The sequence below is a fragment of the Pleurodeles waltl genome, chromosome 7 (assembly GCF_031143425.1).
Source record: "Pleurodeles waltl isolate 20211129_DDA chromosome 7, aPleWal1.hap1.20221129, whole genome shotgun sequence".
Lineage (NCBI taxonomy): Eukaryota > Metazoa > Chordata > Amphibia > Caudata > Salamandridae > Pleurodeles > Pleurodeles waltl.
The window spans coordinates 1,391,626,777-1,391,698,865 of NC_090446.1; the positions used below are offsets into that span (position 1 = coordinate 1,391,626,777).

General features: G+C 44.3%; 1 protein-coding gene across 4 annotated transcripts; it reads right to left on the reverse strand.

Moving 5' to 3' along the window:
• Positions 1 to 31,459: 31,459 nt before the first annotated feature.
• On the reverse strand, positions 31,460 to 50,462 carry RCN3 (reticulocalbin 3). 4 transcript variants are annotated; one of them, XM_069200984.1, is made up of 7 exons: positions 50,385 to 50,462; positions 47,277 to 47,542; positions 40,734 to 40,927; positions 35,923 to 36,095; positions 35,389 to 35,449; positions 34,819 to 35,018; positions 31,460 to 33,293 (listed from the first exon to the last, which is right to left on the reverse strand). In XM_069200984.1, the coding sequence occupies exons 2-7, from the start codon at positions 47,498 to 47,500 to the stop codon at positions 33,186 to 33,188; spliced, it is 960 nt and encodes a 319-aa protein (XP_069057085.1). In that variant the 5' UTR covers positions 47,501 to 47,542; positions 50,385 to 50,462; the 3' UTR covers positions 31,460 to 33,185. The 4 variants fall into 4 exon arrangements, with proteins under 4 accessions (XP_069057085.1, XP_069057086.1, XP_069057083.1 ...); XM_069200985.1 differs by lacking the exon at positions 40,734 to 40,927 and adding an exon at positions 40,968 to 41,161 and having other exon boundaries at positions 31,460 to 31,724; XM_069200982.1 differs by lacking the exon at positions 40,734 to 40,927 and adding an exon at positions 40,968 to 41,161.
• Between the last annotated feature and the right edge of the window lie 21,627 nt (positions 50,463 to 72,089).

Below are 72,089 nucleotides of genomic sequence, written 5' to 3' on the forward strand. Positions count from 1 at the left end.
TAAACAGGTAATTATTAATAGCTGAAGACGATCTAACATTGTTCCTAAATATATTTGACATTGTTGTATTACAAGAAGCATGTATAAAGCCTACTAATCTGAATAACGGGAAACCACTTCTTGTTGGGGACTCCCTATCCCAGGAGGCTGCCGGCGCGAGGGGGGCGAAGCCAGGACCACGAGCACTATTAAGCACATCAGGCCGCCCTGCAACACTGGAAACCACTTCTTGTTGGGGACTCCCTGCCCCAGGAGGCCACCGGCGTGAGGGGGGCGGAGCCAGGACCACGTGCGCTATTAAGCATATCAGGCCGCCCGCAATGCGGGAAACCACTTCTTTTTGGGGACTCCCTGACCCAGGAGGCCACCGGCGCAAGGGGGGGGGGCGGAGCCAGGACCACGAGCGATATTAAGCGCATCAGGCCGCCCCGCAACCCCAGACGCTTGGGGTCCGCACCTGGGCAAAGCCCTGCCCAAGGGCGGGCCCATCCGCACCTGTCAGAGACGAAGGAGGCCAGGCTGGGCCACCCCCCTTTGACTCAAGGTAAAATCGGGACATTAATTCTTAGATTGTTGCAACCTATTAAGATCTTCCTTGACAATTGTTATTTAGTTGAGGCATGGGCAAGCGTAAGGCTAAAGGGAGCCCTGCAACAGTTGCAGCTTTGACCAAAGTTCCCAAAACCCACACAACTTCCCCCAATTTCCAAAACTGTGCCACCAATCCGATTGATACATTGATCAATGAAGTCGAGACCATGTTGAAGGGGAAGGACCAGCATGCTTATGAGAGGAAAAAAAGTCGTCCACTTTCTCCCTTTTTCAAACTTAAGCCAAAGAATAAGGGAGAATTGGGTACCAAAGCAACATCGGCGACTGTGGTCCCAGGGGTTTGTGATAATTCTATTACTGAAAGTGGGACCACCAACCCCTTGTGCGGGAGCTTGGGGGGCGTACCCTCATGTAACTCAACCATCTATGAGATTCCCTGCACAAATCGCTTTCTACCCTTGGGGACTCGATGACTTACCGGCCATTGACAAGCTGGAACAAGGCGTGCAAATATCAAGTCATTTGCCTGTTCAAGTACCCCTTCAGGAAGAAATGGGTAATGTTATCTTAAATTTAAGAGAAGAAATTAATGAGCTTAGACAAATGATGGAGGAGGTGCTTAATCGCTTACAACAGCAGGGAAGGGGTACAAGAAATCAAGGTACTCAAAGTGATTACTCAGCCCCCTTGCTGTCCACTCACGAAATCCAGAGGACAACAATGACTGAACACCCTCCAAGCCGGGGTGCTGAAACAAGATCATCCCCGGCTATTTTATCAAATCATGGACCCAGTATCAAGAAGAGACTTAACACAGTGTCTGGTCCTTGAGTGAGCAGATCTCACGAATAGCCTTTTGTATTGCCACTCACTAAAATCTATGACAAGGTCCACCAAATTTTAATGTGTAATGTACCATCAGTATCTCCTACCATACGTGAAAGTAGCTTGTCTATAAAGAACAATGTCATCCATTGGATCAGGCATGTTAAGCAGTGTGGTTCTATAATATATTCTGACATTATTTCCGTCATGCGTCACACAGAAAAGCCAGGGTGCTGGGACACTATAGAAATAACACTTACTTGTCCTAAATTAGTGGAAGGGCTGTTATTTTTAGCGCCACAAAATCCTCTTAGGAATGGTTCAAACATTGTTTTTAGCCTTTCCTGTCCGGAGCAACCCGCAGGCGCTTTGGTGGATCCTCCTGCTTCTGATATTGTGCTGGATTCCATGGGTCATTCATCTGCAATGGTATTTGCGAGGGAGCAATCCACGACTTCTGGAGAAGGTCCTAATCGGCTTGACACACTGAGATGTTATAGAGAATCGCAAGCGGATCCTAATGGAACAGGGCCTGTGAGTGTACTCTCGCTTCCGATGGTACACATGAAGGTGTGTGGTTCCGAGGGTAAAAGCCTCCCTGGGAATCATGCTTCATTGCAACCTGGCAATCTTTCTGACATTGATTGACTGCGCCCACCCCTAGCCCCCTTGACTATCCATCTACCATCTAAGATAGGTCTCCAATTAACACCATCCAGAAGCATAGATCAGGCAGAGTCTGCAAATGTGGCAGACATTGATAAGCAGCTAAATTTAATACCTATCCATGAAAGTACAATGGGTATTCTGCGGGGCCAGGCTCTTTTGATTCTGAACTAATTTCATGGAATGTAGCTGGGCTCCGTAGTAAGATCATCGATCCTGGGTGGGGGCAGTTCATTGACACCTTCACTGTCTTTCTTTTTCAGGAAACTTGTTCTACTTCGAATATCCATAGACAGGTGTTCATTTCACATTGCAAGAGGGCGAGACCATCTGTGGCTGGGCGGGCAGTGGGGGGGGCCCCTCATAACATGGATAAATAGTCTCCTTGCGGGGGAAATCAAGGAAATATATTCATGTGACATACTGGCAATTTCAATTAAGTTAACTCAGGGCCCTAAGCTCTTATGTGTCAATGTATATAATAGACCAGGCCTACGGAGGCAAACTACTAGAACTATCAGCATGTTGAGTGCATTGGTCTCGGAATTTCTCCCTTCTCATTACGTTCTTGTAGCCGGAGACTTGAATGTGACCTTGGTGCCAAACTCCCTTTTTTCTGAACTAATTCAATTAGAGGACTCCTCATGGGGAATCCCCCCTTACTTTTCGACAAGGAACCAGCCTAAATTTAGTACTAGGGCTCTCCAGGTGATTGCTTTTATGTTAACGCGTGGTCTTTGCCCCGGAAGTGGGCGGTTTCCCTCTGACATGCCTGCTAAATCGACCTTATTCAGAGGGAGTTATAACAGCCCCATCGATTTTGTGCTTATCGATGTTAGGATCTGGCATGAAATTAAAGATCTTAAGGTGGGGGAACAATGCAGTAGTGACCATTCGCCCATTTTAGTACGGTGTGAGAGGTGGCTCTCGACCAAAGCTAATACTCAGCGTGAATGTGAAGGTATGCTCCCTATCACAGTGGCAAACAACAAACGCTCCTCCATAAAATGGGAGACCTTCGCAAAATCCAGTGGGCTAATGGCCAAAATGCATGACTTAACCCTCAAGTATTTAACTGTGGTCATACCATCTATATGTTCACCTACGCAGTTTATGGATAAACATTCAATGTTTTTCTCCTCTTTGAGGGATCTATTCTCCAGAGTTTGCAAGGGGAAAAAAACATGGTACGGGGAGCAATTGTAGATGGTTCAATACAGAGTGTAAGCAAACTAAGAGCAGACTTTTGGAGGCAGTTAGGGCAAATAATAGAGAAAGCCTAATTCTAGCTCGACGCAAGTATGTCCATACAACAAAGATCTGCAAGTCCAATTGGGAGGTGGAGACTTGGCAAGAACTGGTACAAGCAGCAAAAGACAATAATTCCAAACAATTTTGGTCTCTGATTGCTACTACTAGAGAGCGTAATGAAAATCATAGACCCGATTGTCATATCTCTTCCGAAAATTGGATGCAATATTTTGTAGATCTTTACAGACAGGAAATGGTCCCTTTTGCATGTAATGAGAGCCCACTAGAGATAGATATATTGGATATAGGCATGCTCTCACCATTTACTCTAAGGGAAACAGAGACAGCAATTTTAGCAAAAAAATCAGGAAAGGCGCCACGCTTAGATGGAATTCCTTGCAATGTGTTTAAATCTGACCTCAAATTTTGGTGTCCTTACATTAATAGCATTTCCAGTGCTATTTTGGAGGGGTCCCAACTTCCCACGAACGTGGAGAGGTGTGATAATTGCCCCAATTCATAAGAAAGGGGACAGGTCAATTCCAGGCAACTATAGACCAATAAGCCTCCTAGACAATCTACAAAAGATCTTTTTCTATCAAGTTTTGGATTGGCTTAGGGAATGGATAAAGGACAACGACACCCTACGCAATATGCAGACAGGAATTATGCAGAAAAAAGCACATTAGATCAGATTTTTTGTTTTCTAACAATAAAGTGGAAAATTGTTGATTTGGAGGCAGGGAGACTTTTTGTCGCTTTTGTGGACCTTATGTCCGCTTTTGACCTGGTCCCCCGAGACAAACCATGGGAAATTATGGGCAAGATCGGAGTTCCAGGACCCCTGCTAAAATTGATTCAAGATTTATATAATGGAAGCTATGCTAGAATAAGATGGGGAACAGATGGTGAACTCACTGAGGAACTCCCTTTACAGAAAGGTGTGAGACAGGGTTGCATATAGGCCCCCACACTTTTTCAACTTTTTATAAATGCATGCATACCTTATCTGCTTGATTGTGAAAACGATGCCACGAAATTGGATGGATTTAAGACACCATGGCCCATATTTATACTTTTTAGTGCCACGTTTGCGCCGCTTTTTGACGCAAAAACGGCGCAAACTTACAAAATACAATTGTACTTACTTGTAACATATGGCCTTGGGGGAGTCTTGGATCCGAGCTTTTATTACTATGATGGATTTGATATTATCGATTTTTATTGATTTTCTTAAAGTGTTTTTACTCTTCTTTTTAGGAATGTATGAATTTTGTTAGCACGCTTTTATGGTATTTTTTGCCGAAATAAAGCTGAAATTGAATAATTTCAGTAATTTCAGTTTGTTTGATATTTAGCAACAAAAGAAAGAAGGTTGATCCATGGAAAACCTACCATTTCTTGCATCCACCTGTATAAAATGTAATATACGAGAACTGATGTGGGTTAGCCTAGATGTACAATTGAAGGTTGAACAATGTATGTGTTCGTATCTTAACCCCCAACTGGCTCAAGGACAACTAGATATTTCAGAGCCATCTTAGATTGGATTATACAAATATTGCACAATTAACAAGATACAATGAACAGTAATATTTGATTATTTTAGTCAGAATGTAATATTTTCTGTAGCAGACAGTTTTCTTCATACAATATTCCAGAACAAGTATAGAACGTATAATACAGGAAAGTACCATCTCTCTTGGCACGTTACCCCCATTTTTACCTGTATGTCAGTGTGTTTTTGCCTGTCTCACTGGGATCCGGCTGGTCAGGACCCCAGTGCTCATAGTTTGTGGCCTAAATGTGTGTGTTGTGAATAGAGATTAACTGTGTCACTGAGGCTCTGCTAACCAGAACCTCAGTTCTTATGCTCTCTCTGATTTTAAATTCATCACTATAGGCTAGTGACTTCATTTCCCAATTTCAGTTGGCACACCGGATCCCCCCTTATAAGCCCCTAGTATATGGTACCAGGGCATTGGGGTTCCAGGAGATCCTTATGGGTTGCACAATTTCTTTTGCCACCCATAAGGAGCTCAGACAAACCCTTTCACAGGACTGCCACTGCAGCCAGCGTGAAATAGTGCACACATTATTTCACAGCCATTTTCACTGCACTTAAGTAACTTATAAGTCACCTATATGTCTAACCTTCATTTACTGAAGGCTAGGTGCAAAGTTACTAATTGTGAGGGCACCCTTGCACTAGCAAAGGTGGCCCCATGCAGTCCAGGGCCAACTCTCCAGACTTTGTGAGTGTGGGGAAGCCATTACACGTGTGCACTACATATAGGTCAATACCTATATGTAGCTTCACAATGGTAACCCCGAATATAGCCATGTAAGGTGTCTAAGATCATAGAATTGTCTCCCCCCCCATTCCAAATCTGGTATTTGGGAGCCAATTCCATGCACCATGGACCCCCAGTACTGCCAAACCAGCTCTCTGAGGCTTGCACTGCAGCTACAACTGCTGTCACCTCACAGACAGGGTTCTGCTCTCCTGGGGTCTGAGCAGCTCAGTCCCAGGAATGCAGAACAAAGCATTTCCTTTGGGAGGAGGGTGTTACACCCTCTTCCTTTGGAAATAGGTGTTCCAGGCTTGGGAGGGGTAGCCTTACCCAGCCTCTGGAAATGCTTCGAAGGGCACAGATGGTGCCCTCCTTGCATAAGCCAGTCTACACCGGTTCAGGGACCCCCAGTCCCTGCTCTGGCGCGAAACTGGAAAAGGAAAGGGGAGTGACCACTCCCCTGTCCATCACCACCTCAGGGGTGGTGCTCAGAGCTCCTCCAGTGTCTCCCAGACTTCAGCCATCTTGTTTTCCAAGGTGTGGGGACTCTCTGGAGGCCTCTGAGTGCCCAGTGTCAGCAGGTGACATCAGAGACCCCTCCTGATAGGTCCATACCTGATAAGGTAGCCAATCCCCCCTCAGGGCTATTTAGGGTTTCTCCTGTGGGTTTCTCTTCAGATTCTGCTTGCAAGTTTCCAGCAGGAATCCTCTGCAACCACTACTTCATCCTCTGACCTTGGATCGACCACAGACTGCTCCAGGAATCGCTGTAACAGCTACAAAGTAACCAGAAGGGCTACATTTCCTTTGCAACTTCAGCTTCAGCCAGCAACTGCAACAGTTTCCATAGTGTGCACACTCTGGGGACTTCCTGTCTTCACCCTGTACCAGAAGGACAAAAGAAATCTCCTGTGGAGTGACTGAGTCACTTCCCTGCTCTTGCAGGCTCCTTCTAAGTCGACAACCGGTTCTCTTTGACTCTCTCCTGGCAACAAGCGTGCTCCTTGAAACACAGATGGTGGACCCCTTTGACTCAGACTGTCCTAAGGTCCTGCTGTCCACATTTGGAGGAGGTAAGAGCTTGCCTTCCCCGATTGCGACAGTAACCCTATGCACCACATCACCTTCACCTCCTGAGGCCTCTGTGCACTATTTGCAAGAATCCTTTGTGCACAGCCTGGCCCAGGTCCCCAGCACTCTATCCTGTGACGCTCAACTTGCTGAGTTGTCCTCCGGCGGCGTGGGACTTTCTTTTGTGGTGCTGCAACAACTGCAATTTGCACCTTTTTTGTCCCCGTGTCCTCGGACTTCCGTGGGTGCTGCCTGGTCATCTGTGGGTTCCCTCCAGTGTTGGGAGCCTCATCTGCCTCCTCAGTCTGAGTTGAGGCCCCCAGGTTCCTCCTGGGTCTAAGCAGCACCAATATGATGCAATCCGTGACATTGCTTGAAACAAAGCTTGTTGGATGAATCCAGCGCCGAAACTCCCCTGCATCCAACATCTCTTCATGGGACATCCATTGCATCAAGCAGGAACCCGCAGCCATCTTCCTTTGGTGCATTTCTGCTATCTTCGTCCAACCGGGGACTCTTCTTTTCCACCCTCATTAGGTTGGTAGGGGCTCCTGTCCTTCCTGGAACTTCTTCCGACTTCTGGACTTGGTCTCCTCTCTTTGCAGGTCTTCAGGTCCAGGAATCCACCATTTGTTGTTTGCAGTCTTGCTTGGTTCTTGCAATAACTCTAATCACGACTTGTAGTGCGTCCTAAGAAACCTTGCAGTACTTTACTCCTACTTTCCTGGGCTCTTGGGTGGGGTATTTTACTCACCTTGGTGGTTTTCTTACTCTCCCAACAATTCTCTACACACTACACTTGTCTAGGGGGAGTTCGTGATTCGCATTCCACTTTCTTAGTATATGTTTGTGTTGCCCCAGACCTATTTTCTCCCATTGCATTCTATAGCATTTCCTATTGTTTGCACTATCCTATGTCTAATTACGTACCTTATTTTGGTGTCTAGTGTATATATTGGGTATACTACTTACCTCCAGAAGGAGTATTGCCTCTAAGATATTTTTGGCCTTGTGTCACCCAAATAAACTACCTTTAATTTTGGTAACACTGAGTATTGTCTTCACTTGTGTATAAGTAATGTGTAACTATAGTGGTAGTACAGGAGCTTTGCATGTCCCCTAGTTCAGCCTAAGCTGCTCTGCTGCAGCTACCTCTATAGCCTAAGCTGCTAGAACACTACTAATCTACTAATAAGGGATAACTGGACCTGGTATAAGGTGTAAGTACCCAAGGTACCCACTACAAACCAGGCCAACCTGCTACATATAAAAACTAAGTTAGTAAAATAATTTCCCTTGAACTATTTATGTCCAGCTTTATTCCTCTTAATAGACCATCTTAATTAGAGTCGGTGATTCGGCTACATCAGTCACATTTTTAAATAAGCAGTTATATTTTAGTTGTGCAGTCTACTTGAGTTAGTTAAAGACCTGAGAGTGATCTTCATTCTTTCCTGTTAGATTTCAATTAAAGGATTTTTGCAAATTATAATCCTCTCTTCACAATGAATCTCACAGTTTTATTTAACTGGGGACCTTTCATGAGTAAAAATCTCATTCCCTTGTGGCTTACTAATGATTTAATTACTGTAGTAAGTATGTTGAATCAGTGTTCCTACCAATGCAGGATAATGTTTTAAATAGAGAAATAAGCTTGTTAACTCGTTCAGACGATCAATTAAAGGAAAAAAAACAGCAAATTCTGTTTTAAAAAAAATGTGATTGATACTCCAAAAAATGTAAAGAATTAAAAGCATGGTACAAGTGTTTTATGAAATCTGTAGTTAACACTGAACAAAAAAATAGAAAAAGCTAGCCTAATGAAAATGTCAAATGGAATTTAAAACTGTAGTTCAGTAATCATGTGATCATCGAGATGAACACTGAGTAGATCTTCTTGAATATATTAAAACAAAAAAAATGTAGATCCTTCTGAATGCTAGTTAATGAAAGAACAGGTTCACATAATCTGTTTCCAGATGAATGTACCTGTGGTATTGGAGTCATACTGTTTTTTGTGCAGTAATTTTAATTTTATGTTTTATAAATTCGATATGATGGGGGAATCGGTTACTCAACATACAGTGGAAAAGCTGATTGAAGAAGCATGCTCGTCAAGAGAAACTGGATTGAATTTGATACCTATTGATACCTTTAAATCTCACCCATATAAATGGGTTCTGGCATTGAGCAAATTATTTACAAATATTTTACAACTGGGAGTAACCCCCCCCCCCTCACGGAAAGGCTTCATTTTATATCCTATCCAAAAACCTTGAGTCATTGTCCTTCTCTGGTAACTATCAGCTTATAGCCTTACTTTTTTAATTTTTATATTATCATTTTTCTTTTAAGTTATATTACTGTTACAGGACAGCACAGAACATGCATTACAAAGAGATACATTATGTGCATCAAATCACATCAGCATCATTTATTACTAACAGGAATAAGGGGAAGCTGTACCGTGAGCAGAGGCATACTTTTGTCTAACAGTGTCAGCCCAGTGAACTCTCATTTGTTCAGTTTGCTTCTATACGTCTGAATGCTAGTAGTTAGTTTTGTAATGGTGTCCAAATGTTGCATGGTCTGGAAGGCTTGGGCATCAGATCATTGTACAGTTCAGTCTCTTTACTGCATTATGCAAGTTCTCACAGACATTGCTCACCGGTCAGCTCTCTTCCGCTACCCCAGAGTTTGGCCACTAAGCACTTAGCATGCAGCAACACAAGGATAACAAATTTATGGTCCACATAGAGGATCTTTTGGATGCAGCCCTAACAGTGCAGTTAGTGGGGTCGGTTGGATCATTATTCCAGTCATTTCCTGCACTAAGCTTATAGACTGAAGGCAAAAGTTGCTTATCGCCCCACATTGCAACTCTAGGTGGATAAAGCCGAACTTCCTCTTGCCACATCTATCACAGTTAGAATCCAATCTCAGTCCCCACTTTTGTTGTCTCCGAAGCGTGTGATACAGCTGTGGAGGAACCATAAGTGTATTAGGCAAAGTCTGCTGCTATGGAGAAGCCCTCCCATTTGCATACAGCAGGACACCCATACGTCATCTTATTTGTTGGTTCAGGTTTTTCCCCATGCATTCTTTGCAGAGCAGGGGATCCCAGGAATAGACTTCTGTGTAGTGAAGATATACGGTTTTTGGGAAAATGGGCAGCAGGCAGAATCTCCAATGGCGCTAATCTGTGGGTTTCATTTTGAAAGTTTGAGTGAGCTTCTTACTGGTCAGTTTGATTCTTTGTACTAGATAATTATCCACTTACGTAATATGGTGTTGCATGGTAATGTTATCCATTACAATGAATCATTTGTCCTTGTAGAGGTCTCCCCATTAAGTTTCTGGAGATGAGTGTATGCTTTCATCTCAGTTGTCATACTAAACAACGGGTAGGATCTCGGTGGGTAGTTGAGGAATAGAGTAGTGGTAGTGTAGTCTTTTGCCTTATTCTATCCCACACTCGTATTGTGCTGTGTACAGCTTATTTCAGTCATGACAGGGGTTATTGTATTCCAGAGGGTCATGTTTAATGGTGTTGAGTGAGCTGTATCTGTCTCTATCTCCAAGTGGGGTAAATATTTGGAGGCTTTTAGCCATTGGTGGACAAAGTGAGACTTGGTGCTTAAATAGTAGAGTTCCATATCTGGTACCGCAAATCCACCCATAAGGTATGGTAGGGTCAGGGTGGTCCACACTATTCTTGGTTGTTTGCCCATCCCACACTAAATGGATGAGCAAGAGGTGATGGTTTTGAAAAAATGCTTGGTCAGTGTAATAGGTATAGTGACAAAGTAGTATAGGAACTGTGGCAGCACTACCATTTATATTAAGCTCATCTGCTCCGCCATCCAGAGTGGAGCGTCAGCCAATGTGTTATCTATCCACTTTGCATATGGCTCTGCTAGATGTTCAGGGACAGGATTTCAGCAGTGCCTGAACTAATCCCTGCTCCTAAATATTTTGTGGGGTAGTCTGTCCACGTCAGCGGGCATTCCATGTAAAATCTGACAGTGTTATGTGTCAGTGAAAGTATATTTGACTTTCCCCAATTAATGCTCAAGCTGACCATTCCCCAAATGTGATGAATTCTCTAAGAAAAGGTCGAGTCCTTGCGGATATCTCGCATACAATATAGTAATCCGCATAGACTGCGATTGTTAAGGGTCTTGTGTAGAATCTAAGTGTACCACCCATATTTTTGACATAGAGTTGTCGCAAGGGGTTACAGTGCTAATGCAAATAGTATGGAAGAAAGTGGGCATCCGTGCCGAATCCCTCTGTTGATCTCCATGGGCGCCAAGACTTGACCAGTCACATGCAGCCTCACCACAGGTTTCGTGTTTAGTCATTTAATCAGTTGCAGGGAAGGGCGGGGCATGCCAATTCACTTTTTTATTGCCATCAGGAATCACCATTCAAGGGAATCAAATGCGTTTGTGGCATCAAAAAAGATTGCAACCAGCCTATTGCCTTCCTTGATGCCAGTAGGAACCTATTTGTGAAATTGTTGCTGGAAACATTTGAGCAATAAATAATTATGAGTAAATATTAATGTTTGTCTAAATAGGCTTTTGTAAAAAACTGGTCCATGGAGGTTAATCTCGCACTTAATTAATAGGTGGTATTAAAGTGATAAAAAGATCATATAATAACTTTGTTGTGAGTTACTTAAATTACTTTGATCGAGCTGGCAACTCTAAGCTCTGCCACAAATTTAAAGAGTGCGGAATAGACACTGTACTATTGCACCTAATCGCAGAATTACACTCTCAAACTTGGGTGGGGGTTAAACTTTCAAATACAAACCGTCTGTCGCCTAAGACTGAGAAAGACTTGAAACAGGACCTCAAACTAGCACCTCTTCTGTTATCTGCAAGGCAGATTGGGCCAGTGTACACTGGATTTATTCAACGCTTACCCCCCAGAGATTGGTTTTATGAAACTTCTGGATTTGGCTTATGTGGATGATCTGGTCTGGATGTCGCAAACAACTGATATACAAAAACACAGATGCTCCTGATGAGTGTTGGCATCCCTTGTCAACGACGTTTCGCCCCATAAGGTTACTCAATCAAGGCTCATCATCAGGACAACAACATATCTTTTGCCTTCTCACCTCATGTTTTTGATGTTATGCTGGACTTTGTTTTTGCTGTCTTAGTGTCTCTGCACACTTTACCACTGCAGATCAGTGCTAAAGTGCAGATGCTCCATGTGTAAATTGTATTGGTGATTAGTTTATTCATGATTGGCATTTTTGATTACTGATAAGGCCCTAGTAAAGGGCACCAGAGGTGTCCAGGGCCTGTAAATCAAAGGCTGCTAGTGGGTCTGGAGCACTGATTGTGCAACCCACATGAGTAGCCCTGTAAACATGTCTCAGATCTGCCACTGCAGTGTCTGTGTGTGCAGTCTTGCACTGCCAGGCTCAAACCTTCCATTTTACTACATGTAAAGCACCCCTAAGGTAGGCCTTAGGTAGCACAAGGTGACCGCTTTCTTGAGGAAGGCATTGTTCTGGATGGACTGGCTGGAGTCAATAACCAAGGGCCTCAACACTGTGGAAGATTGGAGGTTTCTCTGAGATTCTTATCCCCAGATGATTCTGGGGTTACAGGTGGGATCCCACAGGCTCTGAATTTAAGGACTACATCTGGGTGGCCCTGGCTTGATTTAATAATGAGCTCCTATGAACATTGTTTCCCAACTCCTGGGCACATTGTGATTTGTACCATCAAAATGACTGATGTCTGTGTTCAAACTGATTAAGGTTTCATTTATGCAGACTGCATTAGATGGCCCTAGTTTGACACAATACTGACCTCCTTATAGCCAAATTTGGTCCCCCACTCCGGGGCAATTTATGGTTAAATCCATCTAAACTGACTGATGATGTTAATGACATCTTCACATCAATATATGGAATTCTTACATATTTGTGCGTTTTACTGTTGCTTTATGATGCTTTGCTACACATATGGCTACACATTGTGGGACAATTTGGTACAAAATGGGATTAATTCTCACAATGACTCATGTGCAGAATTCCTTTGCATATGTATGTATAATTCCTTCTCTACATAACTTTGTAGTTCATTGCTGCTTCATCATGATGTGTTTTTTCTAGATGTTCTCTAATCATGTGTATTTCTTTACTTTTGCCACTTACTGATGTGGTTCTTTGCTGCTTCATGAAGATATGCTTCGTATGCCCTTTCTAGAGGGTTTCTAATTGTTCATTTTGCCCAGTTTGGGTTGAATAATTATCTTTCTTATGATTCATGTACCCTCTCCTTTCAGTCAGAGCTCTGCTGTAAATGTGGAATTGGTAGTTGCTGCATGCCCCCTTTCACACGTACTGGAGGATAAAAAAAATCTATCTTACGCGTCAAGAATTTTCAGTTCTATTAAGGACACGGAGGCGAGGATTATGCTTCTCTCTACTGCAATAAAACACAGCAGCCAATAAAACTTCAGAAACTCTAAAAAAAACTACATTTCCCATGAAAACATGTAGTCCAAGTTGACCAATCATAAGGAAGACCCCTGTATATCAGTCTCTGTCAAACACAGTCCTTCTTCTTTCTTTGCAATAAAAACCAAATAATTACTTGCCTCCTTGGAACTGGAAACTCCTTGAACGAACCGAACTCTGGAATGGCCTCCATTATCCTCTTGAAGAGAACCAAACCTCAACTCTTCATTCGTCTCCATGACACAGAACAGGAACTTTAGATAACCATACTCCAATTTGCTCTTCATCACCAAGACACTGATTAGGCACCTTTGCTTTCCGTACCTAGAAAATAAATTTGCAAATAATAATAGCCTTCTTTGGCATCATATCCCAATACAATATAACAAATGGGTGGGTAAATAATCATGTAATTACAGTGTTTTAGCAGAAATACACTCATATAAACATATATATTACAGTAATTTCTTATTGGGTAGGAGAATCCTCATCTCTGTGTCCTTATTAGAATTGAAAATTCTTGACGCGTAAACTAGAATTAATTTTATTCTATGTCAGGACCACAGGCTTTGGATTATGCTAGTTCAAAGCTGATTCACAACAGTCGTAACCACATCTACAATTGGTTTATGATAAAATGTTTTAAACGTGGAATATGATGACCAATCAGCCACTCTCATAATGTCCTCCAAACGAGAACCAACAGAGAATGACTTAGTAGCCATGGCACCTCTGACTGAATGCGCTCCAAACATAGAAACATCTATACCAGCTTCCTCTAAAATCCATCAAACCCAACGTGCTAAAGTAGCAACAGAGACAGGACCAAAAGGTTTTTGTAGAGAAATCAACAATTGACCTTGAAAATCTCTACGAATCTCTCTAGTACATTCCTCATAAGTTTTTAAACATTTTACCACACACAATTTCTGATGGTGAGGAAAAGATGGATACGAAACACTTCTGGAAGTTGTCTTAGTACGGTTGGAGGTAGAAAAAGAAACTCCAGAAGGAGTAAATACTCTACCTGCTAGATCTAGAGCCCGTACATCTGACTCTCTCCAACAGGACAATAAACACAATAGTACAGTTAATTTTGCTGAAAGCTGCTTTCGAGAAAGATCCTCGTTGCACGGCCAAGATTTCAAAAACTTTAAAACAATAACCACATCCCAAAGGGAAGAATATTTAGGCTGAGGTGGCTTAACCATGTGAACTCCACGAATGAGTTTACAAACTAGTGGATGTTCTCCCACCGGTTTCCCTTCTATATGAGGGTGACCCGCCGAGATCACTGATCGGAAATTATTATGGTTCTGTAAGCCAAACCTTGAGCTGCTAGGTCAAAAATAAAAGTGACAATCATAATAATGGAGGACCCCAAGGGATCAATACTTCGTTCACTACACCAACACACCCATCTTTTCCAGAAAGATTGATATCACTTGTTAGTGGAAGGAGCGCCAGACTAGGACAAGAAAAACATTGCGTTGTCCGAAACTCCAGGCACTTGCCAACGTCTCCGGAAATTCTCCACGCCATGAGGGACAATTGCCCCATCCATATCAGAGGGTGAGGAGACCCAACTGGGTCTAATAGCAGATGAGGGTCCCGCGGAATTTCCATTGGAAGATCGCACAACATTAACATCGCCACTGGAAACCATGGCTGTGCTTTCCAAATGGAGTCACTAGAATTAATTCGGATTTCTGTCTCCTCACCTGAGAGAGTGTTCTCTGAATCATGACAAAAGGAGGGAACACATAAAGAATCCCCCTCTCCCACGACTGTAGAAAACCGTCTGTCCCCGACGCCAAGGGATCCGGTCTCCAGCTGAAAATGTTTGTCAACTGAGCATTGAGTCTCGAGGCAAATAACTCTATCGTACAAGGACCCTATTGGGTGTTCAATTTGTTGAGGATCTGAGGGTTCAAGACTCCAATCGCTACCATCTCTGAGAAAGCGAAAGTTCCAGTCTGCGATCAGATTGGCTCGACCCGGAATATATTTTGCAGTCACTGAAATGTGGTGATGTAGGCAAAACTGCCAAAACGATTTCCACTAATACACGGGACCTGGTCCCCCCCAGGCGGTTGATATACTGTACCGGTGAAATGTTGTCCCTCCGAAGAAGAATGCAACATTTCGCCTGCCGAGGAAATAGGGGGCGAATTGCGAAAGCTCCCGCCAATAATTCCAGGCAGTTGATATGAAGATTCAACTCTTGCTGGGACCACGTGCCACCCGTCTGAACCGGGCCACAACGAGCACCCCAATCCCAACGGCTGGCATCTGACTCTATAATCACTTTCAGGCGTGATGCAAAGATAGCCCTGCTGTTCCATGCATCCATGTGAGCCCACCACCAATCGATCTCAGCTCTGGCCTTGTTTCCACAGAACAATCTGTTCAGCATAAGCTAAGCCTTTGGGAAGATGTAAGATCTTCAGTAGCTGTAAGGCTCGATAATGAAGTGGACCTGGAAAAATTGCCTGGATGGAGGAAACTAAAAGCCCTACTAGGTATACAAGGGTCTTCAACGATATAGTCTGAGAGGCAAGGGCTCGCCTCAGTTCTTTCTTGATGACACTCCCCTTTATCAGAGGCAACAACAATTGGGCTTTGACGGAATCTACTTGAAAGCCTAAGAATTCTATGACCCTGGAAGGGGTCATCACTGTTTTGTCTAGATTGAAAAGAAACCCCAGATCCTGAAGAAGTTGAATTGTCCAGGAAAGATGAAGAAGAACTGACTCTTCTGTTTGAGCCATGATCACAATATCGTCCAGGTAGATAATGAGGCGGACCCCTCTTTCCCTGAGAAGTTGAACCACTGGTCTTAAAAGTTTGGTAAAACACCAAGGAGCGGATGAAAGACCGAAAGCAGGACGGCAAACTCGTACCAAAGCCCTTGCCAACAAAACTGAAGGTAACGGCGGTGAGGTTCGAAGATAGGGACTGTAAGATAGGTGTCCTTGAGATCTAAACGTACTAAGAAGTATCCTTCTAGAAGAAGATCTCTTAAAAGATGGATGCCTTCCATCCTGAAATGTCGGTAAACAACCCAAGAATTGAATTCTCTCAGATTGAGGACCAAGCGCGAGCCGCCCTCTTTTTTCTGAACCAGAAAAATCGAACTGACGCAGCCCGCTGAATGGCGATTTGATTGGAAGATGGCGCATTTTCAGAGAAGAAGCGCTATCTCGTCGACCATGAAAGAGCATTCTGTCTGGGGAAAAAGGATGGGATGAGGGAGCGACCTCTGATGAGGAGGGGCGTAAAATTCTATCCTGTATCCTCGCACCGTCTGGTGAATCCATGGGTCTTGTGACACCCGTTCCCAGGCTACCACGTGATCTTTCAACCTCCCCCCTAGAAAAACTTCCGTAAACTGAATAATTCTCACCTGTGGAAGTTCCTTCGGTGGAGCTGAAACCACCTCTGTTGTTGAGGTAGCCACGGCCTCTGCCTCTATGGGCTCTCGTTGGGTAGAAGCCCAAAGTGGGGTAGTAACCTTGACCTTGCTGGTTGTAATTTCTGGAGGCCTGGGAGTATCCACGGCCTGACGCTCGACCTCTGTAGCATCCAGCCCTGATAAAAAGGCCCCTGCTAAACATTTTTCTCATAGAGTACTTAGCCTTGTCTAAGGCGGAGAAAGTGGCAACGTACTTTCCTAAATCTTTGACGAGTTTGTCGCCAAAAAGTAAATCATTTGCTAATGACCCGGTGTCATTGGGGGCCAATTCAGCTAATTTTGGATCAATCCTCATCAAAAATGAATGTCTGCGTTCTGGCGACATGGCACAGTTCGCATTGCCTAATAAACAAATGGCACGTTGCACCCATTCAAGAACCGTCTGAGGATCCAATGAAGAATCAGATTCTTTGGCCTGAACAGCCAATTCAAGAATCTTTGTGATAGGGCCCGAGATATCCAATAACTTATCTTGGCAACCTTTCCAAGCTCGGTCCAGCCCCTTCTTAGGATCTTTGGAAAATTTCTTCATGAATGTCGCCATATTTGGGTCTAGGTCTGGGGTATCTGCCACCTTACCCATGAGTGAAGGTCAGGGACATTCTGAGCGCAAAGTATTTCGAACATCTCGGTCAAAACCCTTTCTGATGTGGTCTTGCACATAATGTGCTACTTCTGCATAAGGAATCCATTCTGAAGAGCGAGGATGGATTATGCTTTCAGGGTCAAAGGAAAGTGTGCAAGACGAGGAACTTCGTTCTTGCGTATTGTGAGACCTTCGTTTGCGCTTTCCGGTTGGTTTAGGATCCTCTTGGTCTCGATCTGAATCGGAGGAGTGAGAGTCAGAGGAAGGAGGACGTTCAGTCAGGGTGGAAGAATCCAGACCTGCTTCGGGAATCTCCAGAGTAGAATAGGATCCATACCCATGATCTTGAATCACAGACGCGGCCATGTGTGCCAAAATATCAGCAGAAGGCGTGGGTCTCTTTGAGGCTCCTCGGGCAGTGCCCAATTCAGACGACTGGTCTTGCTGAGAACCAGAACCAAGAAGAGGGCGTCCCCTCAATTCATGGTGTCCAAAACGCATCAGGGGCTGAGCAAAGGGTTTTAGAGCGTTAATCAGAGCCTGATTCACGGAATCCTGAACATGCTAGCCCAGAACTTCCACTAGTCTTTCCTCCAAATGATGATCATCATTAGTATCAGGCTGATCCTGATAGTAATCCTCCTCCTCAGCGTAGTACACCGTAAGAACAGAGGATGTATGAAGGAGTTCAAGGGGGGAGGGAGAATGACCCCAGCAGGGAAAAGTTAAACTTTGCCAAATTATATATCACAGCCAGTAATAAAATGTGGAGGGAGCCCCTGCAGTTTCCCTAAGGCAAGGCCTTAAAACGTATAATCGCCCCATCGGGCGTTCAACGGCTCAAGAAGTAACCAAGTGTGTAAAAAAGCGAGCTAAAAATACTTGCTTTTAAATGCGCGCACTGCATTCACCTCGCACGTTTTAATGAAGGGGAAGCGAGGTGAGCGCATGCGTGTTCAAGAACATAAAAAGAGGACTAGTCCTCTAAACGCTGTCGCGGGATACGAGTCAGAACGACTCCTAAGCTAATGCAGGCCACGCCCGCCATCAGTGCACCAGCAATACCACTTCAAATAAGAGTGGACTGCAATAGAAGTCGGAACGAACGTAAGAAAACGATAGACCGAGAAAGTGGTAACCAAGCAGCACCGCGATGCGTGAAGAGCCCTTCTACTGCTCCACACTGTGAAAATTGAAATATTTTGTATATACAAAGTAAGTCAGCAAGAAAAATATAAATGACTTATCTGTGGCTGCAGCAGCAAAGAAAGAAGAAGGACTGTGTTTGACAGAGACTGTTATACAGGGGTCTTCCCTATGATTGGTAGACTTGGAATACATGGTTTCATGGGAAATGTAGTTTTTTTGAGTTTCTGAAGTTTTATTGGCTGCTGTGTTTTATTGCAGTAAAGAGAAAGAAGCATAATCCGAAGCCACCGGTCCTGACATGGAATAAATAATAGGATTAATTGCTATTGTTGTTTAGGTATGTATGCAAATTAGATTCTAGGCCTCTGTTTGTAGTACATGTCATCGCTCACACTGAGTCATTCAAATTAGGTGACTGCACAAATGCGCACCTTTCAGCCTCTACAGTATTCAGGCCAGTGTGTGTGATCTGAAAAGAAGGGCCTGAGTCTTGGTCGTTTTCGTGCACGACCAACCTTGTTGGAAAGTTTCCTCCCGCTGGACGGTACGTGGAGGTAAGCCATCTGTTACAATGTTGCAGGTCCCAGCTGCTTATTTCCCATTGTTGCTGCCTCTCAGCTGCTACTTTGATGTGAACCTAGGACGTCCTTTTCGTTCGTGCTGTGCCAGCGCGCTTTCATTGGTTTTAGTTTTTAGTTTACGCATTTTCATTTATGAAGCATGTCCCAACAATAAAAGGAATTATTACTGTAGAAGTATGGCACAGTAGTGGGCTTAATTTGGAGGGGTTTTAATAACGCAAACCGCATTAATACACCCCTTACGATGGGGTTATACCTAGGGAAATGAGTTGCCTATCTGATACTTTTATGGAAGCCTTAGCAGATTCCCTTTCTTTACTGGCATCTTGTTATCATTGAGGTATCCCTGGTACTGAGGGTCATTACCCATTAGCTGCTTTCAACTGTGTTTGGGTTTCCCGGGTCTAAGGAGTTTGCACTTAGATATCGTAATAGCCTTTCTCCACAGCCTGATGAGCAGTTTCCACAGGGAAGCTATATGCTCTGTCCCACCTGCAGACGGTTATGAATGCTCACTACATAACACAGTGGATAGATCACAACTTTTGCCACACTGGTCCATGGACAGTGTTGACCACTTACCTTGGTGGGTAAGTCATTTGAATGAACTCCTTAACTGAGACAGATTGCTATAGGTTTTACCCACTAAGTGATAAATGGTTGTTTTACATTCAGGTGCATCTTCCATTGTTAGAAATGGAGTCTCTAGTCGGCAGTCTGTTTGCACCCTCTCCAAGTAGGGACCCTCACTCTAGTCAGGATAAGGGAAATACCCAGCTCAGATAACCCCTGCTCATCCCCTTGGTAGCTTGGCACGAGCAGTCAGGCTTATCTCAGAAGCAATGTGTAAAGCATTTGCACATAACACACAGTCATACAGTGAAAACACTACAAAAGGACACCACACCAGTTTTAGAAAAATAGCCAATATTTATCGATGTAAAACAAGACCAAAACGAGAAACATCCAATATACAATAATAAATATATGAATTTTGCAAGAATTAACTTAAAAACACAGTTCCTTGAAGGCGATAACTCAATCTGGGGCTATCACGGCATCATGAACAACAAATCCAACAGTTCAGGCTGGCCGTGGTGTCGCGGGCAGCTACGGTGTCGGGAAGACCCGCAAACAGTACCTTGGAAATGCAGTGTGTCGCAATCCTCGCGATGAGATCCGGAGTGCGGCCTCACTGGCGTAGGTTCCGGAGGTCATGTGTCGGTCGTCGGGTCCTTGAAGTCACATGCTTTGCAGATCCAACTCCAGGCTGATGACGAATTCAGGAGCGCTGGTGTTGATGGCGTCGGGGCTGTGGTGCAAAGCGGGATGATGCAATGTGCGGTGCCCTCAGGTCACAGTGCAGGCAGCAGCTCGGTGACTGCATCCTGCGGTGTCTGTGAGACCAGGGCTGCGGTGTGCAGTGGGGCGGTGCGACGTGCGGTGTCTCCAGCTTACGGTGCAGGCAGTGTGGTCGTCGTTGCTGAAGCGCTGTCATTAGTAGGCCCAAGGCGACAGTGTGGCACGGTGCAGACAGGGGCGCCTGGTGACGATGCAGGAGTTGATGTCACTGGCATCGGTGAACCGGGGCTGCAGTGCGGAACAGGAAGGTGCGTCATGTACCTCACAAGCAGAGTTCTCAGGCCACAGTGCAGGCAGCGGTGTCAGTGTCAGCATGGAGCGGCAGTGTCGGAAATGCCAGGGATGCGGTGTGAGCAAGGCAATGTGGAGTGCGGGGCCCACAGGTCAGGGTGCAAGTAGCTGTTCAATGGTGGTGTCAGTGAGACCAGGGTTGCAGTGCGACATGGGGCACGGCTCCGTGTGGCGTCGTCAGGTCACGGTGAAGTCAGTAGATTTTTCTTCTGTTTCAGGACAAAACACACAGTTCCCAGTGCAGTAGAAAGATGAAGCTGAAGTCTTTGATATCCCTGAGCCTTCCAACAGGAGGCAAGCTCTACTCCAAGCCCTTGGAAACACTTCACAAGCAGGATACCCAGCAAAGTCCAGTCTTTGCCCCTTGCCTCTTTGCAGAAGCAGCAACTGCAGGCCAACCCAGCAAAGCACACATAGCAAAGGGGAAGTACTACTCCTCCAGTTCTTCAGCTCTTCTCTTCGGCAGAGGTTCCTCTTGACCCAGAAGTGTTCTAAAAATCTGGGGGTTTGGGTTCCACTACTTATACCCCTTTTTGCCTTTGAAGTAGGCAAACTTCAAAGGAAAGTCTCTGTTGTTGACAAGATCCTGCCTTGCCCAGGCCTAGCCCCAGACTCATACCAGGGGATTGGAGACTTCAGGTGTAAGTGTCAGCTCCTCCCTCCCCACTGTAGCCCAGGAGACTCATCAGGATATGCAGGCTTCACTTCAGCTCCCTTTGTGTCACTGTCTAGAGGGAATTCACAACAGCCCAACTGTCAGTCTGACCCAGACATGGAATACACAAGCAGGCAGAGGCACAGAATGGTTTAAGCAAGAAAAAGCCCACTTTCTAAAAGTGGCATTTTTAAACTTACAATCCAAAAACCAACTTTTCCAAAAGGTTTATTTTTAAATTGTGAGTTCAGAGACCCCAAACTGCAAATCCCTATCTGCTCCCAATGGGAAACTGCACTTAAAAGATATATAAAGGCAGTCCCCATGTTAACCTACGAGAGAGATAGGCCTTGCAACAGTGAAAGACGAATTTGGCAGTATTTCACTGTCAGGACATGTAAAACACATCAGTACATGTCCTACCTTTAACATACATTGCACCCTGCCCAGCAAAATCTGCTCCACCACCTGCCATTTCAAATCCTTGCAGGTATGGTTCAGCTGCCGCAATTGTTCCATGAGTTGTGCTCCAGGCTTTCCACATTCGATTTGACTTCTATGCTATAGAATTTTACATTTCACTTTTTGTAGTCTGACTCACATAGATGCGATCACACTGGCACCAGATCATATAAATTGCAACGTGACTGTTGCAATTTCAAATACCATTAAGCAGAATTTTCATATTTCTATGTATAAACATAGTGGTATTCGTGTTGTATTTACAGGCCACACATTGGCTGCATTTGTAATGACCCACTATTGCCAGGAGTCTTCACAGGGTATTTCTAGGTGTCTGTAGAAGGGTGGCCTTCACTAGGGCATCTTTCAGGTGGTACTTCTTTGGTGCTCAAGTAGTCCCTCATTAACCCCCAGTGTCATTTTATGATCTACTTAATCTTGTTACTGGTTGGGTTGAAGGTGGTTACACACTATGTGATCTAGGCTGTCCTCTCTGGTTTGTGGTTCCAACAGATGTTCACTACGATTGTACCAGGCTCTTTTTCTTGCCTGTCTTACCAGCCATCGTGGATAGCCTCTATTTATGAGTCTCTTAATGAGGATGTCAGATTCCCTAAAAAAATCTTCTTTTTTGGTGCAGTTCCTGCGAATGCGCAGGAATTGGCCAAAAGGCAAAGTGTTCCTTAAACTCCTTTGGTGGCTGCTGGTGTAATGCAATAGAGTTTCTCTTTGTAGGTTTCCTACAAAAGGATTCATAAACCTTGTCATGGTTTATAGCGAGATTAAGAATAAATATAGGCATGCTATTGTAAATTGAATATCAGTGGGCCTAGTATTGAGTCAAACATAAAATGGGACAAAGTCATGCACCGCACCCCTCCAGATAAGGAAGACATAATCTATGTATCGAAGCCATGTGCGTATGTTTTCTTTAAAGGGATTATCTGGTGTGAAAATCTTTTTTTCCCCAAAATTCACCATGAAGAGATTAGCCAGATCCGGTGCAAAGCTTGTGCCCATCGCCACTCCCTCCGTTTGGAAATAAAAACTATTATCAAATTGAAAATAGTTGTTTGTCATGATAATATCCAACAATTCAACCATGAACCAACTCAGGACATGTGTGGGTTGTTCTCGTGCATCCATTATATCTCTTACACCCCAAGTGCTTCAATTGTTGGGAATGTTAATGTTTAATGATTGTAAATCCATAATCACCAGATGGTCAGTGGTTTTGTCCAAAGGGGTGGCTTCTATCATGTTACTGTCTTTAATGTATGAGACTGTCACTGCCACCCGTGGTTTGAGGTACAAATTAAGTTCCTGACAGTGTCATTGAGCGATGGACACTAGAGCACCACAACTATGTGAGGTCCATAGGCTTCTCCGGGGATTTTCAGGTATCATTAAGGGACATGCTGTTTGACAGCTTTCACACTTTTGGCAAAAAAAGCAGATTCGGCCCTGGATTGTTCAAAGAGAGCAGAGCTACAATGGGTTCCTTAGGTCTTTCCGCTTCTAGAAGACAACTCCACCAGCAGTTTTGACCTCTCCATGGCTACGCTCAGGTTTTTCTGTTTTGTCAAAACCAGGCGCCTCCACCAGCCCAGCAAGCCTTTCAGCCAATTTTGTGGCTGCGGTTCACAGAGACAATGCCCAGGACACATTGTCACATGGTAGTTCACAGACAATGGAAGCAAACTGCACTTACAGGGTTAGTTTTCCACAACAATATTTCTTTAGTGTGCATGATCTGCACCCGGGTGGATGTGCAAGGCCCCTTTAGGAGGGGGTTCCAATTTTTAGTATCACATGAAATCCTGTAAAGATTTATCATTTTGATTATCATTATCGTATATATTTTTGTGCCCATTAAAGACGTTTTTTGTTTTAAAGAAAAATAATTGGCTGGACATTGATTTGTTGAATTTAAATGTATGTTGCTGTGTTCTCATTTTCTTTTCCACAGCACCATGCTGAGACAGCCTTGCACTGTTTGGCCTAGTTATCCTTAGTACCAAGTGTTAAAGGGGCACTTAGTTCCCAGTTTGAGAGTCTGGGTTTGGAGGCCCCAGGACACCAGAGGTGAGAGACCCGCATTGACAAAATTGGGTGTATTAACTTCTGATTGCCTCAGGTCCTCCTGAATTAGATTTGCCAAATAGGAAGAGGTTTTACATTATGAACCTCCTGACAAATACATTAGGAAGGGGTTTTCATTGCAACACCCTTGCCAACACCATAGTATGGGAATTTACACTGTGAATCCTCAGACAAATGCAGTATGAAGACGTATACATTGTGAACCATCCCAAAAAAAGCAATAAGAATAGGTTTTACATTGCGACTACCTTGACAAACACCAACGGAAAAGGCTTTACATGAATGACTTGACAAAGCCTGAGGCACAACCTTGCTGATAGTGAATAGGTTTTATTTGTTGCAACTAGTCCATGCTGGGATATTGCTGTTTTTTTACGGCTCACGACAGCTGCTGTGCAAATTGTCATCTGGCAGCACAAAGGTAACAGGAACCTGACTAGCTGTATCAGGTTAGTTGCCCTGTGATATTTATTTAGGGTAAATGATTTACTCCCTTTGATCCCGTGGGTCCTCAGTGGGGAGTTTTGATTTGCAATTACACTTGAGATCTAATAAATATTTGTAATTCGGGGCTTTTTACTTCGTTGTGTGTTCAATTCTATACTTTGTTAACCAATGCTTGACTGGACATTGATTTTTTTGTTGTTATGTGTATTGCTAAGATTTGGTTTTCCAACCCACATCTCCTTCCCGAGTCATCCTTGGACTGCTTTGCCACATTATCCCGTGATTCAAGTGCTATAATGGATACTTTGTTTAAGGAATTGAGTACAAAGACTCCAGGAAACTAAAAGAGAAAGACCCCCTTTGGCACAATTGGGAACCAGTAACAACTGACTGCTCCGGCACGTCGAACCGGATACAATAAAAGGGGGTTTGCATAGCAAACTATACGATAAATATAAAAGAAAAAGATCTGACATTGTGAACCCCTTGCCAAACACCACAGAAAGGAGGTTTATTTTCTGAATTATGTGGCAAATACAGCAGAACGGTTTTTAAACTGTGTACTCTCACACATACAATAAGGAGGCATGCCAACTTTCACAAATACAATAGGAAGAAGGTTTATAATGTGAAGTTTCTGAAAACTGCAGTAGGGATTCATTTTACGTTGAGAGCTGCCTGAAATATGTGCCAGGATGAGCTTTTACATTATAAATTGTGACTAATGCATCAGAAAGGAGCTTGACATAATGAACTCTGATAAATACAATTAGGGGTTTATACCATATGCCTTTTTCTTGATCTGGCACCGAAAAATGGTTTAAGGATGAAACCTTGCCGATGCACACATTGCCACAAGCTACCTCACTGATAACAGGAGCAGTCTATTTTTACAGGTTAGCTGTCCCTGGTGATATTTCACTGGGGTATGTGACTTGCAACTAATTGAATTTACGAGACACCTAATGGAGTGGGTCCTGAATTTGTAATTACATCTTAAATATTTTAACTATTTACCATTTTGAGTGTAGTATGTAGCTGTGTGTGCATTAAAGTAAATTAAAGTATTCTGCCCCCTAAGTAAAATGATTTGAAGTCGCCCCCCCCCCCAAAAAAAAAACTTCTGGCAAGAACATGGGAGGGCTGAACACAGGAGGTGGGGCTTATGAAATAATTTCAGGGGTACTTTTCTATAGCTCATAATCTACACTAAATGTGAGACTTAGAAAATATATCAAACGAAAACAGAAACTGACCAAAAAACACTGCTCATAATTGGGGTGTGGTAATCCCTTAGGCTCTTGGGTCACAATGCAACTTCAACTGCTGCACTAATAGTGGCTGAGACTATGTAGCAGGCTGTCTCCTCCGCCTCTTTCACCCCTTCCCCACCACACCTGCCCATCACTTGAATCTTGAAACAGACATTGTAATTTTTTTAAACAATCTGAGCTTCTATGTGTTGCCCAGTCTTTGCTGCAAGGCTGCCCTAACACTTGCAGGGAAAATGAGCCCCCATGACCCTTTTGTGAAGGCAGACAGTCAGAACTGTGATGCAGTGGGCCCCTCACAGTCCTGGGCCCCAGTGTCACTGCTCAGGCTTCACCAATGATAGCAATCTGCCTTGAGAAGTGGTCAGTCTCCTCTGCCCTTTGTTAAAAACATGGACCCCCCCATCCTGCCCATACCCCTCGCAGCCATCTCTCTGATGCCCAGCTATCTACTCTGCTTCAATTTTGCACTCACTTGGGCAATTGGTCGAATGCCCAGAGCAACGCTGGCACAGCAAGGGAGTACTTGGTACTAAGGCAAGCAAGGAAAGATAGTAAGACAGCCATAATTGGGGTTTAGTTGCCCCTTAACTCTCCTGGGCCCAGTGCCATTGTACCTGCAGCACTAATGATACCACCAGACCTTCGTCCACTTCACCGGGCCATCACTCTTAGGCCTTCTTAGGCCTGAGGCCCAACGCAGGACGTATGCCCCTGCGTAAAAAGACAAAAATAATAATAAATGGCAGAAAAAGTCCAACCTCACGCCCCACTGTTGCTTGGACCCTCTCAGCCTTAATGCTGAAAAAAATGCTCCCATGCACTCTTTGCTAGTAAGACAGCCAAAATTGGGGTTCAGAGACTCCTCTCAACCCTTGCCACAGTGCCACTGCATCTGCTGAAATAATGGCTTGTTTTAGAAAATTAAAAAAGAGCCCCAATATCCCCCCACCTTTCTTACAAAAGCTCTCTGAGAAAGCGGTCTCAGTCCATTCGTAAATGAAAAAAATCGCCCCACATAGTGCCCTTTCTTGTAGGCCACCACTTTGGTGCTGTCCAATGATCTTGCTGCTTTCCTGTTTCTCTGGGGTCATTACTCTGAGGACCCTGGGGTCAGGGGGCTTATCTTCTGAACCTGACCCTGTGCGCCGCCTCCCTGTCACCCCTTCGACTCACCTGGAAGGACATCTTCAAGCACAGAGGTAGAAATGGGTGGGAACTATGGGGACTGACACGCCCATGCTTTTTTAAACAGCTCCTATACTTTAAAAAAAAAAAAAAAAAAAAAAGGGGGTGGGGGAGGGGATTGAGTGGGCGGACTCTCCTGTGCGGTGAAGCACAGGGAGAGACAGAGAGAGGCACGGTGCCTGCTACCAAAAATAAATGTAAATGTTTTCAATTGGTTAATCACCAAATGTAGAGCCTGCTTCAGAGAAAGTATAGGCTTTTGATGGAGTCATTTGAGGCTTTTTAGGGACAAAGGTTTATTATTTTTGAAATGTAATGTAAGGGGAATATCAGCTGAGTTCCGGAAAGTGTAACTTTAATGGACACTTACAAAAACTTTGCACTAAGCACAGTCGGATTACACTTTGAAAACACTTTTTATCTTAAACACTAACTCATTATGCACTAACCTATTTTATACCTTGTATTATGCATTTTTTTAAATAATAACTTGCTTATTCACAATGCTTTCTGTTACAGGCTGGACCTCGCTGTACTCTAAATACAAGTCAATATTTCCCTGTCTGCCAATCAGGATTCAATTCTGTGGCTCTCTGATCGTGCATACACTGACATCTGAAGGCATCACATTAACCAACTGAGATTTCACAACATAAAAGAGTGCATTTCCAAATAATTTGTTAACTACTATTGTTTTTCCTTTGAGGTCTGTGCATCATTTTATATGCAATTAACTGACCTTAAAAAACAAAAGGCCCAGAATATTGTGTTCTTTTTGGCCAGAGTCAACTGCTTTGTGTAAAAGACAGCCTGTAAACATGTCAAACTAACAGTTGCACTTCCAGGCAGTGGCATAACAAAGGACCATGCAGCCCTAGCGGTACGGGGTGGGGGCAAGCTTCAGGGGGCACCATCAGCAGGATACCCTGGTCTAAGAGCTCCGGAGTGATTCTGGAGGGGGGCACCTCCATGTACTGCGCAGGGGGGCCTCTCAAGCTTCAATATGCCACTGCATCTAGGCCATCTTCATTTACAAGTACTTGTTCAGGCAACTGCACCCCCCTGTGTTTATAGTCATGGACTCCTAAGGAGGGACGCGCTTAAGTTTGTAAACCTCTGCTTAAAAAAAAAATGTTTGGCATTGATTTATTGTGTATTATTTTTGTGTGTTGCTCAGTTATGATTTTCTAGCCCACAGTGCTTCCATGTGTCAGCCTTGCATGCTGGCTCTGCCTCAGTATCCTCAGGACTAGGTTTTACATTGTGAATTATTGACAAATGCACAAGGAAAGAAGTTTACACTGTTAACTCTGAGAAGTGTATGGAGAACTAAAATAGGAAGAATTTTCCTTGACTAACTCAGTAGGAAAGGGTTATACATAATTTAACACTGACCTTTTGACACAGATCTCTAGTCTATGTGGGGTATTGATTTCATTGTGTACATTTATAATTTTAACATCAGCATTTGTATCAATTTAAATACTTCTCTTTTTAATAAAACAAAACTTTAAATTGATTTACTAAGAATTATTAAGCACTTTGTGGAATTTTTGATCTTTTATTTAACCTCTTTGGTTGCTTTAATTTTGTCTTTTTGCCTTTGGATATTATACTGTTGATATTCAATTCCTGATGCATGAGTGTGGTAGTAACTCCAACACTCCCCAGAAACTTTGGGAATTGCTTGCTTCAATCGCATGTTTGACCAATAACCTTTTGCACCTGAATCCTGATAAAATTAAGGAACTGGCTACTTTGAATCCTCCTTGTACCTGGACCTGTGTTTGTCAGCCTCTGGCTCATGGCCCAGCCCCAGGCCTTGCTGCTATGGCCAGAGATATAAGTCTTACTCTCAAAGCTGATCTTACCTTCTGCCGGCATGCCAACAAGATCATTGGTACAAGTTATTGCCTTTGAAGAGATTAATGAAAGTCTGTCTTGCTTCGGAGTTGAGAAGTTCTTGATCTATCCAATCCTGTTTGGATTATTGGAATGCAGTCTTACTTGGGTTACCTAATTATTTTACCTGTTGCCAGAGGATCTGGCAACCTCCCAACCCCAGCATCAACCTTGGATTTATACTTGATAATTAACTTTCCTATCACCCTGAGTGCTTGATGTGGCAAATGTGTTTTTGTTAATCTTGAGAACGCTGAATATATTTTTGAACCTTCTTCAACTACTGGCGCATTAAACAGTGGTTCATGCTTTAATCTCTTCCAGGCTTGATTACACAAGCAGCTTAAATTCAGGCCTCTCCAAAGTCCTGCTGAACTGACTGCAGGTCACAGAAAATGCAGCCGCCCAACTGGTCCATATGCCGTCCAGCCACTGCCTATGTCACACCACCAGACCGTTGCACAGAGTCTACAATGGCACTGGTCCAACATAACTTCATGGTAGATTCCATCATCCCTGCGTTCCAGGCAGACTTCTGAGAACTAGCGTAGCCCTCTATGTTAAATCCCAGCTTTTAGACTGCAATAGGGTTCCTAAATGATTCTCTATTGCATTGGCTCTGTGGCCATTGTTATTTTATTAGCTTGGATATGGGTGTGCTTTGAAAATTCTCTAGTCTTTGTAGATTGCATTTACTTTTTCTCTCAACAGATACAGGCTATTGCTGAGGATACCAATTCATTTTTAGGCCAAGTTCTTTTGATGGCCCAATCCTGTGTACCAGGCTGAACCCTAAATGAGTTAAAGCCTCAGCTTCTGAGTTTTTAGAACACAAAATGTGAGTGGTGAAAAAAATGCAAAGGGACAAAAACACCACCCTCACAAGAACTCCACATCAATGAATTCATTAACGACGTGCAACAACGACCCTGAAACACTTGTTTTAGAATCAACTATTTTTTATCTGTTCATTGGGGCGTGCTTGTGTGATGCAGAACCCATGGTAGAGTTAATGGAGATTTCTAAATGTATACGAGTCTTTCTCCGAACCAATACCTATTGAAATGACCAACGACGATTTGCATTCGGCTGGCTCCAGTTTGAAGTGGCATGGTGGGCAAAAGAAGGATGGACTGTGATATGGCTGGAGCCATTACTAATGGTGGAGATTAATTCAAGCGTTCCACCCAACACTTTTTTGTATTCCTCAGTGAGGAAGATATGCCCAGACGCAGGTCCCGTGCTCACTGTGCCTCCGGAACCAAGCTGCACCCTACTGATTGAGGTGATGAGTGGTGAATAGCATGAAAACATTTTCTAGTATTCAGTAAACTGTCCGCTTTGAGCAGCTCTTCATGTCCCTTTTTGGCATTTCTTCTCATCATAGTCCACTTAGTTGGTTACTGTAGTGGGTTGTCCACTCAGATGTTCGTTGATGGTTCTGAGCAGGCATGGATTAAAGGGGGAAGTGGTGGAGGGATCTGCTGGATTGGTCTTTGTTGACTACATCACAATTCCGATTGTCTTTGTGAGATGCCAAGAAGTGGTCGTAGTATGTTGGTAGTCAGGACCTGCAGCGTTGGCCTAACATAGGGTCCTTCTTTGGCCAGGGGTAAAAGGCAGATCTCTTCAGTCATTCTTTGCCTGTTCAATTGGCGATGTCTGGTTTATTGTTGTGGACTGATATCTTAGGTGATGGATAAGACCATTATCAGTTTTGTCTTATGGGAGTGTAAGAGTGTCAGGCGATAAAAGGGAATATTAACCAGCCTGTATGAACTACAATCAACCATCTGCTGTGTGTTATGGTTTTAGTGGGTGCTGTATAATGTATTGGAATTGCACTAAATAGCACTTGCTACCCGGAGGCACTGTTATGCTTTTACGCTGGGCAGCACGCAGCTACAGGTCCCACGGTTAGTGTTGTTTCCTTTGGTAGTTAATGTTGGCTGTTGGGCTTGGTCTTGTGCTCTACAGAACCATGCCATGCCTTTACTCCAGTTTCTAGGTGGTAGATTACATTATTAGGAATTAGGTGTGGTCTTTAGTGGGAGGGGGTGTGGGAATGTCATGCATTGGTAAGTGCTATTAGTAAATGAGCTACAGAAGATTAGGTCTTGATGGGGTGCAGGCTATGACTTTTGATGGACAGGCTGTGCTCTCGGAAATAAGTTGTGGGCAACTTGCAGAGCCACAATGGTAAGGGTTAAGCCAAACAAGCACATGGCATAGAGCAGGCTGTACTCAGAGAGCTGGAGGCATTCACAGGATGGAAAGGAAGGTGAGAGTCATTAGAAAGAAGGAGAATCAAAACTTGAAGGTCGGTCATTTTTCATGCAGGGTTTTTAGGAATATTGTGCAGGTTTTCGAGACAGCAAGACCCTCTCAGTGCCCCTTTCAAGAGGGGGAAGGTTTACACCCTCTGGGCAAAACTGTCACCTACTGAAATATCTCAAAACTGCAACATACAGCTGAAATTCAACATTTTTTAAGTGTTAGATACTCGTACACTTCTGTCTGCCATTCTTAGCAACTTTTCAGCGAGAAGCACTTTTTTGTTGAAATCTGAAAAATATGAAGCAGATGGTGGGTGACATGACAAGGGCAGCAAATCCATATTTACATGGAAGAGGCTGAATTCAATTTTCAGTGGCCAAGGCTTAAGGTCTTGTGTAATGATGGTCTTAGTCTGTGTAACAAATTGTGTCTTAAGAGTGGGAAGGCATTACTTTTTGCTCTTCTCGTGGACAATAGCCTATTTTCCCTCCTACAAACCTTCATCCCTGAGCATTTGTGGCACGTTCAGCATAACCATGCCCAATAAACACACACACTTCAGTCAGTTAAGTGGACATTTTATTTATCATCAGTGGTGTGACACAAGCCCACGCAATGGAGAGTCATCTGCTGAGATGCTGAGAAGATGAAGCTTCACCTGGACAGATGCACTAGTGCAGGGGCTGGGGTGAACTCCCCCAGTATTCTTCATCTCTCTGCATCACAGCTCCTCATGCTGGGTCATCATGTGGCCATAATCAGTCAGGGTGCTCGATACAAACTTTTCATACTGATCCAGGATTTCTTGCTTGGAGAGCTTGCCGTCCTGCTGGGGAGAACAGGGGATGTGGTATACTGTACAGACTTAAGAACACGCCTACGCCCCAGTACCACCGCACAACAGCCACACACACTTTATACAGCATGTACTCTGCTGTACATCTGAGTAACAACTACACAGACTGACCACTACATACCTAACCAATACTCTAGTAGACAGACAGTACTAAATGGACATACTGTAGATCAGCCCCAGAGTAACTGTGCTACAACCATAGCACAACAATTGCTGAGGCTCTGTAACACATTTGACCCATGTACAGCTATAGTACAGCTCCAAAAGCTGTGTATAAACAAGCCCACTACAACAATCTGTACAGAAAGCATATTCCATAACAATATGCAACTGCTTCTATGCTACCACGCAGCTGAACTCACACCCTTACAGAGACTCCGTACAACATGCACCTCTCTGAAGCACCATTAAAGAGTTCAAGATACACCGTACCACATATCTGATACCGTGCCACACCAGAACGACCACAGAGGCTCTGTACTACATGGCTATCCATGTCCCACCACATACAAACTCGAGAAACTTTCCAAATGGTGGGATCCACTTCATCTGCCAAGCAAAAGCCTTTATCAGTCTTACCTCTATAGACAATCCAGTCTGTCTCAGATAACCCCAAGATTTATCTCAGATTCTGGTCATGCATGGAGAACACAACTATCCAAATCAGGTAGTCCATCCACAGACTGTGAGCAATGTCAGAGCAGGTTGGGCCAGTTTCCCAAAGGGAAGGTGTTCTGTAAGATATTAGAGACACTTGGCCCAGTGGTCAACATTTTTCCAGGCTCTAAATTCACAGAAAACCATGTGTGCCAACTCCAAGCCTATGACACAGTGACCTGAACACATAACTAGCTGTGGTAAAGATCTTACCTGCTCGTACAGGGGCCTTCAATTTCCCCCAGCCACATCTAGGATGTCAGAGTGGGTCATGCAAGGAAGAGTCCTCATCTATATCCCCAATGACCCGAGGTCTCTTAAAGCCTCCAATGCCATCCACTACCACACACCACTGTTGAGGCCTGCAACCACTTTAGCTATGCTGTGTGCAGGCACAATCCCATTGTGCCTCTCTTATCTTGTCCATAATTACACATAGATGAAAACTGGTGCCTTTACTTTCAACATCTGGTTGTGGTGCGATACTACATCCATCAGGAGGACCAGCTTAATCGACATAACCCTTACACTTCTCACCACTGCTTTTTCTCCACCTGTCCACCATGAACAAAGTCACCCATCCCCCACCCTCATTACCTTGTAGAAAATATCTTCCCTGTAAAAAAAATGTTTTTAAAAACCCTTGCCTGCCCCTTCCCCTCTTTATTTCCATTGGATTAGTAACGGTTTAGGGGCAGTAATTAGCGATGTTGACTGTACGACCACACGTAGTGGGGTTAGCACGTCTGATTGGGGTGGACGGGTTAGTACTGATCAGAATTCATCGTGTCTGCGCGTCAGGTCCTCCCCGTAGTTGGTAGCCTGGCTCCCAACAAACATGTTCCAATTATCCAAGATTTCCTCTTTGGTGAGTTTGTCATCCTGCAGAAGCGAATGGAGAGACAAATTACTGGGACGTAAAAATTACAGTGAGAGCGGGTGACAATTATCAAGAGAAGCATCAATCTTGTGCTACCCATCCCCATTTTATTCTGGGTGCACCCAGCCAGTTGTGAACACCCTGCCAAGGTACAACAGCTGATTCTGGCGACCCCGCCCCTCACCATATACATGCAAAAGGGCCAAACCTCCATGTTGCTATGGCTCAAGTCTGAAATACCCTTTCATCTACCTAATTCCCTGTAACTAATCAAGTCCTGAGTTATCCAGACCAATATACCTGTGAGCCAGAACTAAGTCCTCCGATCTAGCCTTTGCCCTGGAGCTTGGTGGCCACAGCCCTCTAAGAGACGACTCAGTACGGTCCGTTACAGTAGCCTCAAATAGTGACACCTAGCACTGTCTGAAACATGCCTTCAGAGTGTGGGTTTGAAAGTAGAAAGGTTATTGGGTCTTTTTTGACTTTTATTATCCCTGTCTGAAGGCAGAACAAACCCTTTCTTCTTGCTCTGTGTTACCTTGAACATTGCGTGGCTCTCCTTTGAAGTAACTCTTGTACCGCCCAATACATATGAGCGCTGGATTACTATAAACAGTTCGCATACATAAGATGGAGTTTAATTCATTCTGATGCCTATTACTGTATGGGACTGCTCAGCTAGGTTATTTCGCTCTGGTCCATGCTCCTGTATATGACATCTAGACCAGGATACTTAGCTGTGGTTCATACTCATGTATATGGAAGCCAGACTAGGTTATTTAGCTCTGGTCCATGCTCCTGTTTATGAAAGCTAGACCAGGATACTTTGCTCCGGTCTATGCTCTTGTACATGGAAGCTAGATATGGTTATTCAGCTCTGGTCCATGCTCCTGTGTACAAAAGCTAGACCAAGATACTTAGCTCTGGTTAAAATTCCTGCATATGGAAGCTAGACTAGGTTATTGAGCTCTGGCCCACGCTCCTGTACATGGAAGCTAGACCAGAATACTTAACTCTGGTCTATGCTCTTGTGAATGAAAACTAGACTAGGTTATTCAACTCTGGTCCATGCTCCGGTGATTGAAAACTAGACCAGGATATGTGGCTCAGGTTCATGCTCCTGTGAATGAAAGCTAGACTAGGTTATTTAGCTCTGGCCCATGCTCTTGTCTATGAGAGCTAGACCAGGGTACTTAGTACTCGTGTTTACGGAAACTAGACTAAGTTTAGCTTTGGTCCACACTCTTGCATATGAGAAGTAGACGAGGACACTTAGCTCTGGTCCATACTACCCAACATGGACATTGGACTACGAAAAATTATTCTGGCTCAAAATGTTGGCAAGGGGCGCCGTACTGTGATAATTATCGATACTAGTGCATAAAAGCCTTTTACTAAGACCATTATCTAAGGCCCATGCCACCATAACTGGCTATCTCTCTCCTTTTCCCAGATCCCCAGGTGTAGAAGGCAGATTCTTGTCCCTAGATGCATGCTTTTGTAGGATGCAGTGGGCAGACAGCTAACCTTGTCTTTGTCGGACTCATAAATGAGATGCTTTGCTTCCACATCTGCGTGGTCGTAGTCAGGGGGCATAATCCAGTGGCTGATTTCAGAGTGGTCCATCTTTCCATCCTTGTTCAGATCACGGAAGTCCAAGAACTGCTGACGCTCACTTTTCACCCAGTCCGGTTCAGGCTCATCGTTCTCAGTTGAATACATATCACCTGTTGGAAGTGGGTGACAGTAATAGCAGGAACACAGTGAGTTTGGACGAGACTGGACAAAGATGCTACAAACTGACAAGCACAGATATTCAGTTTCAGCAGAATGTGTATACAGGGAGAAAACTGAACTGTGCAACCAAAACGGCTGGGTAGCATATTATTATAAGTAATGGTTAACCATCAGTACTACAAGGACGATGATATTCCTGGGAATTCACAGACTAAGCAGGATACCTGGGAACCAGACTATGCCCTTACCAGTACCTGCTACCTTTTAACATGACTATAAGTATGGTATAGAAAGTACCTGGGAGGTTTATCCAGAGGAATGCAACGCACCTGCTCACTTTCTCACCTGTCGAGGTCTTACCTATGTATTCATTCGCGTCCACAAATCCATCTCCGTTTTTATCAATGTCTTCTAGGGTTTCCTGGACAAAGAAGCAGACAACAAACCGGTTCATATTCATATGTTTCATCTGAGGTCAAAGTAGAACTGTAAACATCCCAAAACGACCAATGTGGGGTAACATTCCCAGGACACTGCCTCATGTCTCCAGAGACAACTACAGTTAGGGTAAGGGAAGAAACCGAGATGGGAGGAGGAGAATGGTAAAGAGATGGTTAAAACCCAGGTTAACACAACCACCATCTGAGCCTGCCCCAAGCACAGCATGCCCTCGAAGGGCCCCAAGCACCAGTGAAGCCATTACTCCGCTGTGCATAGTACTATTCGGACCCAAGCTTCCATTCTAAAGGTATGAGGAGGAGTTGTTTTAGCTCAAGCACCTCCCATCCTCTGCTGTGTTCTGGTCCTGATGGGAGGTGCTGGCAGGGCGCTCTTCCTCACTGTGAAGGAGTGATGTGCACTCTCAATGTAAAAGGAAGGGGCGCATGTTCTCACCTTCACGACCAGGTCCTTCATGTAGTCAAACTCCTCGGGATGCAGGAACGCCGTGAACTCGTCGCGCGTGGCGATCATGTCGCCATCCTTGTCGGCCTGTTTGAAGCGGCGCTCATCCCGTTTCATCATGTTGCGGTAGGTCTCCTTGTCCGGCAGGTCGTTAAATTCCTCACCTGGAAGAGGTGGAACGTTAGCTGCTCTCTTTCTTCAAACTTTTTCCACCACTATGCTCCTCCTCGTGAGGAATCCTAGTAATACTTTCACTTTACAAGCAGATTTATTTGTGTTGAATAGTTAAATGCAATAGGTGAAGCTACTTTACTACAAAAGATGTTCCCTACATAGGCTTTCTGGAGAGCGAGAGACGTGCAAGAGACCAGGGCGTGCAACTGCAAAACATACCGCATGGAGAGATAATGCATCTACTATCAACAACTGCAGAACACAGCTTGAAAAATATTATTACAGAATTAGTAAAATTCGTAAGGAGGTCTACATGAACAAGGACAACAGTATTGAACATAAAAAAGCAACAGTGTTTTTGATACAAAATAAGCAGACCCCTCCAAAACACAAAATGGCCAAAGATGAAGACAGGGTGTGGGCAAAAAGAGACAAAAAAAATAAAAATATGTAGGTGTGGAGGAGAAAAGATTCACTATGATTTACTAAGAACATAGGGAGAGAAACAAAAAAAAAAAAAAAAAAAAAAAAAAAAAAAAAAAACGGCTCAAAGTTTGATTGTCCACAATGCAGAAACAGAAGCAAATGGATCTGGAGATAGTGAATACAGAAAACAGGAAGGAGAGAGCCGTAGGGCCATAACAGAGCGCCTTGAAGTTGAAGGACCCAGAATCACCTACTGCTGATCACAGGAAAGAAAGCGAGAACACAATCTAACACAGATGAGGGTCAAAAAGATAATCTTTCTCCAGGACCCACCACTGCAGGACACGGAAAGGCGAGACAAAAACAACCCGGGGCAGGCTACCACAGAATACAGTAAGAAGGAGGATACAGAACAAGAGCCGGCTACTGCAGACCAAAAAAAGGAGACAGAAAAACTACATCTGGAGACAGCTACAACAAAAGCACAGGTAAGTGAGAAACAGGAAACAGAGCCACATTCCATAACACAATAGAGAAAGGGGAACTAGATCAAGAGCAGGCTGCTCGGCTGCTTCAAAACAGAAGATGGAAAGAGAAACTGGATCCAGACTGCAAAACACAGGAGAGGAAGACAAGAACTAGAACCATCTACCATGTAACAGTAAAGAAAGAGGAACCGGATCAAGGGTCTGCTACTGCAGACCAGAAAATGGACACAGGTAGGAATAATATTCAGTGCCTGCCATTACAAAGAACAGAAAAGTGGAAAGCATGAACCAGAGCCAGCTACCACAGAACACAGTAAGCAAATAGGAACACCCGACTACTGCTGACCAGATGATTGTGGTGGCTATATCTAGATGCAGTGCATCTCTCTCTCAGAGTACAGGAAAGAGAAAAAAAAAAAAAAAACACAGGAGCCATCAAAACAGAGGCTAGAGACAGAAACTGAGCCCACAGTCAGGTAGTACGAAACACAAGCAAGTGAGAAACAGGACCAGAGACAGTTGAGAGCTAGAAAGAAGAAAAAAAAAAATCCTAACTGTCCTACATGTTATAACAGCACACAGGAAAGACAACGGAAACAAGCCTAAGAGCTTTCCACTACACAAGAAAAGACAACAGTCAAGCAAGTGCAAGAGAAGAATAGAACAAAAGAGAATTGAGGGTCAAGAAACTGCATCCAGAAGTAGCTTCTGCCTTGCAAAGAAAGGGGAGGAAGTGGCCCAGTTTTTGTACAACAAGTGAAAGGTAGAGAAACAGGACCCATACCTTAGATACAGAAAATGCTACCAGAACAGCTAAACACAGCATAGGGAAACAAAATCTTGATAGAGAGCAAGTAACTGCAGAAAAAAAAGAAAGGGGAAATTGAGAAACCGGATCCAGAGTAGGCTACCATAAAAACACAGAAAAAAGTGAGAGAGCAGTCTTAAAGCAGAAACTGCTGTAGAGAGAACTGGGAAGATAAAGAGAGAACCTGCATAAAAGACACACACATATATTAAGCCATCTTAGTGTATAACCACCTCTTCCCGAAGACAAGGGAAGTTTTCTGCTCAAGACCCCCCAAACCACCCACTACTCAACCACGTAACAGCAGCAGCAGCAAGAGAATGAAAGCAGCTTCGGCCGAGCACTAAACTTGCGGTTACTGCCATGCAGCATGCAACGAACACAGCCGCATGACGACCCACAGTTCCTACAAGACAGCCTCCTACACTCAGATCTACACTTAATACTTCTCTCAATCATATTTAGGGGGTGTGGTTGTAAAGTCATGGCTAATCAGTTCAGTGCTAAGAGGTCCTTACCAATGAGAGTGATCTCTATAAAGCAATGTAACCTACCAGAGAGGCCTCTTTACAAGTTTGATCCCTCAAAGTTAGTGCACCGTTCTGGAAAGTGAAGACCCACTGAGGGATAAGAATGCTTATTACAGCACTCTATAACTTCCTGTAAAAGACCTGTAATGACATCTATTGCTACACTGGCTACAATTGGAGGCATTTTTCAGGAGGACTTACAACTTAGCTCTTGTAGACATTCACATGCGTTACATGCTCCCACCTTGGTAGAGTCTGGAATCGTCCTTGAAGATGTTAAAACATATTTTTGTCATCAGGATGGTTTGAAGTAGGATACACAGAACCTCACCAGGAAGAACAGAATCAGTGCTACCCAGCTGTGCGGCACTCGGAGTAGATGCTCCCAGGATTCCACTAAGCCCTATCACTTTCCACCCCCTTGGTCGCTTCCCTTCCAGATTAGTATTAGGGAACCAGCAAGTGGCCATTTTTGCCTGGGTAGCCCTGAAAATGATGTACTGCAGACCATGGTTCTTGGGCAAGCAATGCACAAACATTCACCATCCAGACCTGGTTGGGTAAGGAATTTACACGAAAACGTGAGCCACCACAGTGTAGCACTCTGGAGGCCCTCCTCCTTACCCAATCTTCCCAAGCAAGAGTCTAGACCCAACACAAAGATGATAGCGGAATCCTTGAGCATTGTTTTGATGAATGTTTGACAGTGATGATCCTCAAGGCTCAGCTAGGCATGGTGGAGCCTTTTTTATTTTTGTTTGCAAAGGTATGGACGGTACCACTGCACTCTTTAGGGTATCAACCTGAGGGATTTTAACTTTTGCCCTGTGACATTTAATATTTCACTATTAAATTGTTTTTAAGAGCAAGGTGAATGCACCTCAATTGTTAGAGTGAACGTAGGGGCTTTAGCAGCTTAGTACCAGAAATCTGGTAAGCCATTATTCGTGTTGTACTTGTATGCACTTTATGTGAGAGTCGTGAAAGACATGGTCCCCTCATCATATATCTACCCCGCCCTTTATGAAACTTACTGCTGCCTTAGCTAAACGTGTTGTTCTGGCTTTTGAACACCTGCATCCAGGTCGAACCGCAAACATTTCATGCTGATAAAATGTAAGATCACCATTGTGAGAATAATGCAGTGCGTGCCCCAGATAGGTCTTTTTTTTATTACTGAAAGCCATCACAAGTTTACACATCAATCAGTTCTTCTGCCACTCTTCTCTTAATGCTAAATTACTAGCTAACTGTTTAATTGCCCATTGGGTCGCTCAAGAGTGCGGGGGCACCATGTTATCGTGTGAGTAAATATGAGATATCAGACCTATTCACCAATGGCTGGTTGCCTCTGGACATACTGCTATTTTTAAACCATAATAAAATGATGTTGATATATTGGTGCATACATCAAAATATTTGGTCCACAGATCATTGCAAGAAAACAGCAAGTGGAAGATAACGACTTCCACACACTTGAAAAAAGCCTCATTGAAATCTAAGAAGCAGTTGCATGGCCATCAGTACAAACATTCATGTGGCAGGTTTGCTTTGATTTTGAGACTTGGCGACATCTTTTGGCGGCTCAAGCAAGTCATCTTTTCAGCTGGGTGATCTTTACCCTCTATCCAAATCTGAAAGATACTATTAGCTACTCAAAGCATGGGATGGGGCTTTCTGAAAGACATATTTTGCAAAAAGCAGGGAAAAAAAATAATAAATTAAAAGATCAGTGGTTTGCAACTTGGAATCTTTGCGATCCCTTAATAAGAACGAATGTGCTCTTCATGTGCAAAGAATCCGTGTTCACAACATAAATCAATAGGTTCCACCTATCAGCTTCATTGGGATGTTTTGAATTTAATTTTTAAAGAATCTTGAATCGAACCACTGGATTGCAGGAGTATGCAAAGCATGTGCGTCTATAAGAACATCCAAGTAGTCTTACAGAGAAGTAGTGTGGTTATGCTCTCTGATCAAGATACTCATGCGTCTCACTGTCTGCAGCTTCCTGATGTAGTAAAGCTACTTTCACCCATCTGTATCTGAACCGCTCACCTTCACTTGCATTCCCCTGGCTTCCTGCCTTGCCCTGCACTTAATCTCCTGCTTTAGCTCTGTGTCCCAGCAATTCACCTGCGTGGCCTGAGATCCTAGGCCAATCGATTCTGACTCCTCACTTTCCTGCCATCACCTGCGCGCTATTCCCAAGGTGAACCCAACACCCTCTACCCAAGCTGCTGTCCCCACAGTTCACTTCCTGCTCTCTAATGCCTGCCAGACCTCTACTCATCTAAGTACAGTGAGCTCCATTCTACCCTCTACCCCCTTACTGGTTTGCCCTGCTCACCTGCCTGAGCTGCTATCACCTCTCACCTGCATAATAGCCGTACGTGGTGTTTTTGTACTCCTCCCAAGCGATACGGTCGTCCCCGTTCTGGTCATAGTCAGACCAGTGCTTGTTGACGTTCTCATAGATGTAGCGGTTCTGCGTGTGCTGGATCCAATCCTTCAACTCTTCGTGGGTAACCACGCCATCCTGGTTTTTGTCTATTTTGATGACAATTTTCCTGCAGTGAAAGGGCAGAGGTCAGTGGGAGAGGATCTCACCTATGAGATGGCTGTAGAGCTGGTCACTGTACTCCTTCCAGGACACAAGACCGTCTTTGTCCTTGTCGTAGAACTGGACCTGCTTGGCTACATCCTCGTCCACCCAGCGACCATGCACATGCTTTATCCAGGACAGCAACTCCGGCAATGTCACTAGGCTGTCATTGTCAGCGTCAATCTTATCCACTATGAGTCTAGGAAGGAGCAAAGCTGCTTTAAAAGAGGCAAGAAACCCCAGAAGGAAACAGGCGGACCTCAAACTACAGGAAATAGCAAGGAGCAGCCTCAGAACAGAAAGGAGGCAAACCTTATACCACAGGCTTGGGTGAGCAGATGACTGTTTGGATTCCCTGGTGACAGCACGTTTAACAAGTGTAGTTACAAGTAGCAGCAGGCAGGGATACAGGAAGAAGTAGGCATGTGTACAACGACGTGTGAAGAAGGGCTGCAGGCTGCAAGTCACAGGTGATGTGGGTCAATGGATCAAATATCATACAGGTAGGTAGCATGCGCGGCAAGTTGCAGGTACCAGTCACTGGAGTTACCGGAAAGAGTAGAAGTTGGCCGGGGAGGGTCAAAGGAAGATACAGGTAGGGACAAATATTAAAGAGCTTTAAACAGCGATGGTGGGAAATATTTACAGCGACAGCAGTGGAGGCTAGGGGTGTCTGGGGAGATCGGGCGACAGCAAAAGCCGGGGAGAAGATTTAATTATGGAGTGGGTGATGTGCACAGATTTTGTGAGGTAATGGCAGAGTTTGAAGGAGTGCAACACAGGAGAGAAACTGAGGGTTTGAAGGAGTAACAGCCAGGTTCGAGGAGAGAGTCTTGTAGTATCAACAGCAGAAGGTGATATGTGTATGTGTGTGGGAGGGAGCAGGGCAGTGCTCAATTTGTGCTTGCTGTTCCCGCTGCGGGGCACCGGCACTTATTTTTGAGGGTCGGCACGTATTTTCTGCCTCAGGCATTTACTGCGAGCAAAAGGCACATATAGGGAACCTGGAGGGAGAGAAAAACGTTAAAGCGTCTCAATTGGAGAAAGCAGAAAGCTCTAAGAGTGAGATGAAGGGGCAGGGAGTGGCTTTAGATATATCTTAAAGGTCCGAGAGGACTTTAGGATTAACGCTGCCTCGGTATTGCGTGTTCGCACATTTAATTGCAGCAGCGCGTGTTTCAGAGTAGGGGTTTTGGGACCGCCAAGATTGTATTTACAAATTAAGCACTGGGGCAGGGGGCACTAATGCCTCGCTCAAATCAAGAAGGGATCCTTAGAAAGCCAAACCCGTAGCATCCATAGAGGCAGGGCTAGTGGCCTTTTTGGAGCAGAGATATGTGGAGGCAGGCGGTGTTGGCACAACCCGAGAGGAAGACCTCGTGATGAGGCACAGACTTGAAAGGCTGGCAGGGGAGGGCGGATTATTCCCAAATAAGGAAACACTTCAGAGCGCCTCTATTTGGGAAGAAGGGAGTTGTGATCCGAGGAGGCCGGGGCTTCCCTGGCGCACGCACGGTGAGAGACGAGCAGGAGCCCCGAAGGCAGCTTTGTGCTCCTGTCCGTGCCGCGCCCTGGTCTCCACAGCAATGCATCGTGCCACGCAGGCACCGCCATCATCCCCACCCCGCCTTCCCAGGCCCACGGAGACCCCATCAGCCTTCCATCCCGAGGGGCCTACACCGGTGCTCACCCGGGAAGGTTCGTGGACCCCAAACCGCAGCAGCAGGGGGTTCCATCGGATAATTCACACGAACCATTCACATTTTAATGAGATTTAACTCGTTTCTGTTTCTGGCAGGCCTTCGGCTAGTTGGAAACTGCTACGCAGATGGGGAATTGCAGAGCAGCAGCACGTGTCAGATGTAGTAGCAGGCGACCAGACGAGGTCTCAAGGGTGTAGCCAGAAAATTACAATATCCCCCACTTTGAAACAACGCTCTCATGGCACCAAGCAAGTCATCACACCCTCCACAGAAGAGCTTGCTTGTCTCTTCCATTCAAGTATCTATCCATTCATCTTTTCATTCTCCCATCCACCCGCTGATAATCACCACACTTTTACATTCTGCCATCCATTCATTCTTTCACCATTCTGTCCATCCATCCGCCTATTTATATCCAAACCTATCCAACCGTCTTCAAACCTATCAAACATATCTATCCTTTCACTCAGCCATCCAACCACTCATCTACCCTTCTTTCACTTTCATCCATTCATTCTTCCATCCTCTCGCTCATCCATTCACCCTTTCACTTATCCATCCATCCACACATCCAGCACCCTCCCTTTCATGCAGCCATCCATCCATTCACTTATCTATCCACCCTTTCACCCATCCATTTACCCTTTTCCTCATCTAGCCATCATTTTACTGACTCAACCATCTACCATCGCCTTCACTGACCCATCCAATTTTTCACTCATCCATCTTTACATCCATACTTTTGCTCAACCATCCTTTCACTCATCCATCCATCCTTCATCCTCTCATTCATCCACCCTTCCTCCCTTTAAGTCATCCATCCTTATATCTATGTTTTCAACTCATTCATCCATGCATCTATCCATCCAACTTTTCACTCACCCAAATTCAACCTGGCCAAATAAACCTTTTGCTAGTCCGAAACTTGCTTTTTCTAAATACTTATAAGTCACCTCTAAATGCTCATAGGCCAGGGTGCGTGGTATTTAAAGAAGTAGGGCATGTGTATTTAAGTTTTAGATGTCCCATACTGGTTAGGGGGTCACCCCAACCATGCAAGGCAAAAAAGTGGCAGCCCTGGCTACTTTCAGCAGAACCCTGCTGACCTGTGGAAAACAGAAGGAGAACTGAACCTGAAGACTGGAACTCGGAAGGACTGAGCCTGCTTTTCTACCTGTGGAGAAAAACCCCAGGCTGGACCTGATCTCACTTGACCCCATGACAGAAGACAGACCTCAAGGGTTAGTCAGCTATCCTCCCCTTAAGCTCCAGAAACACAAACGCTGAAAAAATGCCTGCACTAAAGGAGAACTCAGCTGACCAATTCCAAATGGATTAGCCCTGGAACCTTCTGGTGGCTTCTTGGAGATGGAGTCCTAACTCACCAAGTAGTTCTCTAGAGGTCTTGGAACCTTGGCTGGTGTTAAAAGGGTACTCTTGCCCCATCAAGTTTGGAAAAGTGGACACTTAAAAACTTTTACTGAACTTTTTCCTAAAAGAATGGGTTAGCCGCTCAACCACAGCCGTAGTGGTCACATTGCTGGTCGGATTCAACTTGCTGGTTGGTCTTGCTGAAAGCAACTCTACTTGAGAAACGTTTGTAAGTCTGAGTTCGGAGGATTTCATTGGGACCTATGCCAAGCAGCACACTGCTGTCAGATTCAGGAGATAGCCACCCCACCGACGAGAAAAATCCTCCAGAAAAAAATAAAATAAAAGAAGGTAAACTTTTCACCGGACAAACCTGGTCCCTGTATCTGACCCATGCTCCATTGTGGTTGGCCTTAACGTTGATCCGATCTGGCGCAACCAGATATCGTGGTTGGTGCTTTGCACTTTTTGGCGCTAGAAAACTCTAAAACTACTAAAAATCATATTTCTGGTTCTCCTGATCAGATTTTTGTTGTTTTGGGGTCTATTTGCTCATTAAAGTTTATATTATTTTAATAAATTGGAGTGGCGTTTTTATTGTTGAGTTTTTGACTTAACTGTTTTGGTACTGATAAATTCTTGACACTGGTTTCCTTTGAGTTAAGCCTGGTGGCTCTGTGGCACAGCTACCCAGAACTGAGCTCAGGTATATATGAAAGTAAACTAACTGGACCCGATACAGAATAGTGACATTATTAGCTGGCTGGGCCTCGCGACCACCCCAATTAACAATCTACTTCCTCACACCTATGCACTATAAACATAGGCACAGTGCATTCAATGGAATGTTAGTGTAGGTACCGAATATTCGAGTACCCGTTTGCTCCAGAGAAGCACAGGTACTCTCCTATTAAATGTACTGCAGAAGCGCAGGTACTCTCCCGTCCAAATGAAAGAAGTCCAGGTACTCCTTTTGGGACTTCACCTGCCCATTTAAAGCACTGCAAATGCATATGGCTCTTTTTCCTGAACTGTAAACTCAGGCCAGATACTGATGTCCTAAACCCCCCTTCTGCCTTTCTGAATAGGCAAGCTATATTATACTAATGTATTAAAATAATAAAACTGCACCATTCACCAAATTCAGGTAAATGAATTCTAGGACTACGTTTGTACAATAGGAAAACAGATACATAAGATGTTTCTCAACTGCTCAATGGATTGAGAGCTGGACTGGATTACGCCTCCTTAACCCAGATGCCCCCTCTTTTTAACTCTTATTTTTAGGTCGGGCAGTACACCCCACTCACCTCCCCAAATTCAGGGGCTTTCAGTCTGTTCTCTTCATCCACTGGTCTGCTGTGGAATCATTCACACTTTGCCTCCGCCCGCCACAACATAGAGCACAGGGTCAGCCCACCGCAGCAATTGGCCTACCTGAGTGACAGTATTGTACTCTTGCATACTGTGCACATCCTGAAAATGAGTCCACTTCAGTGCCAGGCCCTGCACGTGCAATGTGTTCTTTTACATTAATAAAATATAATGTAATCTTTAAACAATACTTTTACTTATCTAGGCAAGTTTCCTGCAGCTCCCAACACTGCTAAAGGGCCACTTGTGAGTTGCATATTGTCATACAAAAGTTATTCAGAAACAACATAACCACCAGCAAAGCCAAAGGATCAGCAGACAATTCCAACCCTATTGCCGTTGCCAATGCTTGTTTCGTTAGTGCAGTGAGTAGGTAGAGCAGATACTTAAATGTTCAGAAGCCTCTTTCTCCCAACTCTAAAAAGTTCACAAGAAGGCTAAATGTAGTTTTCCACGCTTCATCCCGGAGAGGGATTTTTATTAAAGACAAAAGTCCCTTGGAGTATATCCAGCCCGTAAACAAATTGTCACTATTACCCAACTTAAGGCTAATCCTTCCGTGGTCATTACAAGGACGACTGAGTTTACCATTTTAGGCATCAAACAGGTGACCTGTAGCCAGTACACTAATCTCTGCAACAAGCAAGATATCTTGCTGGGAGTGCAACATGTGAAATCCACTTACGCTCAAGATCACCTTAAGAGGTGCGCTCTCCTGCCTAATAAAATTACTAGGAATGGACATGCGATCTGAAAGTTATGGACCTCAGCAGAACGTGCTTAGCTTACTGAGCTGCTTTAATGGACTATTTTAAACTCTTTCCCTGCAGCAAACAACCCTACCTGTAGAGTGTAGTCAGGCTAGAATGGATCAGTGAGAGCTCTTTTCTTAGTTACCTACTTGGATACTGGAACAAGCCAGGATATAGATTCAGTCTGACAGCTCTGCAGACATGTTAATACTAGAACATCAATCCATACCTCAGATCAGGAGAGGCACACTGCAAGAGTTTGCCCTGCCTTTAATCAGTATACTAGAACTGAGGCACGCACCAAAGGAGCAACTTTTCATGCCTGTTGATGCCAAAGCATGGCTTGTCCAAATCTAAAATAAACTCTTAGCCCACATAAAATGCGCCCTACGCAGTACACTTCTTCATACCCACCATGTAAACATAAGCCTACGTCCAAATTACAATTAGACAGATTCTCCTGCACACATCGAAAATTCAGAATGGACCATCCTTTTAGTGGGTATTCACAAAGAGTGCAGGTCACTGGACCAGGATACCTCTAATCAGAACCAGGTACGGCACTTAGTAAAAAGACAAACCGACATTTGACCTCTATCCTTGACCAGACAGCAAATGTGTCAAGATAAAACAAGATTTAAAGGCATCTTTATTGCTCATTCACTTTCTGAATGAACAGAACACCTGTTCCTTTCCAGCTCAAATTAACTGGCCAGAAAGGACCAATAGGTCCTAAAAATAGCTCGACCTGATAAAATCTCACTCGCCATAGTGAGTGGGCGAGTAGATTTTTCGAGGACTGATCAAGGAGCTTAACATGATGATTCAGTGAGCACCTAAAACTTCACTTAGTCGGGCAAGCTTAGATACACACCAGTCTTGAGCCACTGAGGGACCTGTAAAGGGTAGGCCCTTGCTGTAGTAAACCTTCACTGTGGTCTATTCCTTATGAGGTCAAAGGCCTCTCAAGCACCACTGCTGAAGCTATTTCCAAGATTTCATCCACACCAACCAATAAAGTCTCAAGCAATGGCTAGAACACCCTCACTCCAGTTCCACAATTTCCCCACCGACAGTGTGTCTTGCCCATCAAAGGAATCTACCAAGGTCTCACCCAAGCCTCTCCTTGCTCTCCTCCGGCGTCAACTGGTCGAATGTTTTGGCCTCTTCCTTGCCCAGAAAAGCCTCATGGTCGTACTGGAAGTCCTTGCTGTCATCGTGCTGGTGGTCACTTAGATCCTTGCCCTGGTGGACTCTGCCTTTCTTCTCTTGGGTGGGCTTGGACACCACTGGAGATGTGGCCAAGGCCAAGAAGCACAAGACAGCCAGGAACTTCATTTTGGTAAATAGTTCTGATCGCAGGAGCACCACCTGAAAGAACTAGACAAAGGAATTAGAGGAGGCACATGAAGCAAATGCAGAATATCCCTGGGATAGCCTGTGGGAAGTTAGGGTACACACGGTGCAGACAAGACATATCAGGATAGCAGTGCAGAGAAGTACACAGAGGTTGTTGCCATCTAAGTAGCAAACATAGTACTCCACTCAGAAGGGCTGTGAGTACCAGAAGTACCAAAATCCAAAGGTCATTACTGGGGCACTTCAAGGGCAGCAGGGCACATGTAGCAAAGAGAGAGCCTCACTGGGACAATCAGTGAGTGGCAGAGCCGCAAGGACAGACAGTGCATTAAGGTGACAGTGCATGAACGCCCAAGTACAAGACGCACAGACAGTGCATTACAGAGACAGACTGTGTGGACAAGAAGCACAGACCCTGCATTACGGTGATGGTTCATGAGCACCGGGGCACAAGACGTACAGACAGTGCATTACTGGAACAGTGTATGAATGCCAGGACAGATTGTGCATCAATGGCTGGGATAGTGTGTGAACACGGGCACAAGAACACTGAGTGAACTGTCGGGCAGCCTTTGACCAAAAGTACCATAGACTGGAGCAATAATTGGGATAGCGTGAGGACACAGTAGCACAAGACGCACAGATACCAGGGCACAAGCAGCACAGACGGTGCATTACTGGGATGGTGTGAAAACCAAGGCACAAGGAGCACAGAGAGTACATTACTGGGATGGTGTGTGAACACCAGGGCACAAGGAGCACAGAGAGTTGTCGGGAAGCCTTTGACCAAAAGTACCATAGACGGGAGCAATAATTGGGACAGCGTGAGGACCACAGTAGCACAAGATGCACAGATACCGGGGCACAAGCAGCACAGACGGTGCATTACTGGGATGGTGTGAAAACCAAGGCACAAGGAGCACAGAGAGTACATTACTGGGATGGTGTGTGAACACCAGGGCACAAGGAGCACAGAGAGTGCGTTACTGTGATGGTGTGAACACCAGGGCACAAGATGCAAAGAGAGTGCGTTACTGGGATGGTGTGTGAACACCAGGGCACAAGGAGCACAGAGAGTGCATTACTGGGATGGTGTGTGGACACCATTGGGATGGTGTGTGGACACCAGGGCACAAGATGCACAGAGAGTGCATTACTGGGATGGTGTGTGAGCACCAGGGCACAAACAGCACAAGAAGTGCATTACTGGGATGGTGTGTGAACTCCAGGGCTCAAGGAGCACAGAGAGTGCATTACTGGGATGGTGTGTGGACACCATTGGGATGGTGTGTGGACACCAGGGCACAAGATGCACAGAGAGTGCATTACTGGGATGGTGTGTGAGCACCAGGGCACAAACAGCACAAGAAGTGCATTACTGGGATGGTGTGTGAACTCCAGGGCTCAAGGAGCACAGAGAGTGCATTACTGGGATGGTGTGTGAACACCAGGACACAAGTTGTACAGAGTGCATTACTGGGAGCAAGGAGGGTACAAGGAGCACAGAGTATTTATGAGTCAGCCTTTGGGCACAAGAATCACAAACAGTTCAGTACAGGATCAACGCTTGGGCACAAAAGGCATAGACAGTTCATTACTGTGACAGTGTGTCAACACTAGGGCACAAGATGCACACAGTGCATTACGGGGACAGCCTGTGGGCACAAAACGCACTGACAATCCATTACTGAGATACTGTGTGAACACCGCGGCACAAGCAGCACAGTCAGTGCAGTACTGGCATAGCGTGGAAACAAGACGGCACAATATGTACCGACAGTGCATTACCGAGACAGCCTCTGGCATCATAGATGCACCATGAACAGTCTATCTGCCACTGAAGGTTAAGAGAAGCATAAGGGGGTGGTGTACTGCTGAGACAGCCTGTGGGCACCAGATGCACACAGTGGAAAACACTCTCGGAAGCACTAACATCTGCACAGCGAGATGAAATACACGTACACACGTGTGAGTGCTGAGGCCTGCGCACTTGGGGCAGCCGCCAGATTTTGCTCTACTCCTGGCCAAGTCCCTCCCTCCGCCCCCAGGGCCCAGGATGGATCGCGGACAAAATCTATCCGCTGCTCAGCCTTTCTTCCGTTCTGTGCGCCACTTCAACCATCGAGGATAAGAGGGTCCGCCTGAGCCCCCATTAACATTTTTCCAGTATTATAACCGTTTACTCACAGCATTTTAAGCTTTAATAAGGTTGCACATCTTTAAAAAAAGAAGACTTTAACATTGTTAGTTGCACTACTGCTCTGATTTTTGGCAGCAGCGGGAATGGAAGGGCAGACATGGGACAGAACCGATAGCGAAAGGGGGGGGGGGGGGGCAACAGAATACAAACAGCAGAACTGGGGATCGCTGAGGCAGTAAGTGAACTGTACTATAGGGAGAACAAACTCACAGACCACTACTGGGATACTCTGGGGGGGGGGGGGGGGGGGGGGATCCCTATACACCTGGAACAAACCATTCTGCGAACCCAATCACTTCTTCTCTCAGAACTTCCCTGCACAAACTTTCTACTGAGCACCCCTTTCTCTGAACATTCCCCCTTCCCAGATCATTCATTCAGTTTCTGTCCTCTCTTAACTCATCCTACGCTCTAACCCCGACCGCCTCCCTACCCCAGAGCCAAACTTTTCCCAATTAATGGACCAGCTCTCACAGGAATGTCTCTTTCCTTTACAGACTTTCTATTCACTGGTAACATTTTGTGCGCAGATCTCATTTCCAGATTACCCCCTTTCTTTCTTTCTTATATCCCGCATCATTTACTTTTCACATTCCCCCGCCTCGTTCATCCGACAAGATCACGCTTAACTTCTACCAGCCCCGCAGTACTCTCGCTCCTTACCTTACCCTGCCTCTCCTTTCCGCTGAGACCCTCTAACGCCCCCGTCCTGTATCTTTAAACTCCCCCCAGGTAGGCGGGATTCAGCCCAACAACAGCCAATAACAGGCTTGTTCTCCCTGCGGGGCGCGGGCTGGAATGGAAGCGGACACTCTGATTGGCTGCAGGGAGCCACGTTGACACGCGAGCGAGCGCTGTTCCTCGGGGTCGCGCGGGTGGGGGCTCTGCACACGTCGGAGACCCTGATCGGTTTTGGGGAGGAAGGGACTAATTTGGGGAAACATCCTCAGTAAATAATTATATTTAGTATATCATGAGACCTTTCCTATGAGAGAGGGGCCCTTAAAATATAGTGCCTGACGTGCTCACTCGCGTACTGTGACCGAAAAGAAAAGTTCAAAACCGTGCAGTAGCATAAATGATGAAATCACCAGCAATCGCACGGGGTTGAGCTTTCAAAGTGGTGAACTGAGGAGACAGCTTCCAAATTGCCAGTGCGGGACTAAGCACTGAGATACGAACCTTGACCTCTGGACCATCACTAGAAGCAGCCTCGATACGCCCGACGTGGCGTTACCGGCGCATTTACTTTTGTTATAAGACAACGAGGGAGCCTCTTGAGTTTTAGGAAAGTTGATGATACTTCTTTGGAGTACTATAACAGAGTTGCGGCAACACCAACTAGACGTCGCTGTTCAAAATCAGAAGTGCACCGTGTCTGTGTGTGTTTAAGTTTCTCTCTCTTCATGTAATATTATCCAACCCAAGCTTTCGATAGAACATTAGTATTGTTCTCAAAATGGTCCCCACTGACAGTATGCGCTCCTATAACGCCCTGGAGTATTGTGTGCAATTTCTCAACCAAGTACACTCGACCCCAATCGCCTTCCTAGATTTATTTGCATATAGCCACCCTCCTTTAGAAAGGGTACACCCGGTATAAAGCACAGCTGCATGTTGGAGTCCTTCACCAGTACGGTTAATATAGGACTTTATACCACAAGGACACCATGATTCCAGCTCCTGGCATTCAGTTTAACTATCATTGTTTTCAGGTCTGACTGTCCAATGGGTTCAATTGTATTAAACCAAGATTACAAGTGCCGTAATGCCCTAATGTGGTAATAGAAAGCCTATGATTGGAAACAAGTAGTGCTTGTGCCATGGAGCCCTCGTCATTGCCCAAGAGTTACAAGAATAGCACAGAAGAAAATAGACTGCAAAGTCTAAGGAAACGCCTCTTTTTACATGGTCACCCCCAAGTTTTTCGACTGACACTGCTGTTTTTTCAACTTTGGGAGTGCACTGAGGCCTGCTGATCAGACCCTTGCCCCTAAAGTTTATGTTGAATGAACAGTCTCCAATTGGAAATGGCTAACTTGGCTGCAAGTCCCCACTATATGGTACCTTGGTACCTACGGTGTGTAACCTAGAGGGGTACCCCAGGGCTTGCTGCACTGGTTGTGCTACCCTGGAGGTCCCTCAAGTAAAATGAGTTCCCCAGTCCGTCACTGCAGACTGGCAGAGCAGTTGTGCACTGCAAGCTCGACTTTGTCATTCAAAGCAATGGCAAAGCCACTACTTCTCCTGTTACATTTGTGTAAGCCACCCCTCTAGTAGGCCTACTAATTCCTGAGCCAGGGTGCAGCATGTGACACAGCCATGTCATGACAGTAAACACTAGAAAATACTATTCTCAGTATGGAAGGACTTGGTTGCCCAGTTGGTGAGAACAGGATACACACTGACTCCTCAGCTGTGCTAACTCCTGAATGGTGAAGCCCAACTGGGCACTTCAAGATATCAAACAACTCACTACATTAAGCCAGACTTGCATTTCAAGTCGAAATTAATGTAACTTGATGCAGTGTACAGATTTCACAAAGCTGCCTCTTTGTTGCCTTTATTCCCTTTGCAGCCAGTGACGTAACGGTTACGTCCTTCGCTTCGATGCTGAGGCGCCAAGGACATAACAGTTACGTCCTGGGACCAGCTCATGGGGGGAGAGCCTCGCCTCAGCTCCCCTACTGCAGGGATAGAAGGGGACTCGCTTCCCAAAACACCCCCGCTCCACACCCTGCCCCGTGGCGTCTGATGATGTCAGCGTGCGATCGCGCGCTGACCTCATCAGAGGCCTGCCCCTCCACGTGACCGGAGGAGAAATGCTTTAGCATTTCTCCTCTGATCACGTGGAGGGGCCGAGAAAGGCATGAAAGGAGAGGAAAGGCCTTTCCTCTCCTTTCATGTCTCTCTCAGCATTTCTGCTGCCCGATTGCAATACGATCAGGTAGCAGAAATGGCAACTAGACACCAGGGATTTTTTTTTGTGTGTAATTGACATGAGGGGAGCGGCCCCTTGGGCAAGGGTCGCTCCCCAGGGGGCCAAATTATTTTTAGGCAATTTCTGCCCCCCTGGGGAAAATGTGATGTGTCCATTTTGCGTTTCATGTCGCAAGCATTAGGCCTACCCACGCAAGTGAGGTATTTTATTGGGAGACTTGGGGGAACACAGAATAGCAAAACAAGTGTTATTGCCCCTTGTCTTTCTCTACATTTTTTCCTTCCAAATGTAAGACAGTGTATAAAAAAGACGTCTATTTTAGAAATTCCCTGTAATTCACATGCTAGTATGGGCACCCCGGAATTCAGAGATGTGCAAATAACCACTGCTTCTCAACACCTTATCTTGTGCCCATTTTGGAAATACAAAGGTTTTCTTGATACCTATTTTTAACTCTTTATATTTCAGCAAATGAATTGCTGTATACCCGGTATAGAATGAAAACCCATTGCAAGGTGCAGCTCATTTATTGGCTCTGGGTACCTAGGGTTCTTGAGGAACCTACAAGCCCTATATATCCCCACAACCAGAAGAGTCCAGCAGATGTAACAGTATATTGCTCTAAAATCTGACAAAGCAGGCAAAAGGTACAGAGTAAAACGTGGAGAAAAATTGCTGTATTTTTCACCTCAATTTCAATATTTATTTTTATTTCAGCTGTTATTTTCTGTAGGAAACCCTTGTAGGATCTATGCAACTTACGCCTTGCTGAATTCAGAATTTTGTCTACGTTTCAGAAATATTTAGCTCTCTGTTATCCAGCATTGGTTTCACACCCATTTCTGTCACTAACTGGAAGGAGGTTGAAAGCACAAAAAATAGTAAAAATAGGGTATGTCCCAGTAAAATGCCACAATTGTGTTGAAAAATGGGGTTTCTGAATGAAGTCTGCCTGTTCTTGAAAGCTTAGAAGATGGTGATTTTAGCACCGCAAACCTTTTGTTGATGCCATTTTCAGGGTAAAACCCAAAAGCCTTCTTCTGCAGCCCTTTTTCCCATTTTCTTGAAAAAAACAAAATTTTCGCTGTATTTTGGTTAATTTCTTGGTCTGGGTACCTCTAGAATCCCTAGGATGTTGGAAAAAAGGATGCAAATTTGGCATGGGTAGCTTATTTGGACAAAAGTTATGAGGGCCTAAGTGCAAACTGCCCCAAACAGCCCAAAAAAAGGCTTGGCACCTGCGGGGGAAAAGGCCTGGCAGCGAAGGGGTTAAAGCTCTGTGTTGTCCCTGGCACACCTGAAGCCGGTTCCATGAGACAGCTTTCTGCCCTCCTGGAGAGACATACCAATGACTCTGAGAGAAGAGAACAATGAGTGATTGGAGGTCAGGGAGGTGTTACCTCCTTCCTGCAGGGAGCCACTTAGGTGTTAGCCACAAAAGGCAGACTTCAAAGGAGAAGTCACCTTTGAAGGGCAGACATGTCACACTTCAAAGGAGGGCTGCACCATTGTTTAGACAGGGAGGCTAGCAAGGGGAGTAGGGAGGAAAAAGCAGTTGCCAAACCAGTTTCCCCAGGGCCAGGTAGCTCTGAGGTAGTCACGCCCCAGGGATGGGCTACAGAGCTCTGACCACCGAGAGAGAGCTCTCGCCATCTTGAGAGTGGGCAAAATGGTACATTCTGGGATAGCCGATGCCACACTCCACAGGACGTGGTCAGCTGGTGGGAAGGAACCTAGTAGCCAATTGGCTACCAACTGCATCCTGCTCTGAGGTCATCATCCCAGCATAAGAGGGGCACCCCTGGCACTCAAACCTCAGATCTCGACCGACTTGGAGGAAGGACCAATGAAGGACTGTCCTGCTAGGCTGAGGGTCCAGCAAAGAGAGGCTACACCATCTAAGATTGCACCTGCTGCATCTAGTGGCTAGTGAAGAGAGGGACTGTGTTTACATGTTCTTCTCAAGGAGAAGTGGTCTCCAGAACAGAGTCAAGCCAAGAGACTCCAAGGGACAGCCTACTGGCCTCCTGTCTGCAGCACAGGGACACAGCAGCTGAAGAAGCCTGCTCGGGCAAGTTGCCCTAAGTTTTCTCTGAAAAAGTTTCTAATTGTTCAGTTGATTTGCTTTGCAAAGGATTGTTTGCGGTTGAGTGAAATTGTTTGATTTAATATTGCTTGTAAAATCCATACCTCAGGAACCTTCTGGGGAACTTTTTTCATCTACAGCCCAAATTGTAATGAAAATACAGTTTTGTATTAATTGGTGTCAGATTTCTTGAGCGTTGTGTCAATTTCTTCTGCAATTGTTTTTGTGATGTTTAAATGATAAACATATGTTCCTCTGTGTTAACCTTACTGCTCAGTGGCACAACTACCCAGGATTGAGCTAAGAGTTAAACAGATGAAACCTAAAGGTGTTGGTAAGTGTATTACGCGGTGGGACTACACAACCACACCATATAATAGAACTCATTTCCTCACACAAACTGTTATTGGAAACTCTCTTGATTGTTTTCCACATGAAAACACGTTAATTAGGAGGGAGGGGATAAAAAAACCTTCAGATTTTCTAAGTGAGAAGTTTGGACAGAGAGCTAAAAGAAAGTGCATTATTTATTTATAGCAATTTAACAGGTTAGTTTATTGGCTCAATTAAAATGAGGTACAATTACAGCGCGCAGCTGTATTTAGTTTTTGTATAGCACTCGTGACAGTGTACTTTGCTTTTAGGCACTAATGTCAACAGAAAAGGCATTTCTGCCTACTTTGCAGTGATGCCACTTAAGAATTCTGAACTATTGATAGGGAAAGCTTCAAATTTCTGTCGCAATTTTCATATGAACTAATAGTGCAATATATTTTACATATTGCTTCTGCCAAAGTTTTATAGCTTTGCATATGAGGGGTTGGGTGGTCCCTTGGTATGTGGATAGAGATCCACAGAAATGGAGAAACTTAAAGTGTCCAGGAAGAACCCCCCCATCTTGCTGAAGAGCCAAATGTTGTCCTTTAATATGGGAAACATCTTACTATGGGAACGATGCCCTTGGGGTGGGAAAGATTCTTTTACTAATGTAAATCATGCTATTTAAAAAAGAGCCTTAGCAAGCATGAATCCTTTTCTTGGGTTTCACACCTATGGTTATTGGGCTTTAAATTTGACCATTTAAGTTTTTTTTTACTACTGGTATCATGTGACTACAATACTAATGCACATCCAGTGGGTAGCAAAGAATGCCCCTTAAGCATCCGATTCTCATGGGGTAGCATAGTCAAGCAACCAAGGTTATCTCCCGGAGGTGGCGTGAAGTTAGACGATCAGAATGAAGTTTGCATCATCCTAATGGTCAATGAGATCAATGGCCAGTCTTTAAAGGGGCCATTAAGTGTATAGAAAAAATAATTCTCTTTTCCCAGTCCTGCATCTTAGTAATCAGCCACTCTAGGTATTCTAGAACAGTTGTTTGATGGTGTCAGCTAGGGTTTTGAGATCTATTGTGACATAATTCACTAGATGGTTTCTTTAATACAAATACGCATAAGAGACCACACTCAAAAGTAGTGTGTTCTAATGAAACCCATGACTCCATAGCACCTTCCTGGCCAAAGATCTGACCCAAATACTTAAACTGCTAAGCTCTGTAGTTGCAAACAACGGTGGGTCTATTACTGATGTTAGTCTTTGGAAGATGTTTGCAAAGCTTTTATCTCTAAATTGTCTCTTCCAGTATTACTGGATTGAAATACAGAAACCGTTTCAGTGATACACTTCAAAGGTAAATATAAAGGTTTTTGGTAGCATCGATTTGGTGTCTAAGGGTATAGAATGATTTTTTGTGTGTGGTTTCAGTATGTAGTGATTTGGTTTTAATGCACCTGCTATTAAACCTCCCACTGAACTGTAATGTAATGTGTTTTAGTAAAATGCATGTTCTCCCTAAAAGGTATTTCTGCACTGTAATAACAAGTTTATTGTTATCCAACTCAATGGTATGCATTCTTTTGACCTCAGAATCATGAGACACATCACTGTAAAAACTGGAAAGAAACTAATCAAGGGTACTCCTCATTTAATGTGTCACAATATGTCTCTGGGGACAGGTCATCTTCATCATCACTGTTTGTCTGGTTGGCAATTCCAACATTTGAGCAAGTAATTGAACATCTGGTCTTACATAGAAAGTCCCTTCCTAATAAGGACACCAGACTCGAGTCACAAACTACGAATTTGTGTAATCCTTTAAAGTTGCCAGTTTTAATCTGAACTGGTTCTGTAATTGGGTTTGTCAAATACTGGTTTGCAACTTCTACGATCTGGACTGCTTTCCCTGAAAGGGGCAGGTTTGGAACTTCTTCAGTTCTCACAGTAGAACATGTAGCTTCTGTGTCAACTAAAAATGAGACTTTGTGACCCATTACTTTTCCCTTCGTGTATGGACTTTGCTGATCTACCTCTAGCGAAACTGCTAACATGCACTCTTCTTCATCCGAACTCTCACTCACCCAATTATCGTTTATTCCATCCTCACTGTGTAACAGGAATTGGTGTACTGTGTTATTACTCTGATTGAACCTTTGACCTGTGACATGCTGAGGAAGCATCACCTGCTGCTGCTCCATTGGGGCTTGAGGTATCTGAATTTGCTGTCTAGATACCATTCGAACTTGCGGTTGCATTTGCTGCAACTGGGGCATCTGCGAACGTGGCATTTGCATCTGTTGCATGGGCTGGAAACCTTGCATCTGATTCACATTGCTATGAAAATTTGGATTGTGACTTCTCATTCTTGGTCCTCTCATATTGGGCAAAAAATTGATTTCGCTCGTTTGCTGAACAACACCTTCCTGTACTAACACCGGACACTCCCTTTTCCAATGTCCGAGGCCTCTGCAAGCATGATATGGCAACAATCTCTTCATTCCTTGGACATCATTCTGTCCGACCAAAGTATTCACATCAGGACTATGGTTCACATTTCCCATTCCACCACGACCTCTACCTCTTGTTTGATTCTGAAACAATGCATTTCCCTGTTGCTGCTGTTGCGGAAGACTTCCCTGCAGGCCTGTTTGTGCCGCTTGGATCAACTTTCTCTGCTTCAACTCAATCTCGTCAATACAGTATTTTGCATACTGCAATACTTCATCAATCGGCTTCGCTTGCCAACAAATCAAATAACTCTTAATCATCTGACTGATTTCAGGTCTCAATCCTTCAACAAACCTGAACACAAAATGAATCATGTCTTTTGGCTCAATTGTCTCTGTGCCACTGTAATGTTTAAATGCTTGCAACAGTCCCTCATAGTATGCATGTATTGACTCCTTCGCTTCCTGGGCTGTCCTGTGTATTCTCTGCCAGTCAATGTTCTTGGGCGAAATTCTTGTTTTAAAAAATTCAATCACTTTGTAATAATATTTAATTACGTCAGGGGATGGTGCACCTGTTGCTGGATCTCTCTGAGGTTCTCTTGTTGGCCAATCTACACTTCTTTTGCACTCAACCCATAAGTCTGCTGGAACTACTATTTCTAACAGTGTGTTCAAATCTTCCCATGGGCATTTTGCAAGTTTTACAAACCTATCTGTTTGCTGGTACCATTCTACTGGTTTCTCTCTCAATCTGGGATAATCATTTGTAAATGACAGTATGTCACTTCTGCTCCAAAGGATGTAAACAAAATTCCCTCTGGGAATCTCTCTCATTGGTAGAATTTTAAATGGGTCTTTGACCTGCTGCACATTTACAGTAAGATTCGCAGAATCCCTTTTCTTCTTGTCTCTTTTCTTCACCCATCTGCCTTTCCACTTGTCTAATGCTCTCCATGTTTGTGTCACGATTCACCCTGGGCTTACCGTCGAGGTTGGAGAGAGGTGGTGAGCGACCCCAGTTCCTGTAGGTCCTGCTTTGGCCGAGGTAGGGGCGACCCCATCCGGTAGCCACGGTGCTGTTTGACAATAGTAAGCCACTACAGTCCGTGCCCTCCAGAAGGAGTCCCAGAGGAAAAACCCCGAAAGGGTAAAAAACCTCCAACAGGAACTCCCTGAAACAGAAGGAGGACACAGGGACGTTAGGACTGAAGAATCTGGAATTCAGGAATTCTGGAGTCGGAAGACAGATCAAAAACAACTGGCTCCACAAGAGGAAACCAGCCGGAGCGTGACTACCACCACAGGAGTGTTGCAACGCAATGAGAAAGAAGCTGAATTCCCCTTGTATACCCCTAGACAGGAAGTGGAAAACAGGAAGTAGAAATACCACCATCTTGGATTGGGGAAGAGGTCATAACTAAGAATAGAGAACATGCGCCTGAAAAAGAGAAACAATGCATGCAGGGAAGAGAGGAAGTGAACAGCATGCTGGGAAGGGGAAAAACATGTATAAAAGATAATCATGTGCAGACATCCGGCTTTTGCTTGTGTGACCGGTAAGTGGTGTAAAGGAGGGGGTACTGGGAATCCCCATGTGTTATTGGCTCAGTGCAAGTACTGCTGTAAACTTAACGCGGCAAACGCAGCAAGGACCGTGACCCGATTCGGGTTCTCCGATCCTGCTGCATCCGTCCAGGAATCTGCGGCTGGAGAAAAGGGGCGCGGCGAGTGCCGCGACCCTTGACTCGAGCCTGGCGCCTCTCCTGCGGCCCGCTTGCAGGCCGCTGCGGTCCCAGAGTGCTACGCCGCGGCGGCCCGTGCTCGCGGCCACGGCGCGACAGTTTGAATGCACTGAATTAATTCCCTAATGTGAATCTTCATTGCCGGGACTCTCATGTTTTCAAAATCCTTTGAGTCAAAATCTAACCTGTAACTCCTCTTCAAGTGCTTTGTTTTCTCAATCTCTACGCCATATTTCTCTGCTAGGTCTGATAATTTCTGATGTACTATTCCTGCCTTGTTAGTAACCAGCTTGCACAAGTAGCGCAACTCATCTTCTCTGAATGTGTCAATCCTGCCTAACCCCATTGTTCCCTCAATCAGATTTTCTGCCCCTAGTCTAAGCCTGGTCAAATCCAGGGCACTTTCTCCGCTAGAATCTCGTTGAGTGCTACTCAGTTTCTCTAACCATTCAGTTAACTGCTGAGCTGTCAAACCTTGTGATGAAACGTTGTTATGCCTTACACCTGGCACTTGCTGTAACGTTAGGTTCGGAGTCTCTGGTGTCACCATGCTTGGATTTGGACCTATGTATGTTCTCACCTCATTATTCGGAGGAGTCCTAAAAGGACCTAAATCAATTAACGGACCTGTTCCATCAAATGTCGGTCTCATGGGAGTCCTCCTGCTTGCATTCTCAGTAAATCTCTCCCTCTCTATGCTTGCATTCGTGATTTTCTGCTCATTGTTCTTATTATTTCCCTGGGCAAACAATGGTATGACTGGACCTATGGTAACTGGGACTGATAAAGCATCTGGACTTGGTCGGACATTTGGGTCTCATGGGTGCATTGCTCCTGTATTCCGACTCATCAGCGCAGACATTTCTGTCTGTGATCCTATTATGAAGTGTACATCGGGATCGTCTGTGTCTGTAGCAGAGACATCAAGTTCGAAGTAGACTCTATCTGAATCAAAGTTGGCTTCTGGTAAACTTGTCCTGTCAGCACTACTAGGTTTGTTGCAGTATCTACAATGGGTACATCTGGGTAAATTCTGGGAATATCCATCCACTGCACAGACCTTTGAATCACTGAAGTAGCTGGAATATTATGACTAACCTGAATTTGGCTCTGGGTAGATTCAACTGGTATCAGAGCTGTAGGGTCTACACTGATGTTTGAACCTCTCTCATTGCTGCATATGGTGGGGGACGATTTCTCAATAGCTATAAAATAAACTCATCATTATCTGACTCTTCATTGTGTGTCGAAGACTATCCTAGACTCTGTGGATTTCTGCTCTCTCTCATCTGAAGGGTAAGAATCCCTCTTCTTAGTACTCTTTTTAGCCTCATTCCCGTACTCTTGTGTGATTGCAGGAAACAACTTACTAAAACTGAAAAAGTCTCAGTTCTCCAAAATGTCTGATCACTATCCCATCTAGCCTCTGCTAGTTGTCTTCTCAGCTTTTCTCATTCTTCTCTCAAATTTCAGTTGCTGTTGTTGCCTAGCTTCTAGTTCCCAAATCGCTAATGCCTCAAATTGTGCTGGTCTCAGAGGAGGTTTCAAATCATACAGTACTCTCCTCAAATTCTCTAAAATCCTCAAATTAAATGTTCCATGGGCAGGAAATGCTAAGCTCCCATCTTTCTCTGTCTCTTTGCACCATTGTTTCAGCCAAAGACATGGCGCAGCACCCTGCTCTTCGAACATAATATAGGGTGTACCTTCGGGTGGAGTAATCTCTCCTATTCTAGTTGAAATAAACATACCTCCCCTTAGGGCACTCTTTAAAGCTTTGAAAAAATTCATTTTCGGTAATTTATGCTACTTTCAATCAAATCAGAAAGTGACTTTCAATCCCAAAATCCTTTTCACCGACCTTCTCAACCAATTATGCTTCACGGTCGTCCACCAATCCGTTCATGACCATTCTCCCTAACCGACCTATCCCAGCGCGGCTCCAGTGACGTCACACTCACACGTACAGCGGCTGCCAAAGTCTTTCAGCTTGACCTCCTCAACTCAAATTTACACAACTAAATGCAAAATATTGCGAGCACTAAACAAAATCAAAACCCTATTTGTCTGTTTACTCAGGTAGGGTAGCACAATTGCTTCAGAAACCTTACTAATTTTTTACTGTGGCTTTTCGCTATAACAAATACTCTTTCTATCTCAGTTTCCCTGACTTGCAAGCAAAAATCGACCAGCACATTTCACTCTCAGCTGATCATTGGGTCTGTCCTGGTGCACATAGGACTCACCAAATCTCAGTCAAAAAAACTTTCACTCGCTTTAGCACGCTCTCTTGAGTTTGTCAACCACGCCCGATTAACCTATTAAACAGACAAATTACAACATAAATCAAGTGTCTCAAACACTTATTCAGTACTCCGGAATCTTAGACCACGCAGGGTAGGTATACCAACAACCACGTGGACAATTTTTTAGCACAAAGTGCCACACACATGTGAAGTGTTACCCACTCTCACACTTCGGAGTACGCAACCTCCTTCAACAACTTCATTTTGGAGTATGTAAACTCCCTACACAACTTAATTTAGACTCTGCAGGCTCCCTAAACCCTCACAAACATCACAATTCTCCTGCGATATGCTTAAGCTGTGCATGCGCAAAAACTACTTCATTTAAACTGTCACTGACACGCCAAGAACATCCTCAAACAAGCACTGGCAAGCTCCTAGGTTCTGAGAAAGTCATTGTAGGTTCTTAGGGCAACATTTCCTTTTCACTGTGTATCATAGAATCTGAAAATCTTAACTGTTACCAATTTCTCTTACCAAATCTGCAGCTTATTTTGATCTTTTAAGGAGACTACCCATTCAACTCTTTTATCTGTTTCATAAGGGAAACTTTGTAGCAGCCTCCTAAGAATACATGACCAACCTACTCTGTCATCACTTCTAGAAAGCAGAAAGGGACCATACAATGGGCTATAGAGGAGGCTAAGGGGGTCATTCTGACCCCGGCGGTCTAAGACCGCCGGGGCCAGGGTCGGCGGGAGCACCGCCGACAGGCCGGCGGTGCCCCGCAGGGCATTCTGACCGCGGCGGTAAAGCCGCGGTCGGACCGGCAACACTGGCGGTCTCCCGCCAGTGTACCGCCGCCCTTTGGAATCCTCCAAGGCGGCGCAGCTAGCTGCGCCGCCGAGGGGATTCCGACCCCCCCTACCGCCATCCAGTTCCCGGCGGTCCGCCCGCCGGGAACCGGATGGCGGTAGGGGGGGTCGCGGGGCCCCTGGGGGCCCCTGCAGTGCCCATGCCACTGGCATGGGCACTGCAGGGGCCCCCGTAAGAGGGCCCCTACAAGTATTTCACTGTCTGCTTGGCAGACAGTGAAATACGCGACGGGTGCAACCGCACCCGTCGCACCTTCCCACTCCGCCGGCTCGATTACGAGCCGGCATCCTCGTGGGAAGGGAGTTTTTCCCTGGGCTGGCGGGCGGTCTTTTGGCGACCGCCCGCCAGCCCAGGGAAAAACTTAGAATACCCTCCGCGGTCTACTGACCGCGGTGCGGTATTTCGGAGGGGGGAACGCTGGCGGGCGGCGGAGACCCCCTAACTGTCTCTTAAGGAGATAAACCATGCACCGGGCCTTATAATGGGCTCTTAAGGAGGCAAACCATTCTACTCTGCTACCATTTCTGTTAGCGCATCTGTCCTTATTTGGTCTTTTAATATTAATTTATAAGGGGACGCATTAGAGGGTCGATGGACGTTTTGACTAGGCTTAGAGTGATTTCACCAAGTCTCAAAGGCATAACAATTACTTCATCATAATCAATAAACATCATCAAATATTCTTCGAAATCAGTAATTTCTACACACCGTGACCCATTTGACCATGAATAACCACACCTTTATGTAACAATTAGAATGTTTATTTCCCTATATTAACAATGCTAATGTCACGTAAATTAGTCTGAAAACCAAATGGTACACATACAAGAACAACACTGGTTGACCAAATCTTCTAAAGAAGCTCAATTGAGCCAGCACATTGATCACTAAACATTTGAGAGACACAGTACAAATCAATAGCAAGAATAACTGCACAATAGAAATAGCATGCATCTAGATTCAGCAACTGAGCAACATCAGTCATCTATTGATGGCAACCTGTTAACATTTCAGGATTTCCCTTGATAACCATCTGATTAGAATAGCATGTTTGGGCTTCATGCAAAACAATTTAGTCACATACATTTGGAAAACATCTAGCTATGACTATATCAAAATAGTGGTTGGTACCCAGAAACAAAAGGCATAATCTGTAACAAGCACTATAGCATTTTGTTATACCTTTCCTCATATGGATCAGAAAACTGCGATTCTCTTTGTTAGTTGGACATCAGTTCGGTCAGCATCAGCAACAGACCGCGGAAGGGAATGGTTCAGATACGGGGACTCTAAGCTATCTGAACCATTTAAGAAACAATATCTAAGGGATCAGCATTCAGCATCAGAAGTCTAAGCAATAAAGTTAAATGTAGAATCGTCTACGGAAGAAATCAAAATAGGAATGAGAGCCCTTCTCTCTGTGCAGTCGGGCTAAATTAAAATTGTCTAAAGAACTTCCCACATTTAAATTGGTAAAAGAATCATATGTTTACAATCAGTCCAATAAGGATTTATTCCCAAATCTAAGATATAACTAAACTGTCTTTCACATGTCGATGATTGGCTTCTCTTCTGTTCCTGTGGTCAGGCTTGTCAGGTAACATTTTTGTATCCGTACTCCAGTCAGTGCATCCATTGTTAGCTCCTGGGAACATCGCCGTCACACTCATCTAGCTATACATTGTATCATCTACTAATACAAGATCTTCTAGTAAGCAGTTCTCATGAGAAAGTTAAAGACACCTGCTAATGTTCGGTCAACTCAGTGGAAAATAATACATGAATTGATTTCTCTATTCATACATTTCCCATGATTGTATTAGAACAGTACAACTTAATATGAGGCTGTGCAAAACTAGGGCCAAACCTTGCCAACTTAAGGCCTATAATTAATAAAGCAAATACATAATGCAAAATCATTGATATACCACATTGCTACAACAACCTAAACATAGGCACCTCAATTTATAGTAATAAGCATTTAATAAGGATACTTTGTGATTAATGGCAGGCACTTAAGTGGGCACATTTTCCATGTTGCACATTATTTTCTATGTTAGTCAAATTCTATTCATATTCATAATCCAAAAATACATGAAAATCATTAGTAATAAATTCAGTGTCCACACTCCAGCAATTATATTTGTGTGAGTGACAACCTGCAGCTAGGGAAGATTAGAGTTGCATCCCAGGCACACATGATGGTTGGGTGCCTAGACAACAGAGTTAGAAGCACTTCCCGGAACCGAAGAAAACTGCATTTTCGGACACAATGGATGACAGTGCTATAGACAATACAAAATGAGGAGTGCCAGGGCTCATGGGCACTAAGAGTGTCTGCTCTTTAGAGCACCCTCTATGCTAATATTCTCAGGCACTAAACAGCTGAGCAGCATTATATTCTGTGGCACTTGTAATATGGCGACCAGGATATCTGTAATGTTTATGATGGAGTAACCTGTCCTCCGAACTCTAAATAGGACCCTAACTCCTTACACAACCGGCCATGCGGCCAGAGACCTCTTCATATCCCCCAGGTGATCCTATAGAAGTGGCTTAACTAATAGGAAGATGAAGAGATTCAGCCACAGGTTTCCAAAAAGGCTAATAGTAATGGGGAATAGTCATTAACTGAATAGCAGGCGAATCCTAACATGCAACTGACTTTTTCCCAGTGCAAGCTATGGCATTTTTATTGTATGTGTTGGCAGGGGGAAGCTTGTATTAAGGGTGGATTGGAATGGAGTGTATTGGGGAGAGATTGTCAGTGGATGCTGGATTACAATGGGCTGTAGTAGTGTCTGTGTTAGTACCTATCTTTTTGGGGACCAAGTTACTAGTTACCAGAAGAGTTGTAATTAGAATAAATGAAGTTTGCTTACTAGCGAAGGCCCTTTTGTTCCTTGTTACACTGGTGACAAGCTAAGGAGAGTATCTTCGCAACCAGTAGATGATACTTCATGCATCTGCCTGACCAGGCTTCTTTCTGGATGTTTCTGTTGGTCATTGACAAGTTTTGCTGGAAGAGACTGGTTGGAAGGTTTTTTGTCCTTCGTATTCTCCAACGCCACAAGGAGCGCTGAGTAGGCAAGTACAAATGTCATAAACTGTAGAAACTTAAAAGAAATCGAGTGGCCATTTGCAATAGTTGGGAAGTGTTTGCAAGAACAAGAAAATTTTCCTGCACACAACACACAAGACTGTGTGTCACAGTCATTTTAGATGAAAGAAAGCAAAAAAACGTAAATAAGATAAGCACCACTGTCCCGGCCCAACCTCTCAACCAGTTGACAAGGTGTGGTTGTCCACTAGACACATCATATTCAGGCACAAACATATGTTCCATCCTAAATACATAAGTCCATACCGTGTAATGTGGCAAGTGAACCCTGTCACTTACAAGTTACGGTTGCCCTGCGCCTTGTATATTCACCCAGTGTTCCACACATCACTCCTGAAATTAGCCTTAAAGCACTACCGCCCCCATCCACCTCAGTGTTAGTCCATGGCGAGTGAGAGTACAAAGTCCACGCGGTGTTGGATTCAAAGGTACTTGGCGCCACATTAGTGTCTTTTTGTTTTACGCTAATGTGGCCCAACTAGGCCAAAATCGCCACGCCAAATTTACAAAGTGGCGCAATGCATGCATTGAACTACTTTGTAACCCTTTTTGCTCAAAGGGCGTTCCCCCACTAGGGGGCCTACAAAATGGCGCAAAGAAATCTAAGAAAATACTTTGCGTCATTTTATTTTGGTACTTTTAACGCCTGATTAGAGCAGGCGTTAAAAGGAGACACACCATTCTTTACAATGGGCCTCAATGGGCTTTGCAGGAAGAGGGTCAAAATATTTCACGCTAATCCTGCCAAGCTCTGAACTAGTGAAAATTATGACGCTAGTTCCCTAACTACCACCATGGTGCACCGTATCGTAGATACGGTGCACACATGATGGTGTTAGGGGGCGCTAAGGGGCACAAGGAAAGTGGTGCTGCACTGGGTGCAGTGCCACTTTCCTTAAATCTGGCCCTTGGTGTCTTGGAAGGGGTAAGGACCAGAGAATGATTCCTGGGTCCCGGCACATCATGTACATGACCCTAACATTCTTCAGCACTTTCATCGTTTCCATCTTCACAAGCCGGGCCCTAGTACAAGCTTGGCATGGGGAAGTATTGTCAGCGCAGCAGCGTTCTGTGTTCTAGGGCCCACCCTAGCCAAGCCATGCAATATGCTATGGGTTGCTTCCTGTACTCATGGCGGCAATACACACTGTGGGAAAAGGCACTTCTCTCCCATTAAGTGCACTGGTGGCTGCAATGCCCCGTCCAGTTGTGGCAACAAGTGCAGTGGCTGTGTGGATCTTTGATGCTTCTTGGTGTGTTCATCTATGCCCAATGCTTAAAATACTCTTTGTGTGAAAGATTTGTTGTTTCTGTTGTTATTGGTGGCTTAATGTACTTTGTTTTTCCTAGGGACCACATTTCCCAGTTGCCCGCAGAGGGCAGCCATCTTGGGTGTGGCCCAGTGTAACAATACATAAAATAAATTAACCCAGCATTTGCGAGGCGCAGCAAATCACCTTTGAGGGTCTCAAGGCGCTTAATTGTAGGCAAGGGGAGATTAAGTGATTTGCCCAGGATTTTGAGCCGACGCCAAGACTCAACCCTGATTCCCCCAGCTCCAAAGTTGGCAGCTTAGGCTGTCACACCACATCCTCTCCTACGTATGGGTAGCCCCACCATTGGGGAGTTGCTTACTATTCTATGCCCTCAGTTGGAGCAGGAACACCGAACTTCCTTTCCTGCAGAGCTGTTCCAGTACAGCCCTTATGGTGAACTTATCATTGCGCCGATAGCACAACTGCACTCCAGAGATTCCTGATCCCCGACTGACTACTGCTGCACTTTTGGTTCCTGGTCAGCCCCAGCGCACCCTTCCTTTGTTATCAGCAGCATTACCAGGGGTAGAACATTAGTGCACATGTCATTGTTTGTTACCATTACTTTGCAGAAGCCACAGGCTAGGGGCTTGTGTTTATTGTTTGCTGGTAGCCATAATTGTTAGAGAAGGCTAACAAATCATTCAATGTTAGAGCGTGACAGCTTATGCGAGTACCTGTAACTGTATGCTTGACTACTGTGTTGCAAGTGCAAGTGTGATGATGTCTGTGACACTCCTGGGATATTCATCATATCAGATTCAATAGTGTGCATTATTAATAACACACTGAGATTCTAAGAGACAAACCAAGAGATAAAAACAAATAGCCTAATTTATGTTAATAGTCTAGGTTTTTCTGCTAACCATTTTTCTTTCAGATCTCCTTCCCAGCTGTTCCCTTCCAACAGCCTTTCCCTCGCCTGGCCACTCTAATCTTCAGCGCTATCATAGATTACTGAGTTGGAGCGGCCTGGACATGGGCCTTAAATTCATCGTACAGGAACACAGACGCTGTGATAAACTTTTAGCGTGCACATAGACTTTCGAGCATCATAGAACTTAGGTTTGGGACACAAATTGTACCATAAGGATGGATTATGAGCCCGTAGTGAGTATTTTGTCTCCTAGAGAAGGAAAATAATTAACTGCACGGTTGTGTAGATTGGTCAGCAAGTTACAGGATTTTTGCTACAAGATAGAATATGTGCCTTGTTACAAGAATGAACATATGAATTCCATGTCAAGAAAGCCTAGCAAAGTTCATGAAAACAAGTTAAGTAACAAAGCTGAATATGAAGTTGAGGTTATGTTCACTTTTCAGGATGTTAATACAGGTATTAAATTGATTTCAGTGGAAAAAGGGAATGAAGAGATGCAGAATATAATATTTAATAAAATAGTGGGATATTGCTCTACAAACTGGCTAGAGTAACGGAATGTGAGAGGAGAGTTAAATGTTTTTGTTAAGATTAAGGATGAATTAAGTGTTTCTAATGGCATTGTTTCGAGAGGTGACCAAATTGTTTCACCCATTGACTTAAGGGAAGGAATAATTGAGCAGTGCCTTGAGGGTCATCGTGGAATGTCTTCCACAAAAAGACATATAAGGGAAATATATTGAGGTCCATTTATGGCTGCCATCATTGACAATTGGATCAGGCATTGTAGTGCTTGCACTAATATCGACAAAACTGCTATGACTTTTATGGTTGAGTTATCCTGTAGCTATTCCTCTGGGACCTCGGAGACAAGTTGGGATTGACAAAATTGGTCCTTTTACTGTTTTACCTCAGAGGGAAGTTTTTGGAATAGTTATAGTTGACTATTTTTCTAAATGGCTGGAGGTTAGGATGGTAATTAAAGGTTGAAACCAACAGTGTTATTGATTTTTTTAGATGATGTTTTTTCTCAGGAAGATTTTCCTCAGAGTTTGGTGTCTGACAGTATTCCCCAATTTTCAGGTGGTTGCTTTGAGGAATGTTTAAGGAATTTAGGGATTGTACCTAAGAAATGTTTTGTGTATCATCCGAGGCTAACAGCCAAACTGAGAGATTTAATACAGTAGCACTTGTCTTGTAATTTAGGTCTTAATTGGAGGAAGTGTTTGCAGTGTATGTTGTTGGCATATCAGACCACTGCTCATCCCACAACTGAATGTACACCTTTCCAGCTTTTAAGAGGGTGGATTCCTGGTTTAAAATTGTGCCCTTGATGGTCATGGAAACCTAAGGGTGAGGATATTGTTCCAAGCTAGAAAGATGTTGTGGTCACATGCAGAAAGTGAAAGAACATTGTTTTTAAGTAGGATGGATTCCGGTAGAGGATGTTTGTCTAAATCAGGAATCTGTGTAAAGACATTGGTCAGTATTAGGAAGTCTAGGAATGAGGGGAAGGGTTTCCACAGTGGACTTCCCCTCCCAAAGTCATCCAGGTTCTCAAAAGAGCTGTGAGAGTGGAATATAGTAGGGAATGCAACATAAACATAATTTCAGCATAGTGTGGTTCTCAGCTTGTTGAAAGGATAGTGATAATGTGTTTCTGGATGTTGAGTTAATCAAAACGTTGTCTACCTCTGGTAGTCTGACTGTTCTTCATGATTGTACAAATTATGTTGTTGAGAAGGAGGATTTTTTTCTGTTTGGAGGAGTAGTGGTTTGGGACATAGTGTATGAGAGAAGTATTTCCTGGGAAACTGGAAAGGTGTGTATTATGCTCGGGCTGATGGATGGAATTACATTGTGTCATGTTGAAGATCAAATCAAAAGATTCCCACCAAAAGATTGTTACTTTCAAGAAGGCAGAGTACTTTTCACTTATTAGTATATTGATTTAGGTTAGTTTTTTGTTACATTATGTTTTATACAAAACAAGGGAGATGTGTGGCGTTTTGATTGAATATGGCAAAAGTGGGAAGCTTTTATAAAAGGTGGTTTTGGAATGGAATGTAGTGGATGTCATTGAGAATGATGGAATGGAATTGAGGAGGGAGAAATTGTCAGCTGATGCTAGATTATGGAGGGGTGCAGCATCTCTGTGATAGTATCTATCTATCTGATGAGCCAAGTTACTAGTTACAAGAAGAGTTGTAAATAGAATAAAGGAAGTTTGCTTACCAACGAAGGCCCTGTTCTCCTTTGTTACACTAGCTTTCCTATGTATCACCACAGTTCGCAGTATATTTCTCCCAAGGACACAACTTCTATTCTCTAGTGAGCGTTGAAAAGCAAGTATTAGGAAGGGGTTAGAGTAACATCAGGAACAGATTGAGAATAAACACCCCACGGCAGGCAGCTGGATATATAAAGCTGCTTCTAAGCGCATACTTTACTGTGCCTCTAAAACACATGGGATAATGTGTCCGCTTCATCCCATGTACTTGGTAGCACTGCACACCAAACATGTATGTTTGCATTTTTGTGCAGCTAAAGCAAAGAGCCATGCTTATAAATGTTTGAAAGCACTTTGAGACACTGAAGACATGTGGATACCTACAAATTATTTCTGGAGCCAGACAATGCAGGCAGCCTCAGGAAAATGCATCATGCACTAAAGGGTTTGGTAACCAGATGAGGTGTTGAGGGTAGTTCAGGGCTATATGTGATACACAACAACATTGTGCAGACAAAGCAAAAACTAGCGGCAGCTAATAGATTCTCCGAGTGCTCACACAAGCAATGCCTGTCCTCTCAGAGAAGATACGTTTTCATGCACATGAGAGTAGGTGTGCATTGGCAATGCCTCCTCTCCAAAGTGTGAACACAACCAGTTTCAGGCAAACTGACAGACAAGTAAAGATTAGAATAAATGAACGTAATTCCAACATAGGGGTAGCAAGCGCAGTATAAATATTGCAATACAATACAACGCAGGACACCAATATGTTAATTAAAGTTTAGCAAGACATTTTATTGAAAAAACACATTCTATGGCACAGTTATGATTTCAAGTGATTGAACAGCTTAAACCTGCACAAAAAGGAAGTAATATAAACAGGTAATACTACAAAATGAATGTTGATGGATGTGTTTTTTTTACAAACAGCTGAGCCATTGGGTTGGAATGAGGTGCTGGATTGAGAAATGTTATTCAGAATTGTTTTAAGTGTTTATTAATACAGAAGGGATAAACTCATTGTTTAAGTGATGTACTGCAGTGAAACTATAGAAAGAGGCAACTGCTGGAGCATTTTCATCCTTCACAGGAATCATTGCTCAACAAGGTCAATGGATCTTTGGAACCAGCATAAGGGTGTGATAGAACCAAATAAAAAAACAATTCATTTACACAGTATGATCCATGTGGTCGGTCAGGAACAAAGTTAAAGGGTTTTATTACAAACTTGTGCTCAAAGTCATGTAGGCAATTCTCAAAACAAAGTTATAATGATACAGCATCACCAAGGGCTGACCAAAGCGACGAAACAGATTAAGGCAAATTGGCATTAAAAGAACTAGACACTACAAAGATCTTACAAAACATCAATAAAAGTACTTGATGTACAGAAAACAAGCAGTGCTCAGTTTTAATAGGCATTAAGACAATTTAAATATTCTGAGTACAGGTCTCTGGGCGAGGGTAAACCCTATGAGTTACCATGTGCTGGGCGGAACACATCCAGGCAAAACACAAAAAGCATAAAAAGGACAAAAAGAATTTGGAAAAAGGAAATCTTGGACATCAGGTCACTAACTATAGCGGGCAATAGGTATGTAAAAAAAGAGAGCATCAGCATTTAGAAGCTTATTCCGGAGACTTGTTCTTGGGGTTAAGGGAAAAATCTACAGGTCTCAGCAGGGCATTTAAAAAAGGGCAAGAACAGAGGGGGCAATACCTCTCAGAACCCAAGGGGTTCAGCAAACAATGAGAGGATAAAGGGCTAAAAGATTCTTGTTGGAGCTCCAGGGATTCTCTTCTGACCAAAGTCCAGGTTAGGTATATTAAAGTTCATAATGCAAAATGATTTCTCAGTGCAACAGTCCATCTGACACTAAAGGGGCAACATCCAAAAGAAATCAGTCATGTGACTTCAACTTGAAACAACTACATTCTTTCCCAGGTTTGTCATGAGAGCGGGGTCCATCCGAACATTTCCACACAAGATTGAAACAAATATTTAACTTGTCAGTTCACAGTCCTGAATGTTCCCTCTTCGAGGACATAGTCTCACAACTCTCTATTTGTAGAGCAATAGACAACTATTACCAAACTAGCCTTCTCATAGGAACAGAGTCTGAAAGAAAGATGACTTGACA

Excerpts from the sequence above, each read along its gene's own strand:
- RCN3 (XM_069200984.1), bottom strand. The coding sequence starts at position 47,500 with ATGAAGTTCCTGGCTGTCTTGTGCTTCTTGGCCTTGGCCACATCTCCA. Across the intron at positions 35,450-35,922 it reads TGAAGGACCTGGTCGTGAAG|GAAACCCTAGAAGACATTGA; the intron begins GTGAGAACATGC and ends TTCTTTGTCCAG. Across the intron at positions 35,019-35,388 it reads GGACGCGAATGAATACATAG|GTGATATGTATTCAACTGAG; the intron begins GTAAGACCTCGA and ends CACTTCCAACAG.